Genomic DNA, 70,864 nt, shown 5'->3' on the forward strand with positions numbered 1-70,864 from the left:
ATTCGCGTTTCCTGGCATGCACTTTCCCCTCTGCAGCCTCCTTCAAATGTGGTAAAATTGCTCTGTCCTCTGTGGACCTCTGTGGACAGAGGTCTGCGTTTTACTTTTCTTCACTGGGCATTTGATTATTGATCCCTTGATTTGAACAGGAAAGACATTGGCATGACATTACTATCAACACAATATAAAAATTACAAATTGAAAAAAAATCTCACCCCTTCTTTCTGCCTACCTGACTGGTGACCCCGACACTTCTATTTGATTTCAATGTAAAAACAAACAAAAGTGAAGGCATAATCTTTTTTCCTTCTTTCTCCTGCCACAGTTAGCGCCTGGGCTCCGTTCTTTATAGTGCTTTTGTCAATTAACACCATATCTTGGAGATCTTTCCATTTTAGGTTACAGTTCCTTCTTTACTAAGCATGTTAAATATGAAAAGAACTGTATGAATTTAATAAAAGTGTTGCAACTGTGAATGACTTAAAATTGTTTAATATAAAAATAACCTCCTTCAGCCCACATTAGCCACACACACACACTGCCCAGGACCCGTTGCAGTGACCCCATGTCTTGTTTGTCCTTCTTACCCTGCATTCAGGGTGATTGAGCCTCTCGCCTGGGGGCAACGGCGTCCCCACGGCAGAGCAAGCTTGGTCTTCACTGAACTTTACAAGCTGGTGCTCAGAATTAAAAGGACTTAATGCCACCTGGGTTTTCTATTTTTAAAAACTCAGGGTGAAGGGAAAAGTCTGGCTTTAGCTGAAATATCTTGTAAAGGGCAAAATGGAAAACACAAACTCCACTGCCTTTTTGTGGTTCAAACACCACAGCCATCAGCCATTACACTGGCACCCCCGCCAGCTCTTGATGGAAGCCAGGTTTGGATTATTGTATTTGAAAGAGGTTTTGTGTGTGTGTGTGTGTGTGTGTGTGTGTATGTGTGTGTGTGTGTTTAAAAGAAAAGGGGTCTTCCAGGGCAGATAGCAAGTCAGTGAAACTGTCAAGGTCAAAGAAAAACCCAATTATCCATAGCAAACACTCACCATGCAATTAATTTAGAACAGTCAAGAAAACATTTGCTCCTGTGCAACTGATTTTTTCAGAAAATGTGCCCTCGAATCAGCTTGAGCCATTCTCTGGCATCCAGTTGAGCTGTTGTCTCTGTTGCCAGCATCTTGAGACATGTCTACCACCGACCATCTGCACCCACCTGCCTCCCCTTGGCCCACCCTAGAGACCACCCACAGTTTCAGTGGGAATCCCGTGCTCCCTCAACCCCAAGGACCTCAGCAGTGGACCTGAGGCTTGCTCTGGGTGGTCCAGTACACAGGGCAGGACAGAAGCACCAGGGAGGGAAGGTCCCCAAGAGCTTCCCACAGCCAAGAAGGAGCAGGAGTTGGTAGGTGGAAGCCCAGACACCTGGCCCCTTGCGGGTATGTGGCACCTAGGTCACGACATTCCTTCGTGGAATGAATTTTTTATTTTAAATTTTTTTCTTTTTTTTCATTTTATATCTTTGACATCATTTTTCATTTTTGCACAATGTATGCATTTTCACTTTGATTATAGTCCCCATACAATTCCCACCCCTCTTGTTTTGATCCTACTCCCTCCCTCCCTACCCCCGTAGTGGTTTATAGTTGCTTGTTGATTTTGATTTTTACTTTATTATAATTAGTCTTTTTCCCAAGATCATCTCTATGACAACCTGGGTCGAGTCAGGAGAAAAACCACCTTAAATGAAACAGAGGAAGAGTGATTTGAGGAATCTCACCCTGATGAAGAGTGCCTGGGAGATCTAAGGACACATTATCAGACTCCGATGGCTATGCCAAGCACTCAGGCAGGGCGTAGGCCAGAGGCAACCAGACTGCTTTAAGGAAGGTGGGGGTTCAGCCTACAGGATCAGGCTGGAGCCGGTCTGGAGGTGCTACCAACCCAAGGGGTCCCCCTCCTGAGTGCATGGGGATGAGAAAGTCTGTAACTGGTTTGGGTATAGAGCCCCAGAACTAATGGCTGTAAGAGTCCTTCAGATCATGTGGGCTGGGTTGTGAACTCTGGCCTCCACTTTGAGGGGGTCACATGAAGGTTTCTACCCCAAGTATATTCCTCCTGCACGTAGACTCCCCTGAGTATCCTCTATGCCAGAGGAGCTGTGCCTGGCACAGAACTGACAGGCCTCCCTCCTCCTGAAATACCTGCCCAGCTCCCCCTCCTGATAAAGCATAACATCACACTATATTCATTTATCTTTTCAAAATTATCTTTATTGAAGTGTTTTTCCATCATTTTGAACTTCAAGATATTCAACAAGGGATTATAAAACCTATGTTTTCATGGGAGTATGGGCTGGGCACAAAAGAGGTTCTGATCTCTCAGTTCACAGCTCAATACAGAGCCATGGGCACAATAGGCAAATATTTTTCATTTACTTAAAAATGGCTCATGAGCACTGACTCTGAGCCAGGTAGAGCTATGAGTTCTGGGGTGCAGTAGAGATGAAGAAAACCTGAACCCTTGGTTCTACAGAGCTTTCACTAGAAAAAGCAAAGATTGATATCTACTGAAGTTAAAGGTTTACCTAACCTGTGGCCCATGAATCCCTCTATTAGGTATATGTTCAAGAGTAGTAGGAGTATATGTTCTCTCAAATATAGTACAAGAATGTTGGTAACAGCTCTATTCATAATAACCAGAAACTGTAAAAGCTCAAATGTGCCCCAAGAGGAGAGTGGACAAATAAATTGTGGTGTGTTCATGCAATAGAGTACCAAGGAGCAATAAAAGAAAAGTACAGGCTAATAATACAGCAACATGGGTGAATCTCAACATTATGTTGAACAAAGAGGCAAGACACAAAAGAGAAATTATTATATAATTCCAATATGATATTAAAGAACAGTCAAAATTAACCAATGGTAAGAAGCATCAGAATAACCAGAATTTCTTGGTGGAGAGGTTATTGACTAGAAAAACACATAAAGGAATCATTCTTGAAAGGGCAGAAGATTCTTCAGCTTGGCCTAATGAATGGTTACACAGAAATATTTAAAATTCCCTGGTATAATTAAAAGTTCATCAAGCTAATACCTAAGATTTGTGTGCAGTTTGACAAATCTTAAAAAACCCAAATTTATCTCATTAAAAAAAAAAAAAGCTCTATTTGAAAAGCCCAGTTTAAAAAGTAAATAATTGCAAACAAAAGTCCTCAGGGATCAGAGGTCCAGGTTCAAATCTTATTTCCACCACTCCCTACTTGGTAAAATCTTGAGTTTCCATTTCTCACTTATAAAATGAGAATAATGATTCATCCCTCTCCAGCTGACTAAGAGGATTTAAGGCATAACATATGTAAAAGTGACTACCACTGACCTCTGTGCTCAATAACTCTTTGTTTCTTACCTAGGAATTTCACACTCCATTAGCCTCAACTTCCACACAGCAGGGCTGTGTCAGCTCTGGCTAGTGTGGGATGCTGGCATCCACTCACCATCCTGAGGACATGGCTAATGGACAATGACACCCTTCCTTGCTGACCTTTGAAATCCATCTCCGTATAGTTCCTGATGCAGCACGGTCCGTGAGCGCTGGTACATGAAATAGAACCTATTTGCTATCCTGACCTGTGTCATATTCATTTTTGCCTTGTCTGTAGCATTTTGTACAAAGACTTGTTGAGCTTGTGAAAAATGAAAAAAAAAAAAAAAACAAAACACCTGATACTTATTTAGCATTCCATTTATATGCAATTAAAGAACAGTCAAAATTAACCAATGGTAAGAAGTATCAGAATAACCAGAATTTCTTGGTGGAGAGGTTATTGACTAGAAAAACACATTAAGGAACCATTCTTGAAAGGGCAGAAGATTCAACATACTCAGACCAGACATTTTCTGTTGTTGCTGTTTTTATGGTAGCTCTTTAATCCTCACAAAATTCCTGTGTGAGAAGCATAATTCTTGGTGCGTAATCAACAAGAACATGAGATCCAAGTGTATTTAAGTTAAGGAACGCTGGTCCAGATGGCGAGTAGCTGAGCTAAGTTCATATCCAGGTCTTTTTGCCCCAGCACTGAAGATCTGTCTACCTGGGCAGCCATGCTTCATCAGTCATGGCCCCCCATGCACGTCTAACATGAGCAAATTAGACAATTATGGTTGAATCATTCAGAAACCAGAATGGGAAAATGGACATGCATTATCCCATTAGGGGTGAGTTAAGAGAATATAGGAAATGATTTCATACCAAGATGTAAATAAAAATAAGTGAGGTCTGATGGTTAAAAAGGAGCAGAATAGAATCTGCAAGACTAACAATTTATTGGCTGTTATTTCTGCAGGTTTGCCTTCTCCAACTCAAGCACACTAGATAATCTGCTAATGGAGCAGAGAGCATCTTGGCTGACCCCAAGTGAGGTGCAACTATACCCGCTCTGTAGAGCTCCGCTTTCCTGCCAGATTCATGTACCTCATGTGGGGTGCCGGCGTACCCTCCCCAGTCTCAGAGACGCTCTGCTGGGAAGGACCGAGGGACCTATGAGCACAGACCCCATGCATTTCACGGTAGCTGACTTGAATCTGAAAATACACATTGAAAAGTCCTTTCCCCATGGTGGAGAGGCAGAGAAAAATGGTATTAAGGACAGGGAGGAAAGAATGCTAAAATGTCAAAGTCCTTTGAGAGACATACACATATTTCTTTAAATGTCAGTGGTCACTAAAGCCCCAGGAGGGCTGGTGTAAGTTTGAGTGCTGATTATAAGCCTCCTTCCTTCCAAATCCCTAAGGAATGGAGACTGGACCCAAGGAAACAGATGAGAATTTTCTTCAAGGGCCAGACGAGTGACCAGGAGCCCCAGCAGCTGTGTTGGAGAACACAACTCAATGCAAGATCTCCCCCAATGCATTCCTCTCCCCTTGAAGGCCTGTGGGCCTGGCCAAGGGAAAACCAAAACTGAAGAACCAAGCCAAAGGCCACCAGACCAGAGGGGCCCACATGAATTGCTCTTATAACTGGAACAGGAGGGATAGCTTGTCACCCTGGGCCCAGGGCCCTGCATTCCGTGAAGAAGCCCCGTCATGCTGGTGAAGGTGACTTCTCTTATAGGTGATGGTGAGAACCGGGTGTCAACCTGGCCAGGCACTACACTGAATACGATGCCAGAGGAGAGGGGATGACTTGGTCATGGGGTACTCAGTGTTCAACAGGGCAATCAACTAAATTCTGATTAACATAACTAGTTGGTACCAACAGTGATAAGAAAACCTTACAAGTTGCTCTTTCCAGGTCTTATCTCACTGATCTCCTCAACCACCCTGTGCGATTGCTATTCATGCCAATCCCCTTTACATGGAATGGGCCTTACAGGGTCAAGACTAGACAGACAGACAGGTGATAGCTATATCAGTGGGTGGGAGGGTGGATGAGTAAAATAATAATATCAATCCATACATGCATGCTGCCATTTTATGTATTTAGAAGACAGGGTTAGAAATTCAACCGAGGGCCTCCCCGGTGGTGCAGCGGTTGAGCGCTGGGTTGCAAAGCTGCCCGCAGCCTCTGCAGCACCGGTTCGATCCCCGGCTGCTCCCCGGCCACCAGAGGAGGGTCCCACATGGCGCGCAGACCTCTCCTGCCGCCCGCTGCTCCCCTCAGCAGTGTCCTTCGGTCCTTCTGCCTGCTCTGCTCCCTGCTCTGGCTCTGGTGAATTCTCTCACCCTCCCGTGCTTCTGACTGTACCCAGTTCTTGTACAAATAAATAAATAAATAATAATAAAAATCTTAAAAAAAAAAAAAAGAAATTCAACTGAGTAGCCCAGGTCAATCAGCAGATAAGTAGCAGAATCACATCAATCTGGGTCTGCCTGATCGCTGACACCACACTGATTTTACTCTACTATATTCCTTGGAGGATTCTGGATAACGAAGACAAAGAAACCAAGACAGACAATAGAAAGAACCCCAAATATGTCACCTCCTACCCAGCTAGAAACTTACTTGCAGTGACTATTGCAAAGAAAGGTTTCCCCACCATACCCACCCCCTAGACTTCTTTCTAGCCCAAAAGGGACTCACACCTGTGCCCGGGGCTCCCCGCCACAGGGAGCACAGGAAGAGAGCGTGTGCCACCTTGTGGGGGGAATGGTGCAAGACAGGCCGGGTCTAGGGTTTAAGTCACTGCGGGAGTGGGGGGGGCGCCCTTGACACAGAAGACAGGACGTGCTCAGTGTGGACACCTGCCAAAGAATAATATAATGTCAATGAGACCTATCATTTGTTGGAAGCTTACAATGCACCGAGTTCTAAACAGTCTTCCATTGGCACCCCCGTTCCTGTGACCCTCATCCTGACCCAGCCACCTCCTCTTCTACAGAGCACTTAGCTCTGACTTTTTTACCTGCCCATTCGCTGCCTGTCTGGCACCTGATTCCGCTGGAGTGGAAGCACTGGCAGGCAAGGCTGTGTGTCTTGCTCACCTGCTTTCTCTCCCCTTTCTGGGTCAGCTGCTGGTGCCCAGTGCCATTCCTGCCCAAGCCATATTTGCGGAATGAATGGCATCAATCAATCCTCCCAAACCCTATGGTAGGTCTTTTATTCTCTCAATTTCACAAAGAAGAAAATAAAGCAGAGAGATTGAGCAATTTACTAGATAACAGCACAGCTGAAATGCAAATCCATGTGTCTCCAAAGCCCTCGAGCTCCACCCCTGCATCATCATGCTGGAAAATCAAGCTTCTTCACTCACCCTTCCGTCTTGTCTACTGCAGTGTGTCTAGGAAATAAATCTGCCTTTGTCTCAGAGTCCATTTAAATGTTCCTGCCATTCATTAGTCAAAGGGCTAGTGACTATTTCCGTAAATCAAAATGAAGAAAAATGCCCTTTCAGGACTGAATCTACCTAGACTTGTATGAGCACAGCCTTCCTGTGCCTTCCCATGCTCGATGCCCATTCAGTATCTATCTTCTCTGATCATTGTGCTTTTACTTTTTTTAAGATTTATTTTATTTATGCATATAAAAGCTGGGGTGTAGGCCAGAGGTATGTGTGTTGGGGGAGGGGTGAGAGGATTCACCAGAGACAGAGCAGGATGCAGAACAGCCAGATTTACAGAAATACACTGCTGAAGGGAGCAGTGGGGAGTCAGGAGAGGTCTGCTGTGCCATGTGGGTAGCTCCCTGGCAGGCCGGGGATTGAACTCGTGCTGCAGTGGTTGGTGATAGCTTGATAGTGGTGAGACTTAACCCCTTGTTCCACCAGGGAGGCCCTCATTGTGTGTTTACATTTCCAGAACAGATATTTATTTGCTTTACTTCATTTATTTATTTATTCATGTAATCATTCCTACATTTTTGGGGGTGACATTGTATTAAGAAGGTAACATTGGTTGACAACACTGCAAAGGATTTAAGGGAATAAAGCAGGCGTGTGACGACCCCCACCACCAAAGCACCCATCATCCTCCACCGTAGTCATGGGGCGCCCCACCCCATTGCTTACCCTTCCCCCACCCTCCCCTCTATCATTGCTTTCAGAACCAGGCTTAAGGGTCACCTTTCTGCAGAGCGCCACCCTGATTAACCCAGCCGGCTTCAGCCGCCCTTCCACAGGCGTGCGCAGTCACTTGCTCTCACCTTGCGCTCGCTTCTGCATGATCCAACCACACTTTTGATTTCAGATGCGTCCTGTGGGCACCCAGAGATTTGTCTTTACCATCAGCGTGCTGACCCTGAGATGCAGGCCATGCCCCCGGGACTTCTAGCCTCCATCTGTCTCCATGGACAGCACAGCACGGCCCCCCCCCGGGACAGCTGCCAGTCACAAGAAAGGTGAACATAGTGGCTCTGTGGGAGCGAGTTCTCTTCTCCCTTTCTTGTGGAAAGTTCTGAATTCTGAATGTGGGAACAATACAAAACCTTGCCTTTTTTTTTTTTTTTTTTTTGGTCTCAGGTTTACTGAATCTAAAAGCAGGTGTTTAATGCCAGGGGGGAGGCTGACAATGGCAGCCGTTACCTTTATTTCTACTTTTTGTTCCTCTAGTCACAGACTTCCCTGCCCCTCTGGCCCTGTCTGTGCGGCTCCCCGTCAGAAGGTGCCTTAGACTTGCGGCAAGCTTTGGGGCTTCAGTGGCTCCCCTTCAGGCTGACCCTCTTCAGCCAACCCTAAGGCTGGGTCAGTTTGTATTAAGTGATGGGCTACATCACAGAATATTTCCAACAGGAGTGAGACAAATATATATCCCAGATGGGCATTTACGGACCACATCAGGCGCGCCTGCACATCTGTGAGTCAGCCTTTGCAACCGCCCAGCATGAAGAGACCACGACAAGGGCAAACCCTGTTCTCTTAATCCTGCCCTCTCCTCACAGAGCTGCCCTTCTTCTCTCCCTTGATCCAAACGCCACCTATTCTTAATAATTTATTTCATCTAGGCAGTGGGCTACAAACCATTGTCATTTATACGCTCTGGTCTAGCCCTGCCAACAACCCCGAGTTAGGGTTATCTCCACAACTCAGAGAATAAACTATATCTCCTAAAAGGCAGAAGTCCTGTTATAGCCTCCTAGCTCCCGTTTCATAACCACACCTTTGCTGCCTTCTTTTAGGGCACACATTTTCTATAAAGTGCCAGAGGGAAAATATTCTCAGCTCTGCAAGTCATATATTCTGTCTCAACTCTGGTTTTGCAGCAAAAGCAGCCATAGACAATGGATCCAAAGCATGCTCAATGGGCACAGCTGTGTTCCAATAAAACCTTATTCATAAAAACACACAAGATTAGACCTGTGAGCTGTAGTTAGTCTGGTTCAGTGTTTCTCAAAGAGTGAACCACTAGCATTTGTTAAAAAGTGCAGTATCAGGGCCTGCCTTACCCTTACCAAGTCAGAGAGTGGCCGGGCTAGGCCAGTGCTGTTGAAACAGTCTCTTCAGAGATTCAGATGCCTGCCAGAGTCTGAGAGTTGTTTAAAAACAAAATTCATCTAAACTTGAAGATCAAATTAACTTTGTTCCATGCGTTGTGAATCAGGTAGCAGCCCATCTAGCAAGCAGAAAGGCTCTCCTAGGGATTGTACAAGATGGAAGGTTTTTAGCCAGCAAGAGGGCAGGATACTTAGCAAAAGACAAGGTTGTTTCAGGTAAAACCAGCCTACCTTTGGGGGCAGCGAGGGCGGGGTCTGTCAAGCAGACTATCTGCTATTGCTGACTGGGCCCGCTTAAGACTATACCCCTGTTTGGAGCTGAAACTGCAAGAAGTCAGCTATTAAATCTGGTGGGTGAAATGACCTTGGCCCAAGTGACTCCATTTTGGCTACATTGCCTCTTTTTTTTTTTTTTTTTTTTATTTACAAACCATTGGTGATCTTCCTGATTGCTTGCACAGGACCCTCCCGCCACAAGAAGTATTAATAACTACGTGTCGCTTCCCCAGGCAGACTCTCTCCCACCTCCATAGTTTCCTCCTCCTCAAGCACCAGGGGCTTAAATAACCCAATCATAGTTTTCTGTTGACAAGAATGCTTCCTCACTTTCCTGACCTTCACATCCCTCGAGCTGGGACTCAGCTGCCCTCTGCAGTTCTTCGAGGTGACCCATGCTCACAGTCACCCTCCCCAAAGCTCCCCGACTCTTGGGTGCTCCTAGACTAGCAGGGAACACCTGCCAGATATTGACCTGGAACAACCCCCTCCTGTCCACCTTCCTATCCCCCTATGTCATCCCCTCCTCTGTGTACTGACCCCAGAGCAAGTGCTAATTCTTCTAAGTCCCCCTCGGGGGGGGAGCAGTCCCCCTTTCTCACATTAATGTGTTGTTGTACGCTCTGCCCCAACCACCAAGTCCCAGTCACTGTCTATTTTACACAGTAACAGGGACAGGGGAGAGCTGTGACAGTAGAGTCTGCTTTGGAAAGGCAGGTAATATATTTCCCCTCTGGCCCACTTGGAGAAACTATTAATGAGGTGCTTTGAACCCACCAAAGAATGTGTTCTATTATTGAAAAGTGGACTTCCAAAATCTCCAATGGGCTTTGGGTGAATAGAAAGTCATTTAGAAAATGATAGTCATTGGTCTTTGCATTATGAAGTACGTGGCCTAGGGGCTGGTTTGGAATGGGGATGCCCTGGGAATATGAGGGACAGGAAATAGGTAACTCCACCGATAAGTAGTTGGGCTCCTAAGAAATCTTCACACTGTAAACTGATATTTATTTATTTATTTATTTTTTATAGAGGCATGTTTTTCTTTCTTTATTTGTTTGTTTGTTTTGTTTATACATGCACTGGGTACAGTCAGAAGCGCGGGAGGGTGAGAGAATTCACCAGAGCCAGAGCGGGGAGCAGAGCAGGCAGAAGGACCGAAGTACACTGCTGAGGGGAGCAGCGGGCGGCAGGAGAGGTCTGCGCGCCATGTGGGACCCTCCTCTGGTGGCCGGGGAGCAGCCGGGGATCGAACCGGCACTGCAGAGGCCGCAGGCAGCTTCGCAACCCAGCGCTCAACCGCTGCGCCACCGGGGAGGCCCTGTAAACTGATATTTAACTTTATCAGGATCAGTTCCCCCAAAACGGGGTTAAGAGCATTGAGTGAGAGTATTGAGTGAGAGTGGGGTTGGAAGTAGGCGTGACTGTGGGAGCCTGATACTCAGCAGGAATCTGATGCCCTAGACAAAAATGGCTACCAGGGGGCCTCCCCGGTGGTGCAGCGGTTGAGCGCTGGGTTGCGAAGCTGCCCGCGGCCTCTGCGGTGCCGGTTCGATCCCCGGCTGCTCCCCGGCCACCGGAGGAGGGTCCCACATGGCGTGCAGACCTCTCCTGCCGCCCGCTGCTCCCCTCAGCAGTGTACTTTGGTCCTTCTGCCTGCTCTGCTCCCCGCTCTGGCTCTGGTGAATTCTCTCACCCTCCCGCGCTTCTGACTGTACCCAGTGCATGTATAAACAAAACAAACAAATAAATAAATAAATAAAAACATGCCTCTGTAAAAAAAAAAAAGTTTCACTACGTGATTTGCACATCAAAGACATCTTTACAGACACATCACCCAAAGCAGTGATAGTGAAGGCAAAGATAAACAGCTGGGACTACATCAAATTAAAGAGCTTTTGCACAGCAAAAGAGACAATAACAAAAACAAAGAGAAACCCCACCAACTGGGAGAACATTTTTGCACCCAACACTAATGATAAAGGACTGATCACAAAAATCTGCAAAGAGCTGATGAGACTCAACAACAACAAAGAAAATAATCCAGTCAAAAAATGGGCAGAAGAGCTTAAAAGAAACTTCTCTGAAGAGGAAATGCAAATGGCCAACAGGCATATGAAAAAATGTTCAACATCACTTGTCATCAGGGAAATGCAAATCAAAACCACCATGAGATACCATCTTACACCAGTGAGAATGGCACATATTAAAAAAACTAGCAACAACAAATGCTGGCGAGGGTGTGGAGAAAAAGGAACTCTTCTGCACTGTTGGTGGGAGTGCAAACTGGTCCAACCACTGTGGAAAGCTGTGTGGAGATTTCTGGACCTACTAAACATAGAGCTTCCATATGATCCAGCAATTCCACTCCTAGGTATTTACCCAAAGGACACAGAAACATCAATTCCAAAGAACACCTGCACTCCTATGTTTATAGCAGCACTGTTTACAATAGCTAAGCTTTGGAAACAACCCAAATGCCCAAAAATAGATGACTGGATCAAGAAGATGTGGTACATATATACCATGGAATATTACTCAGCATTCAAAAAAGATAAACACATGCAATTTGCAGCAACATGGATGGCGCTGGAAGGGATCATGCTCAGCGAAATAAGCCAAAAAGAAAAAGAAAAATACCGGATGGTCTCACTCATAGCAGGAATCTAGAAAACTTAAATAAGGGACCAGGAAAATGAATAACTATAAGATAGTGAAAATCAAAATCAACAAAAAACTATGAACCAGAGACACTTTTAGGGGGGCGGGAGGGGAGGGATTGGGGTCAGAATGGGGGGGCTGCAATTGTATGGGGAATATAACAATAAAATTTATTTAAAAAAAAAATAAAATAAAAATAAAAAAAAAATAAAAAAAAAAGTTTAAAAAAAAAAAAATGGCTACCAGGGATGACTGTTGTAATCACCCACCAGTGCTGCCCTAGTTCCAGCATTTGGAAAGTCTCTTTACCACCACCTGCACATCAGATTGGAAATCAGATGACAGCTTAAGCATGTTCAGGGAGAAAGAATTTGACCCTTGTTGGGCTGTTGGAATTCAGACATACATATGGGATGCAAGCAATGGTAATTTTTTTAAAACCTCAACTTTCCCACATCCTCACTATTGTCAAAAATTCTAAAATTCTAAGGAAACAGAGAAGAGAACAAAGCAAAGAGGTCATTGATAAAAATGGAAGACTGCTTAAAAGAGCCTTTTTATTGAATTATTTTTATTGAGGTAACATTAATTTACAACACTGTTTATGATTTAGGGGAACAGGTTCACACCTCTTCAGGTATGTGATCTAGCTCCACCGTACAACCAAAGTACCCATAGTCCACTGGGCTCCTCCCCCCTATGCACCTTAATTATTCCACTTGAGTGAAATACCTGGTATTTGTCTTTCTCCTTCTGACTTAAAGTCAATTTTTAAAAAGATGTAAACAAATGTCATCCCTCCTCCCAGCCCAGATATTCACAATATTTGTCCCTAGGATCATATTGCAGCGAAAAGAAAAGCACCTTTTGTAAGGGGGAAAAGGCTGTCCTAAAGCTAATCCCATACAGGCTTTGTGGCCTCCACCCCCACCCCAGGCCAAAGCCAAAGACACTGGGAACTCCAAATCCCATCACCACCCAAGGGAAGGTGGCTGGGACCTGAGGGTGGGGTTAAGCAGGCAGGTGGATATAAAAGGCAGACACGTGGGCTTTGGGGGGGGCCCCCCATTTTGACTCTCCACCAGCTCGCAGCGTCTGGCCAGCTCAGAGAGTGCCTTTGGGTTTCCAGGTGGGCGGATCGGGTAGGACGCATTAAAGACTTTTTTTCCCTATTTTCTCCCTGAGTTGTACAATTTCCTTATTTCCTTTTCCCTTGTAAATAAACCTTTTATGAACCTTTTGTGTGTGTCTGTAGTGGAGTATTCATAAGTCCCTTTAAGCGCGGGTGAGGACCCACAGCCAGGAACCGGTTCAATATCGGGGCTGCTCTACAATACTTTAAACAGTCAAGACCACACAGATCAGTGACTCTGATTCTTTTCAAAGTAACTAGAATGTTTCCAAGGCTACAAAATTGGTCAAGTTACACTGTATCCAGTGTATGTGTGTACTGGATGTAAATGTGTATAAATATTGGGTACATTCTTTTGGAGTCAGCTTGCTTATTCTACAAAGCAGTCAACATACATCCTATGAAATCAATTATGAATTACCTATTTAACTTATAATCAATTCTCACTTTATTACATCCGAGAAGATATTTTGGGTTTTGTACACACTGTACACAAAGCACAAAATTATTTTCTATTCACTGAACCAACTCATTTTTAGCACCAAATACCTTCTCATCTCATTACCTTCTTAAAAGTTTAATCGTTATACCTAAGAAATTTGTGGTGTTTCGCAAAATTTTTGTGGACGGTCATATTTAGCTATTCCCAAAAAGTCCGATATGTTTGACACACCATGTAGACTGGAGAAATGCCGAGCATTTGCTCATACCATACAGTAAGTATCACACATTTGGCAAATAAAGTACTGTGTTTTGATGGTTAAAGGAAACTGCCACATCCCCCTCTGTTCATAACTAACAGTTACATCATGTTAGTGGCCATTTCTTTCAGTCACAATCTTTTCAAATTCATAGTCATTTGATGTCATGGGCAAAGCCTGTTTGGTAGATTTCCCAGAAACTGAAGAAGTGAAGCAACAGGCCTAGGTAAACAAATCCTTTGGCAAGGCAGGTGATTTTCAACTCTTGACTTTCAAGAAAAGTGGGGGACCTCCCTGAATACCCGGCTTCCAGATCATCAACTCTAATTTCCCCAGATCTGGACTTGCGTGAAATTGTTGTAGAGCAACCCCGATACAAAACGGGGTGCCTGACTGTGGGTCCTCACCCGCGCTTAAAAGGACTTATCCATGCTCTACTGCAGGCACACGCGAAAGGTTCATAAAAGGTTTATTGACAAGGGAAAGGGAATTAAGGAAATGTGCAGCTCAGGGAGAAAAGTGGGAGACAAGGTTTTAAATGCGTCCTTCGTGATCCGCTGATCAGGAATCCCAAATGGCTCTCTGAGAGCTGGCCGCCAGCCAGGAGCCCTGAAGCCAGGAGGCGAGGGACAGAGCGAGAGACCCCAAGGCCCAGTGTTTGGTTTTTATATCCAACCTGGCTGCCCAACTCCACCCTCAGGTCCCAGCCACCTTCCCTTTGGTGGTGACGGGATTTGTCTTTCCCAAAGTCCTGATAACTTTGATCTGGAGTGGGGGTGGCGTCCCCACAGCCTGGATGGGATTAGCTCAGGACATCATTTCTCCCTAACAAAATCACCATAAAACCAGGCCCAGCACCGGGGGCTTCCAAGTTACAAAAAGCAGAGCCGGGCGCAGGACTGAAGCCCTCCCTGCTCGTTCTGACGAGACATCGACCGCAGCAGCGCGAGTTCAAAACCCAACACCCACTTCACGAGGCGCTTTTGCCATCGCCTGAATAATTATAATATTAATATGACAATTATTAGTCGATTGAATAATTATGACAAATCGTAATATTTATTCTGCTTTGATCGCGGACTAACAACCAATTCCAAGTCATCCCAGCGGCGTCAGCCGGGGCCTGGGCAAGTCACTGCAGGCTGGGGGGCGGGGGCAGTTTTCTGGGGTGCCAAGGGGCCCTCGACCCCGGGCCTAGCTCGGGGCGCTCGCGAAAGGGGGGCCTGAGCCCGGCGCCCGCGGCCACGGAGCGTGGCCTGTTGGGGTCACGGGTGCATCACCCCAACACGCCCTCGCCCGCGGGGCGCCGGGGCGGGAGGCCGGGGGGCGGCTGCAGGGGCCCCCGAGGAGGACCGGGGCGCGCGGGGCGCCAGCACCCCGGCTGCGGGCCCCGGGCCTGGGCCTGGCGGCGCCCGACAGCGGCCGGGAGCGCCGCCGCGTCGCGCGGGAAGCCCAGCAGGCCGGGGAGCCGGCGCCCCCCGCCCGCGCCCCGCCCGCGCCCCGCCCCCCGCGCCCCCGCCCGCGCCGCCGCCGCCGGCCACGCGAGGGCGCCCGCGGCCGGAATTGGCCCCTCGCGGCCGCCGTCGCCGCCCGGCCGGCCCGCCCCGCGCCTTCCCCCGCGTCCCTTTCACTTCCGGGAGCGCCGGGCCCGCTGGTTCCGCCACAACATCCCGTCGGCCGCCCCGGCGGCGGCTCCGCAGCGCGCCCGCCCGCCCGCCCGCCCGCCATGGCCACCAACCCGCAGCCGCAGCCGCCGCCGCCCGCGCCGCCGCCGCCCCCGCCGCAGCCGCAGCCGCCGCCGCCGCCGCCCGGCCCCGCGGGGGGCCCGGGCGCGGGCGGGGCGGGCGGCGCCGGGGCGGGCGCGGGGGACCCGCAGCTCGTGGCCATGATCGTGAACCACCTCAAGAGCCAGGGCCTCTTCGACCAGTTCCGCAGGGACTGCCTGGCCGACGTGGACACCAAGGTGCGGGCGCGGGGGGCGCGGGGGGCGCGGGGGGCGCGGGGGGCGCGGGGGGCGCGGGGCCCGGCCCGGCCCTGTGGACCCGCGCGCCCGCCTCGGCCCCCCCCCGGCGCGGACCCCGCGGGCTGGTGGGGGAGCCCGGGTTGGGGGCGCCCGGGTTGCGGGGCGCGGGCGCCGAGCGGGGGGCCCTGGGCGCTCGCGGCTCCCGCGTCGCGGTCCCTGCGCGGTCGGGGTGTCGCCGCCCCTGGGGCTCGGGGCGCCGAGGGTCACGCCGCTGCCCTTGGGCGCCCCGAGGAGGGGGCGCTGCCCGGCGGGGCGCGGCGGGGCGCGGGCGGAGCTGGACCCCGGGGAGCCGGGCGGTGCCGGGGCCTGCCGGGGATCGGGGTCGCCCGGGCGGTGCCCAGACCCGCGCCCTGAGCAGGCGCAGCCCGAGCCGAGCCGGGGCCCCGGGGCCCGAGAAGGTGGGCTGGGGGGGACCCCCTGTCCAGTGGGGACGCCCTGGGCTGCAGGCGGGAGAGTCACCTCCCGCGCGCGGGTCTCTGACCAGAAGTGGTTAGGGCTGGACCTGGGGGGACCTCCAGGCCCCAAAAGTCAGCGTGAAAGGGGCCTTTAGCAGGAGGAGGTGCATGTAGCTGCTTTGGCAAAGAATAACGGGGGGCTCGGGAAAGGAGCGGTCAGGGAGAAGGGTGGAAAGCCAGTTTCTGGAATCCTGGCAGCAGGTGAAGCAGGAAGCCTGACTTCTGGATAATTGGAAGTTGATTTATTTATTTTTTTTCTTAAGCTTAGATCTGCTGGGCTTCGTCAAAGTGAAGTTCTGATGGGGCGGGGGCTTTCTCACAGCATCTTTAACACTTGTGTGACATCTTTAACATCCCCAGGTTCTTCCCTCTCACCCAGTGTTCAGTCTTTGAGGCGAACCACACGCTGGCCTGATCCCTTTTGGGAAGCCTTTGCTTCCCTTACAATCCAGGGCAAACTTTTGCCCCAAGTGGACCAGCAGCAGATGGGCCTTTTCCCAGCGCTGGGGTTTTTACATCACGAAGTCCGTTTGCTTGGGGTCTTTGTCTCTGTAGGAACTTTGTAGTTTTCTCTTTTTTTTTTTTTTTTAAGGGAATGTGGGCAGCCACCTTGCTGAAGATGCCTTTTCTTCTTCTACTTTAATGGTTAAGATTAGACGTGGCCAAGTAAATGTTACCCAAATAAAGTTGGTTACTTGTGTCCCACTTAGAGAGATTCCACTTGGCTGTTCCCAGAAACCTTCAAATCATTGTGTGCAAATTAAAAATTTAAATAGGCTGAAGGGGAAGTGGGGGCAGCTGCAATATACTGAACTTGACTTTTTCTTCATCCTGTCGCCTCTAAATGCTGCCTCTAAATGCTGCGTGTCGGTAATTTGCCTGCCAGATCCTCACAAAGAGGTGTCCTTCCCTTTCTTTGGGGGGGGGGGTAACAACAATATAGTTGCTTTGACAACTGAATGAAATCTAGGACCTTGCCCCAAGAAGAAATGCTCTTCCACACAATACGGTGCTGAATTCCAAAGTGGTTGACGATAGTGAGTTTCCCATGGCTCAACCTGGTCCGTGGTTTCAGGGAGCCCGGCCAGCACAGAATACAGTCCCCTGTCTTAACATTAGCGATGAGAGAATAGAACTGAAGGGACCCCTCCTTCCTCCCTGAAGAAGGGGGCATGCCTGGGTGTGGTTGACCTTCCTTCCTCAAGCGTCCTCTCCCTCCTCTCTGTGCCTGGCGTTTCAGGTGCCTCGTTCTTTCCTCATGACTGTCCTGTCTGCTTTTCTTCCTCTTCGCTGGCCAATATGTGATGTTTAAAATATTTTTTCTTATTGAGTAGCATTTTATGCCACTTTATCTTGTTTAAAAAAAAAAAGGAGTAAACTTTGAAAATCTTGAAAACATACAAAAGCTAAAATTTTCTTTCCTATGAAGCTGACGTTCCTGCAGTGTGGTGAATGGGCCAGAATAGAAATAAGATGCCCTGTTCTTGCAGAGGAGCGTCATCCTAATGGAATTCTTGGGCCTCCTCTGCTAAGAACACCTCTTAATGCAGCCCCCTTACAGTGCTCCTGATAATCAGACCCCGCCGGCTGATCTGCTTTATGTCAAATCCGACCATGTTATCGAGGGCTGTAGCAGTAGCTGGATTGCTAGTCACGTGCATACTTAAGAAGCAAGAAGTCCGATGCCAGCCACTGCTCGCCAAGAGCAAAGATGCCATGCCACCCAGCGAGTACGTAGAAGTCAGGTGACAAGCACCAAAGTCAGTGGTCATTCCAGAAGTCCAGCGAGCCCCCAGCTGTCCTGGACTCATGGGTGACCCTACACCAGCCAAGACAGAGCAAGGGATACAGCCCATGCACTCGAAGAATTGCACCCGTGGGCAGCCCCAAGGTGCAGCTAATCCCGAGGCCCCTCCCCTGCTCCATTCTGCCCCCTTTGTTAGCAACTGGACAGTGTGAGGAGGGAGGTCAGAGGGACCCACCATTCTGTCCCTGGCAGAAGCTCCTCCACCAGGTAAGCGCCACCCTCTCCCCAAGTGGTGAAGGCCAATCTGGCGACACTTCTCAGTAATGGGTTCTGGTCCCGTGATTATTGTCTGTGGGGGGGGGGGGGTTCAAAAGGAATGTCAGACGCTGAAGTATGTAACTTTATTCAACACAAAATGTTTGTTATGTCCCTGGTTTTAAGTGCCAGCGATGAGCACAATTCGCTGCTATTGCGGAACTTGCATCCCAGCAGAGAAAACCAGGCAGTGCGATGGCGGCTGTGGGGCAGCAAAGCAGGGCAAGGCTGGCGAGGAAAGCAGGCTTTGTGTCAGTTTGTCAGTCACTTATAAGTTCCATAACTTGGGGAGCACAGCTTCCCCCCTCCGCCTGTGCACATGCTCCACCTGCCCTCCGCCACAGCTCCAGGGCCGACGTCAGACCCTTCCTTCCCCATGCCCCTCCCCGCGCCGGCCCCCCGTGCACTCCTCGCAGTGACAATTGCTTGTCTTGAGTAAGTGTTCAGGGAGCTGTCGTCCCTGTGGACCAACTGAGGGGTCCTGCGTCGGTCGCGATTCCCAGTAGACACCCCGGGTGTGCAGAGCCGCTGAGGGAGAGGCGACGGTGGGGGTGCCCTCCCTCCCTTTGAGGGTCTGCCTGGCTGGGGAGCCAGGGTAAGAGTTTGGCTCTTACTCAGCTGAGTAGCCATTGGCGGGGTGAGCGTAAGAGGAGCGTGACCGACTTGAGGTGGACCGAGCAGGCGTCGTTGGTCGCTGCTGCCACTTTCCCTTTGGTCGAGGTCCCAGGTGGGTAATGCGCTGTGTGGTCACCTTTAATTTTAGAAGATTACCCCAGCTGCTATCTGGAAGGTAGACTTTGGGGGGCCAAGGGAAGGAGCCGGGAGGCCAGTGATTATCAGTGGGACAGGAGGGGAGGCTGCCTTGCGCCCGGTGGTCGCAGCGAAGGTGGTGGGGAGGAGCCACCTTCTCTTCCTGCAGAGAAAGGGAGCCTCGGTGATGGCTCCCAGGCGTTTGGGAAGCCCTGGGGAAGGAAGGGGCGTGTGTTTTCCAGAAGAGGAGTCCGTGGCCTGCTGTCTCCAGGCTTCGTGCTGGGGGTGGATAAATAGTCCCTTTCCCCAGATACAGAGTAAAGCAGGATTCTCCAGCGACAGCAGGCCTGGAAGGCGGAGCGGCGGGTCCTGGGCTTCAGCGGCGGCCTGTCGCTCTTTCCGTCCCTGTCCCGCACAGCTGAGTGCTCCTTGCCCCCAAAGCCAGAGCCCTCCCGCCTGCCAGGCCGTGTCTCAGCCTCCTCTCCCGCATTCTCTTCTCCAAGCTGGACTTGCCCAGTGTCCTGACCCCGCTGTGTTCCCGGCCACCTGCCCTTCACCTGTGCTCTCAGTGGTGCCCGCAGGCCGGGCACCCGCTGTCCAGCTGCGGAGAGGCCCCGCGGGTCCGGGCAGCGGCCACCTCCCAAGGAGGTCTGGCTTCGTCTCTGCCCCTGCAATTCTGTGCCCAGGCACGGAGCTTTTGTTTCTGCCTTACCTTACAGTCACTTGCCAGCAAATCAAAGGCACCTGTCTGTCTCCTCGCCCTGGCATCTGCAGACCTCCCAGCTGTGTTTGCATGTCTAAGGGGAGATGAGCCGGGTAATGATACAGGCGCCTGGGCCTTCAGGACCTTAAGACAACCAGGTTTTAACAGTTGTGTGTTTTCTTTTCTTTCTAGCCCGCCTATCAGAACCTCAGACAGCGTGTTGACAACTTTGTTGCAAACCACTTAGCAACGCACACATGGAGTCCCCACCTCAATAAGAACCAGCTAAGAAACAATATTAGACAGCAAGTGCTCAAGTAAGTCTCTCCCAGACACAAGGGACACGCCTCAGAAGTTGGTTAGCTGTTAATGAATGTGCCCCATCCCTGGCTGCTTCATGATGGGATACCCCATAATTTTTAATTTTAATTTTAGATTCGGTGCTGAGTGTTTCCACCGTGTGTTCTACTTCTGCTCCCTCCTGTAGACCCTCAGCAGTGCTTGGGCGAAGGGGATGGCAGTGAGGCTTAAAAAAAAATGTTTAGATGTAATATTAACAGACAGTAAGTGTCCGGATGGCTTGCAGGGTAACATAGTTATTTTCTTTCTGTCTTCCGGCACAGCGCTCTCTTTTTCTGTTGCCACGACCTTAGCTCTGCTTTTGAAGGATGATGCAGCCAAAAGAGGGAAAAAGTGCATTTGAACAGGTCAGGGCCATTTTGGGGAGGAACATAAGATAGAGAATAAGAAGAGCTGAATTTTAGCTTAAAAAATTTCTATTTATTCCCCCCAAAAGCAGATTTACAATATTATCTTCTTCTTGGTTATAAATATTTGGCGGGACTCAGCCCTTTTCTCCTGGCTTTACTCCCTCAGAAGGGTGACTAAGTTATTTAAAGAGCTCCCAGTCTTCCTGCCTTGACAAATATTTATGTTTAAGCTGCTCTTGTAGAATGAAACGTGGCATGTAAACAGTTTTGCACATCTGCTTTATGCCGGGGGGCCTCTAAGGCCCAGCTTGCTGCCCATGGACAGCCCTGACCCATGCAGAGCCCCCAAATAAATTTCCAACTCTCACTTGAAGACCCATTTAGCCATAGGTAACACGGGAATCCAGGACCTGGGGCTCAGACCTGTCTCCTTGTGCATAAGAGAAGAGGGACATTTAACAAGAGCTTGGTTTAAGGGTTTTTTTTTTTTTTTTACAGAGGCATGTTTTATTTATTTATTTTATTTGTTTGTTTATTTTGTTTATACATGCACTGGGTACAGTCAGAAGCGCGGGAGGGTGAGAGAATTCACCAGAGCCAGAGCGGGGAGCAGAGCAGGCAGAAGGACCGAAGTACACTGCTGAGGGGAGCAGTGGGCGGCAGGAGAGGTCTGTGCGCCATGTGGGACCCTCCTCCAGTGGCCGGGGAGCAGCCGGGGATCGAACCGGCGCCGCAGAGGCTGCGGGCAGCTTCGCAACCCAGCGCTCAACCGCTGCGCCACCAGGGAGGCCCCTTGGTTTAAGTTTTTAAAGCATGTGTGAGAAATTGGGAGAGAGACCCGGTCAGAAGAAGCCGCGGGGGCTGTGGGGTTGTGGGGTGACGCTGGAGGGAGAAGCCTCCCTGAGAAGGAAGAGATGGAGGATCTCAGACCGCGGCAGGCTGACAATTGCTTATTTCAGGCTTCCTGGAGAAGAGCAACTGAAATAGCAGGGACCTGGGGATCAGTGCACAGGCGCCCACACCCTCACCCACAGCGCCCCTGCCTGCAGAGTGCCTTTGGCGTAGCTCCCGCCCTTTCACAGATGGTTGAGGTCCTCAATGAGGAGGCTCAGGGTTCAATGATGGTAAGGCTGACAAAAAGGTCCCAGCTCACGAGCAAAATGACTTTATTCAAAGTTATTCCAGGACACGGTTTCCTAATGCCGTCCTCTGGCTTAAAGCTGCAGTTTCCGAGAACCTGTCCGCGTCAGGGAGGACTGCAGTGGGGTCTCACACGCTTTCTTCGTAAGTTGAGAGGTTATGGCGATTGCATTGCGTCCTCAGCATGCAAAACCTGTAAAGTAGGAAAGTTGTCCTTCTGTTCCCTTAAGGAAGCCAAGCTCACGCGTGCCCATGTAAAGCCTGGCACTCAGATTTCTCCTCCCAGCCGAAGACGTGGTTCCCACGAGCCGTGCTCTGCCAGGGGTTGCGCTCAGCAGTGCGGGGTTCTGGAGCCTGCCAGTGGTGTGCCTGTGGGGTGAGGGCTTCCCCCTGGAGACATTTCAGGACAAGGGAAACAGTCTTGGGTAATTTAGGCAATTGCTCTTCCTAGAACAGCTGTACAAATTTTTTCTAGCTATTCTTTGTTTTTGTTACTTATTTGCTTTACATTTGTTACTTACATCTTGTTTTGTCCCTTTGGTTTTTATTTTTAAATGAACGGTTCTCTTAACTCCTAGTGAAGTTATGTCACTAATTTTTTTTTTTCTTAAAAACAAAAACCAAACTCTTTCACTGTATTCAAATTAATGGCATAGAGATGGGCCAGCCCCTAGAAATAAAATTGCAAACAAATTTTCATTTATATACTTGAGAAAATTCACAGGTATACTTTGTAGAAGGTTGAACCATCTCTAATTGCCATTTTTGCAGGATGAACATAGTCTAATACCAGCCATTTCAGGTGGCTCAGCTTATTCAGGTAATCTGCCCCCAAAAATCTTACTTTATTCCTTCATTTGGGCCACAGAATTTAAATGCTAGGTAGCTCTAAGCAATGATCTGAGCTGTGCAGAATTTTTTTTTTTAAAGATTTATTTATGCATACAAGAGTTGGGGTGCAGGCCAGAGGTGCCAGGGGAGCAGGGGGAGGAGAGGACTCACCAGAGACAGAGTTGGGAGCAGAACAGGCAGATCTACTAAAATACACTGCTGAGGGTAACAATGGGCGAGGCGGAAGAGGTCTGCTGTGCCATGGCCTTAGCAACCTGGCCGGGGATCGAACTCATGCTGCAGTGGCTGCCAATAGCTTCGTAGTGCTGACACTTAGCCCCTTGTGCCACCAGGGAGGCCCCAAGCCTAGCAGAATTTTAAAGGACACAAGGAATTCTCTTTAACTGGGAAAATGTCAGCTGTCCTGTTGCCTTTGCCCTTGAACCCAGGGCTGTAGTTTCTCAGCCTCTGGTGAGGTCCTGGCTTTGGCTATTCCTCATGAGAGTGGGTCCACTCAGGGTAGGGTGGTCATCAGCACTGGCCTTCATTTTTATTTAAGATCAGAGCTTCCTCAGTATCAGTGGAGTAAAGCAAATGAGGGGCCAAAATACAGGCAAACAGACTAAGCCAATATTTTTTTTTGGTGGGTGAGGGGTGTATTTTTTTGTTATGCCTTTGTACATGTGTCTTAAAACATTGAAGATTGCTTGTCCTTGTTTCTTTTCCACCTGCTACCTTTTAAAGATGCCCCTAAGATGTAAGAATGTTGGCAGGATTTGTGGGTTTTATTTAAAATCTTAGAACTTTGAAAAGCAGGTTACCTACTTTGTGTGGTGTTGGCTCATTTTTCTCCATGGCCCACATAAGTAGCAGCATAGTATCACAAGCTGCTGGTACCTCAGGAAATGAAATCCAAATTCATCGTCCACTCCAGACAGAGCTGTACTCAAAAATAGCCTGGGAACAGTACGGAGAGACACCTCAGCCATTGTTCAGAGAGCGCCTGAGGCCTCAAAGCTGGGACTGGCCCACGCCCATCAGCACTGCCCAGGGAACTTGCGCTCCTCCCTGGCTCTTTTAGGAAGAAGCAGGTTTAAGTGGGTTTCTTAAGATAAATATTTTGCTCAGACACCTTAGTGATTTTCTGCACATTTCAAACTTAGTTCCCTCCTTGTTCCTCTGCCTCTTATACACGTTATTTCTTCAGATGCTCTCATCCTCTTCTCTGTGGAAATCAGGACGCAGCTCAGAGTTCTTCTTTGTGGAACATTCTCACTTTGTCTCGGCTTGTGTAGGCATTCCTGTCCCACTCTCCTCTTGCAGTGCCTGGTGTGTATTCACACCTGTCATCCATGTCTTGATCGTTTGTGTCTATTTCACTCACCCGGCAGGGGCCAGGTCTGATTTGTAGCTGCCCAGAGGCCAGCACTCTGCCCATTGTGTAGAAGAGACTCGGAACATAATTATTGAATGAATAAATGATCCAGGTTTTATAGCAGGAATATAAAAAGAGAAAGTGTGATGTCTTATTTTTGATGTCCGAAAGTTTTTTCTGTTTTTGCAAGTCCGATGCAGTTCCCTTGAGTGTATTCTTTCTACCCAGAACTCAGTGGAGTGACCATTTCTACCTGAATGATGCAGGTGGGGGGGTGTGGGGAGGGGAGCATCACCTGTAGGCCTGGGCCCAAGACCGCACACTGTGCGTCCTGTCTGAGGGTGGCTTGTTTTGATTTTGGAGTTTCATTTTTGAGTGTTTCCACTGCTGACCTGGGTGCCAGGTCACATAGCGATTTGCGGTCGGTAGGGTATGTCTAGCTGCCGCTGCCGCTACACTTGGACTAACTTCCGTGTGTGTGCTTTCTATATCCAGTGGAGTGGATTGGGGGCAACTTAAGGTTGAACGTGTGTGTAACAGATACCATTTTCCTTAAAAGTAAGTCATGGAAATGATAGAAATTGTTTTTACCTTTCTGCAAATCATCCTGTGTTTCAGATCAGGAATGTTGGAGTCTGGTATTGACCGAATTATTTCTCAGGTTGTGGATCCAAAGATCAACCACACATTCAGACCTCAGGTGGAGAAAGCTGTGCATGAGTTTTTGGCCACATTAAATCACAAAGAGGAAGGGAGTGGCAGCGCCGTGCCCGATGAGGAGAAAGCGGACTCTTCGGGCTTGACACAAGGTGCATTGCTTTCCCTTGGCCAATTCCCTGGCTTCTGTTCCTGGACTGAGCAGCACGCTCGAGAATATTTGGGTCTTTGACACATTCAACTGCCTATCCTTGTGTGTATTTTAAATATCACGCAATTTCCTCAACTGGCATTACATTAGTGTAAAATGTAGGCATTTTAGTAGTGTACTGGGATGTTGGTGTGTTTTTCAGTAGAGGGACTAACTGAAATAGAGAAGCGGGGTGGGGGAGGTTAGACAGTTTTCAGATTTGTTTGGTGCCTTTCCATTCAGAGACGTAGACATTCGGTTTAGAGAACCAGAATTTAGGATGTGCTGGGTACTACCCCTGGTACCTCGAGTCTGTACCCGAGCACGTGTGCATGGGATCACGTCAAGACAGCAGGCAAGTAAAGGGATTCAGCAGAGGGACAGATCTTCTGCCTAAATGTATTCTGACACTTGTCTTTTCTCAAAGGCGCCCCTGCTCCTGGACCAAGTGTTAATGCAGCCAACGATGCTATGTCCATCTTGGAGACGATAACTTCGCTGAACCAAGAGGCAAGTGCTGCCAGAGCTTCGACAGAAACACCAAATGCCAAGAGCATTGAGAGAGGATCCAAAAAGCTCTCGTCTCAGCCAAGCACTGACACCAGTACTGAGAAAGAGAGAACTTCAGAAGATATGACTGATAAAGAAAAATCCGTGCCCGACTCTGGGGGGGAGGCCCAGGAAACAGCCCCTAAGTCTGAAGAGCTTAGTGACCTCCCTTGTCCAGTTGAAGAAATTAAAAATCACGCAAGAGAGAATAATAATTCAGTTCCACTCAATAAAGATGTTCAACCAGAAAGCAGTGACCAAAAAAATAAATCAGCAGACAAGGGTGAAAAGAAACCAGACAGCAATGATAAAGGAGAGAGAAAGAAAGAAAAGAAGGAAAAGACAGAGAAGAAATTTGATCACTCAAAAAGAAATGAAGATACACAAAAAGGGAAAGATGAAAAGCAAGCAAAGGAAAAAGAAGTAGAGTGTGCAAAGCCTCCTTCAGAAAAGAATAGTAATAAAGCCAAAAACAGTGAAGGGACAAAAGAAGGTAGGTAAAGGCTTGTGAAATCTACTCATTCAATCACTCCTTGGGAGTCCGGTGTCAAATTTCCTTTCAAGTTTTAGTAAATTTATTTGAAACTTACATTCAAAAGTCTGAAAACTCATATCCCCTTTGCTAAAGAATGAGCAGTAAACATTTGTAAATTTCTCTTCTATGTTGATGTATTAGTTCACAAAAGTAAATGAAAAGCTGGAAACCTTATGATTTAATGCTTATAATTTATTTACATGTATTACTGGAAGTAACTTAATTAGTAATTGTGTACCCTAACCTAAATACTAGATTGTTGATATTTCAGTGCTTCACATTTGCTTTTGTTTATGTCATTTGCATCATAAATTAGTAGTTTCTTTTATAGGATACTAGTTTGTGCTTTCTGGAAACAGCCCTGCCTTAATTGATAACAGTAACTAATCATGAGAAGACTTCATTTCTTTTCTTTTTTTTTAAACATTTATTTTATTTATTTATGCATACAAGAGCTAGGCCAGGGGTTGGGGGGGTGAGAGGATTCACCAGAGACAGTGAAGAACAGAATACGCAGATCCACTGAAATATACTGCTGAGGGGAGCAGCAGGGAGACAGGAGAGGTCTGTTCTGCCATGTGGGTAGCTCCCTGGCTGGGGATTGAACTCATGCTGCAGTGGCTGCCATAGCTTCATCGTGCCGAGACTTAACCCCTTGCGCCACCAGGGAGGCCCAGAAAAAAACTTCATTTCTGAGGTCGACATTCTTTGACATGTATTTTTAAAGTAGATATTTTAAGTAATTTAGGAATTGAGATCTGAGAGTGTTCATAACAAGGCGATCCTGTATTTTCGTCCTAGATTGCTCTCTGATGGGGTCTGATGTGGACGGGCTTACAGACATCACGGTGAGCTCTGTCCATACCAGTGACCTTTCATCTTTTGAAGAAGACACCGAGGAGGAAGTAGTAATGTCTGATAGCATGGAAGAAGGAGAGATTACATCAGATGGTAAAGCATTTTACTTAGTAATGCCTCTGTGAAGCTTCCCGTCGAGCATTATTTGTATATTCAGATGGCTATATCGTGAGAGACAGTGTGGTGTAGTGGCAAGAGCATGGGACTTTGTAGTTGGAAGATTGGTTTCTGAGTCCCAGCTCCGAGGTTGTCTGAGCAAGCTTGGTAAGTCACAAAATCTCAACAAGACTTGGTTCTCCATCTCTTAATCCATCCATTAGGATGAGATAAGATTTAGAATAGATAATGTATATGAAGATGCTATGTATGGGATTGTGGGTATGTGGGTGGCCTTTCGGGGGGCACAGTCCAGAAGAAAGCCCTCACTTCTGACACTAGTTGCAAGCTTGTAGTCCCTGAGACCACCATTGGGCTTGGTGATTCACTCACAGGATTCACAGAGCTCACTGAAAACTGCTGGCTGCATGGCTGCAGGTGGTGGCAGGTAAGGAAGACAGATTGACCTTGGCCGAGAAATTTGCACCCGAAGCAGAGTCCAGAAAGTTAGAGTACTGAGCTTCCATCTGTTCTTTCTCTGGAGTTGTGGAGAGCATTACTTTCCCGGCATTGGTATCTGACATTACTCACTGATTTGCCGACCAGGGCATGTGCCTGGAGCCCGACTCTCCGAGTTTCCTTTGGCTTCAGAGCCATAGCTGTCCTGTCCACGTGTCTGGCTCGTTCTCCAGTCAAGCTGATATCCGTGATCCGAAGTTGTCACCCCAGATCACACTGATAGATTGACCCAGGACCCCCAGGTGATGTCAGGCATGGCATTCCAGAGGCTTAGAGGTCACCTCTTTGGAGCCACTGGCAAAGACCAGGCCTCTTTCACTCTACAGTTCGTTCTTCACCTGACCCTCCTAAGCACAGGCCGTGCATCACTGTGCCAAGTGGGTCTGGGCCCCACCTAGTACAGTCCTCACAGGTCCAGGTGGAGAAGCATCCCCAAGGGACGCTGTCCCGGCCAGGGTCACATAGCTGGGCAGTTAGATTTCATGTATGACCTTTTTAAAAATCAGAAATACTGGAAATGATTTTCAGTGACCTTGAGGCAGCTTCTTCTAAATTTGCTGCTGACTTTTGGACAAAACACCTAGAGAGAACACAAAGGAGGAAAAGCAGAAACCACAGATGTGTTTTTTAGTCTCTCTCGATTTTCATTCTTAATATCCATGAAAAAATTAAATGATGAACTCAAAAAAATCATCTGTAGCGCTCCCTGCTTTTCCCATCTGACTGAGAGGCCTGTTCTGTGAGCCCATGGATCCTGCTGTCCCATGCACACTCCCCTCTCCAGCCTGCCTAGATGATGTTTTGAGTCTTTTTAAGGTTTTTCCTGGACAACTAGATTTTCTCAGTAGGGGATCCAAAAAGTAAAAATAGTCTATTTTGAGAGTACTAAGCAGTATGAGATATAAACCTCGCTCATGAGTTTTTTTTTTTTTTTCCTTTTGTTACTTTTTGCTGTATCCTGGGGCATCAAATCTGCTTTCCTAGAGGGTTTTGGTATATGTTTACCAGTTAGCCTCTGGTAAATGCAAGTCCTGCAGCTGATCACTGAAATCTCAGCTTCATGTGGGTGCAGCTTAACCGTGGCAAACACTCACACCTGTCCACTGCCATATAGTGAGAATCAACTATTTGACAAGAGAACATAAGTAATTATAAGACTGACTTCTTTCTTCATGTGTGTGAATCTGATTGTTAAGAAATAAGTTAAGATACAGATTATGTAGCCTTTAAGAATGTCAGTTTGAATTCGCACATACTGACATGTCCTCTGCTGGACCTATGACTGCACTGAAACTATATTGGTGTGCTTTATTGCTTGAAGTTGATCAAACAGCGTAGGTTTCATTGCTAAATCGCAGAAGTACCCCTCTCTCTGTTGACTTTCTTCCAGATGAAGAAAAAAGCAAACAGAACAAAACAAAAACTCAAACCAGTGATTCTAATGAAGGAAAAGCAAAAAATGTACGGCACGCTTATGTCCACAAACCCTATCTCTACTCCAAGTATTACAGTGATTCTGACGATGAGCTTACGGTGGAACAGCGGCGACAGTCTATTGTAAGTCAGACTTTCTGGTTTTATTTTCATCTGTTAAATCAGGTTGGCAAACTAGACTAGTCTGTGTACAAGGTACTGGTGAGTGTATGAAAATAGGTTGTGCTGTCAGGAATCTTGTCATTTAACAGCAGAATAGTCATAACCAATGTGACAGAAGTGACATGTCATTGTAAGTAACAGTAGCTTGATAGCCCAAACGTTTCATGTTATGGAGATGTGTGACTGAAACCTACAAATGTGTGATTTGCAGCCATTAATTTAATAACAAAATGTTAACATGTTTCCTGGATTTGAAAATGCTTCTAATTTTAAAAACATGTCATTAAATTATTAACAGCTTTTTAGGGGGAAAAATGCTATCTCACTGAATGCGTATATCAGCTTTAAGATGGCTTGCAATTTCAGAAACACTAAAATTAAAAGAAGCTCTTATAGGGCCTCCCCGGTGGCGCTGCGGGTTGAGCACCACGCTGTGAAGCTGTCCGCGCCTCTGCAGCGCTGGTTCAATTCCTGGCTGGCCAGGGAGCTACCCACATGGCGCGGCAGACCTCTCCTGTCTTGCCCGCTGCTCCCCTCAGCAGTGTCTTTGGTCTGTTTGCCTGTTCTGCTCCCCGCTTTGTCTCTGGTGAAGTTTCTCACCCTCCCGCACATCTGGCCTGTACCCCAGTTCTTGTATAAACATAAATCTTAAATAAGGAGGAAAAAAAAAAAAAGCTCTACATCTTCAAAATAGGAAACATTAATCCACAGAGAAATAACTTGAAGGATGCACACCGGAATGTTAATGGTGGCCTATCAAGTAAAAGTTACTTGACCAGAATTACGCCTGTGCTTAGGACTTGGGGCACTTTGTGTTCTAGCCTAGGACTAGATTCTCACTGGCTTTAAAATAGGACAGCAAAAAAAATCCCACATCCTAAACCTGCAAGTCTCATTGTTGTAGCTCTAGCCTGTCACTTGAATCTGCATTTCAACTTTGCCCTGTAAGAGTAATGGAGAAATCTGGAGGCCTGCATAGGTACACTTGATGCTTATGTGTATTTTCATAACTGTCCTTTTCATTGAAGTAGCCAGCTTATTAAACCACCATTCACAAAACAGTTCCTCTCTCATTCTTCAAATCAGTGGCGTTCTTCAGATCTGTCTCTTTTATTCTTCTGGTAGCTTCCAAATTATGGAGTGTAATTGCACTTTTGCAGAGTCCAGTAATTTGTAAGACCCTCTGAGGGGCACACATTTTTTTTCAGTCTTTTTCTTTTACCCGATAATGTATCAGGATAAGCATGCCTATTTTATGGTTTTAGGCTAAAGAAAAAGAGGAGAGGCTTATAAGAAGGCAAATTAATAGAGAGAAACTGGAAGAAAAACGAAAACAGAAAGCAGAAAAGACGAAGTCTTCAAAAGCTAAGACCCAAGGTATGGGATATTATTGGGATGTTAACTTTGTAATGTGTTGAACTAGCTCGTTTTATGCTCTTTCATTTTCTAGGTTGTCATATTACTGCTTATGAGATATGCTTATAAAATGATCTGAAGTGTATCTTAATAAAGCTATACATTTTTCTAATTATCTATTTTCAAGAGTGGAAGATTTACGTTTTAATAAACCTGGTGTGTTTAGCCATTCTTTCTTTATTATATTGCTGTATCTATGTGAAACAGCTCATCAAGTCTGCCAGCTCACACAGCGCATGGGTCAGCAGTTTATTTTCCAATGATTGTGAAATTAATTATCACTGGAAAAATGGACTGTTAACATGTGAGTAATCAAGCCTTGCAGGTGATGCTAATGGAATTAATGAATACTTTGTTAACTACAGTGTCAAACATTTGTCTGGAACGTTTCATTGATCAAAATTGCCTTTCTTCTGAACTCTGCTATTCTTGTCTAGTATACAAAACAAGCAAATATGATCTTTTAAAATAAAAATGATAAGACTTCTCCATCTAAAATGTTATTTTTATTCCAGCAGAGCTTAAAGATATTAATGCCATTTTGCATTCTCATAGAGATTAGAAAATGTTAATGAAAAATTGATAAAGGTTACACTGTTCATAAAATTCTCTTCTAAAATACAGTTTATTGATTGCTTCTTTCACAGGCAAAAGTAGTATGGACTTAGAGGAATCATCAGCAAAGAGTCTGGAACCCAAAGCCCCCAGAATTAAAGAAGTCCTTAAAGAACGGAAAGTCCTAGAGAAAAAAGTAGCCCTAAGCAAAAAAAGAAAAAAAGATTCCAGGTACGTGTTTTATCTGGCCACATTCCCATTGTAGCATTCTCCTGGCATGCTTCTAGAAGAGAGGCAGTGAAAATGACAAGTAGAGAGCCAGACCTTGGATGTGTGTTATTACATGTTTATAAAAGATCTTATTTTGCTTTTAGCATCATGGTGCATGGTGTCAGAATGTCTGTAATATTGCCAAAGAGTGTATCTTAATCCTTTGGGGGCTTCCAAACCTATTTGAGAGGAGATTGATATTTTAGACTTTTCCCCAGAAAAGTCAACCTACATAAGCACACAGTTGTCCTGGAGTTGCAGAGTTTCTGGAAGTCTGCAGTAAGTGTCTGTGTTCTGGACATTTGGTAACCTCATAGGTACGATGGTTAAATCCTTTCTCCAGTATTTCTAGGTGGTCCTCTTCCCCATTGTTCCAAATGCTTTTTCACCGCTGCAGTATTGTGGTTAGTGCTGTCAGAATTAGAAAGCGAGAGAGACTCTAACAGTAACTATGAAGTTGTGTGAGCCTTGGGCTACAGTTTGCTCTTCCTTTGGGATGCGGTTAAGTAAATCTATAATGGACGCCAAGGTCCCGAATCAGTAATTTACAGACCTCATTGAGAAGAGTCGGCTTTCAGTTTTCTTATACCATGTGCCTATTAATTTTGAATAAATCACGCTACGCTCTTTACTCAAAAGATGGAAAACTTTCAAAATATAATTATGGCCCATAAGATACCCACCCTCAAGCAACAAATTGGAAGTTTTTGTTTGACATCTACTTTCCTTTAGCTCCAAAGTAACCCATGTCACCTTTGGGATTGGTTCTTCTCTGTTGACAAAGGCTTTAAATTAGTATGTAACAAGTCTTCTTCATTTGTGGATCAAGTGTTTATCATAAAGGAAAGCTGAATTTTTTCTTTTTAAGCTTCCTGGGAAATTCTTTCATTTGTTTCAAGCAAAGTTCATATCTGACTTTTTTCCCCCACTTAGGAGTGTTGAAGAAAATTCTAAAAAGAAACAGCAATCTGAAGAAGATTCCAAAGAAACCCTCAGAGCAAATGAGGTGTGTCTTAATTAATAAAACTCCCTTTAACATGTTTTTGTTAGCTATAGGCCATTTTATGTTTTGAGTAAATTTTCCAAGTAGAACAATCCCTCACGTTCAGTATTCTTGGAACCCTTATCCTATGAAGGCCTGAATTCCTCATTTTGAGAAATTGTTTCCTATGATCTTTTATCTCATAATAGCTGCTTTTCCACCCCCTCGCTTCCATATTTGCAATAACAAAGTTGCTGTAATAATAATGAAAAGACAAAGGGGAAAAACTAAAATCCCTCCAGTAGCAGTAGCAAACCCTCTTTCACCTTCTTGCATTCCTCCTGCACAGATGATCATGATTTTGTGGTGTGGCTATAATCTCACAGAATCTCTTTAATGTTCCTTCTTACTCCTGTTACCTTGTAAGCTTCCTAATCGTAAATTTAATGATCCATTGAATAAATGGAAATATCATATTTAAAGCGTTTTTTGTAGTTGAATACTTAGATTATTGCCAAGATTTAATTATTTCAAATAGTAAAAACATGTGCAAAGAGTATGTTTCTTCTACTTTTTGAATTATTTTCTTGGGTTAAACTGTTGCTTTTTCTGAGTTTCAGTCCTTAATCATGCCTGACTTGCCATTCTGTGTCTGAACTACCTTGACACTTTCCAGGGGGAAAGTAACAACTTAGTGGTTACTTGTAGCCACTAAATAGTTCTGTATCCACAAATTAAAAGTATATTTAAAAGTATATCCTGATGTTTTAATGGCATATTTTTTAGATATTTAACTTCATATTATGATAAATTTCTATGGAAAATTTTTCATAGAAAATATAATTATATTCTACATTATTTGGCTCAAACTTACAGTAAAATTAGGTTAATAAAATCTCTGTTCTTCCTTTGAGGAATTTAATTTTGAGGTATTTTTAAGATCACGCCAAACTCTCACCCCTATACTAGTATAAGTACATTAATCATGTGTAAAATTATATGAAGTTGCAGTAGCACAAGATCCAGAGGCACATGGTCTTTCTAAGGATCGCAGCCTATTGTTTGAATAATAGTAATTACAACTAGTAGTCAGCGAGTCTTTTAAAGTTTGGCTAGTCGGCATCCACTCCCTATGGCGAGGGAAGAGGACTTAGGATGCTTTAGCCCGCCAGTGGTTTCCCTTGGAAACACAAGCTCGTATACCTCACATATGATGTGGCTACTGTTACTTTGAGTTACTGTGTGCATTTTAATCTTCTAAGTAGAATGCCCTCCAAGTAGCCTAAATTCATGTGGTTTCTATAAATAATTCTGGTTTCCAAATTAAAATACAGAAAAATCTTTAGTTCGGTGTAAAATTTTTAACTTGTCTTTATCATCAGGTATGGCGCTTTTGAACTAAAAAGACTATCGGACTGTCATCCATTCAGGTCGTGTTTGTTGATGACCTGGGGTTAGTGGGCATTAGTAATTTGCCTCCTAAGTACAGGGGCAAATCTCGGGAGAAATTGCTGGTCTCCGTTGACAGTCCCGTGCTGTGGTGGAGAGAGCACTAGACTTAGAATGAGATCATCTAAACTCATTGCGGGATGTCAGCTTATGGAACATGCTGAGATCCCGTTCCCTGGTGCAGAGACTGACATGAGTGATCCCTACCTCAGGCCTCTAGCAAAGACTAAGTGAGTGTGATGTGTGCGCATTCAGCATCTAAAGGCATCCAAATGTTAAATTTGAATATAATACTGATTTTACTCTTTCTCATATTTTCTTGCAGCATTGTGAAAAGGAAAAGGTGTCTTCTTCAAAGGATTTGAAGCACGTTCATGCAAAAAGTGAAGCAGGTAAACCTGCTCGGAGGCTTTCAGAGTCTTTGCATTCAGCTGAGGAAAACAAAAACGAGTCCAAACTGGAAAGAGAACACAAGAGAAGGACATCTACCCCCGTGGTGGTGGAAGGGGCGCAGGAAGAGACGGACACGAGGGACGGGAAGAGGCAGGCGGAACGCTCCAACGTGGGCACGGAAGAAACCCAGAAACAGAAGGGAGCCTTGAAAACAGAAAAGCACCTGAAGAAGGATGACTCAGAAACTCCTCATTCAAAATGCTTGCCTAAGAAAGAGGCGAAATCCTCCAAGGAGAAGCCGGAAAGAGAGAGGGCTTTGTCAGAAGACAAACCGCCTACAAAACACAAATATAAAGGTGACAGCGTACATAAAGCAGGCGATGAGGCTGAGCCTCAGTCTTCTGAGAAAGCACTGAAAGGCGAGGAGAACGTTCAAAAGCCACGTCAGCCAACAACGCCGTCTTCAGATGACAAACCTGAGCGAAAAAGTAAACACCGGAATGAAAGGAAGTTATCCATTTTAGGCAAAGATGGAAAGCCAGTTTCCGAATATATCATCAAAACAGATGAGAATGTTCGCAAAGAAAACAACAAAAAAGAGAGACACGTGTCGGCCGATAGAGCTAAGGTGGAGCACAAGTCCAGACGATCCAGTGATTCTAGAATTCAGAGGGACTCCCTGAGCTCCAGGCAACACGGTGTCACATCACAGAGAAGAAGTGAGAGTTATTCAGAGGATCGGTGTGATGCAGACTCCACTAATCTAGAGGGTAATTTAAAACCAGAAGAGGCTGTTCACAAGGACAAGAGGAGGACAAAGAGCCTGGTAGAAGAGAAACTTACGTTAAAGTCAAAATCAAAAAGTCAAGGCAAACAGTTAAAAGTAGCTGAGATAGAGTTACAAGAAAGTGTCCCAAAACAGACAACCACTTCAAAGCCAGACAAAGACAAGAACACAGAAGAAAGTGACCCAGATAGACAGAGAAAGTCTAAAGCTGAGGACAGGCCTTCTGAGGAGACTGGCCTTGAACCCGTGGTGGAGAGCGCCGTCGCCGGGGCCCACAGTGCCCAGAAGGAGTCTAGTCACCGGGCCAAGGCCCCGGCAGCAAAGGACAAGTATAAGGGTGATAAAGACTCCGGCTCCTCCAGATTGGAGAGAAAGTTATCAGACGGACACAAAAGCAGAAGCTTCAAGCACAGCAGCAAAGATGTGAAGAAGAAGGAAGAGACTAGATCAGATGACAAGGATGGTAGAGAAGTTGACAGTAATCATGAAAAGGCCAGAGGGGCGAGTTCCGGCACAGACAAGAAGTTAAGTCGAAGGTTGTGGGAAAATCGAAGAGGGAGCGTGTCACAAGAGATGACCAAAGGAGAAGAAAAACTCGCAGCCGGTGCTTTGGGCACCCCCAGTAGTCCCTCCCTCCCAAGACCAAGAAAAAGCGGCGATACCACTCTGGTCCCAGAACAGGAGCCCATGGACATGGACCCGGAACCAGCCGTTGAGCGTGTCTGTGAGGCACCGAAACCCCAGGAGGGCAGCAATGCTAGCTCTCAGTCAGGCGCCGACGCGGAAAACATTACCAAGCAAAGATCTTCTGCCACAATTGTGAAGGATGAATTGAGAACTTCCACGGTTGATTCAAAAACAGCAGCTCCCCCCTGTAAATCAGGACGTGGCACAGGCGCTGTTAGTAACTCTGAAAAACACACCGACCATAAAAGCACCCTGGTCAAGAAGGGACATGTCCAAAGTGCTGTGTCCAGGCTGAACCCTGGGGAGAAGGAGCCCACCGAACAAGGAGCTCGGGAAGGGAATGTGGACCCTGACGCTGGTCCTCGCGTGTTGTCTCGTGTCCCATCAGAAAGCGAGAGGGCGCACAAGGATGTGACGAACACGAGCAGGCCCCCTGCAGAGCGCGCCCCTCCTGCAGACACGGCTCTTGAGCATTCTGCAGAGCCAGCCCCGGCCCCATCCCCAAGTGCAGTGACTGTCACACCGCAGAAGCAGTTTCATGACAAAGATGGAATGGCTTTATTCGACAAAAGGCCTGCTTCAGAAGGGGGCGCAGCCAGCACCTCACCTAAGCACGACTCTGACATCCCTAACCGGAGTGTGACAGAAGCCCTTTGGACAAGTGACAGTAGAGAGGGTAGCGCGGTTTCCACAGCAGACATGCCAGCAAGAGTAAGCATGGATGACAGAGGGCACACGCCAGGTCACCAGGCCACATCACTGCCCAGTAAACAGAGAAAATCAAACACACCTCTTGACAGTGAGTTAGCAGACAGGATCATAGACTGTAGGAATGTTGACAAAGGAGGTGACTTGATGGACACAGCCAAGGCAGACAGGGACGTGAGTACAGGGCCCAGTTCAAAGCAAGCAATTCGAGCTGCAGTCATGAGTGGCCGGAAGGACAGTATTGCTGTTGATCACGTGCTGGGCGTGAGTACACAAGACGCCGAAGCTGTCGAACAGAAGCACTGTGAAGCCCCGGGTGAGACAGAGAACACAGTGGTGGGGGCCGAAGGAAGGAATGAGAACAGCGAGGTCGACACCAGTGCCGGATGCAAGGCTGCCTCATCTCTTTCACCCCAGAGGACAGGAAAGGCTGAGAGTATGGCAGCCGGGCCTGGTCGAGCAGAAAGGACACCTGTCGCCACCAGCTCTGAAGGGCAGGTCAAAGGCGTGACCTTCAGCACGGTCAAGGCGGGGCCTGCCACCACCACATCTTCAGAGACAGGAGAGGGGCAGGTGGCCGTGCCGTGCACCAGCATTGAGGCAGATGAGGGCGTGACAGCAGCTGCGGGCTCCAGAAACACCCCCCTCCACGCTGGGGCAGGAGCCAGTGGCCGCACCGTGTTCGCTGCAGCGGAAGAAGGCGGAGGTGTCACAGAGGGACTTGCTGAGAGTGAGACTTACCTCACGAGCACCAAGGGAGGCGAGAGTGGCGAGTGCGCCCTGGCCGAGTCTGGACAGAGCACCACGGCCCCCGAGCCGGCCTGCGCCACGCGGGCAGAAGGCAACGTCAACAGCGCCGTGACGGACGAGAAGGACGACGCTGTCACCAGTGCAGGCTCCGAGGAGAAGCGCGGCGGTGCTTCCAGTGGAGACTCGGAGCTGGCGGGCGGCGCTGGTGCTTTTATTAGTGAGGGCGAAAGTGACGGCGCCGTTACCAGCGCAGGGACGGAAATAAGAGAGGGGTCTCCACGCAGTGAGGAGGCCGACGGCTTCCGGGGCAGTGCAGTGAGGATGGGCCCCAAGAAGGAGACGGAGGGGACTGTGACGTGTACGGGAGCGGGGGACAGAGGCGATAGCTTCGTGATGTGCTCGGTGACGGGCGCGGGGCCCCCCGAGGAGCACAGGGTCTCGGGGGCGGCCGCTGGCCTGCTGGACAAGGGCGCGCCCCTGGGCACCAGCGCCGCCCCGGGGGGAGACGGCCTGGGGAGCGACGGCGCGGAGGGGGAGAGCGCAGTCACCAGCACGGGGATCACGGAGGAGGACGGCGAGGGCCCCGCCAGCTGCTCGGGCTCAGAGGAGAGCGGCGCGGGCTTCGCCCTGAGCTCCGAGTCGGAGGAGACCGCGGAGAGCGCGATGGACAGCACGGCCGCCGCGCAGGTGCCCGACGCGTCGCTGGTGGCGGCCGGGCCCTGCGATGACGAGGGCATCGTCACCAGCACGGGCGCCAAGGAGGACGACGACGAAGGGGAGGGCGTGGTGACCAGCACCGGCAGGGGCAACGAGGTCGGGCCCGCCGCCGCCTGCGCGGGCGTGGAGGAGGACGGCGAGGGCGGGCCCACGTGCCAGAGTGCAGGAGAGCAGGACGCGCCCGTGGGGCCGGCTGCGGGGCGAGTGGGGCCTGGGGCTGCCCTCACGGACGCAAGCGAAAGCAGTGTGGACAGCATGAGTGGTGCAGGGCGGGGTGCCAAGGACCCAGACATCTGCTCCAGCGCCAAAGGGCTGGTGGAGAGCAGCGTGACGAGTGCCGCGCCAGGGACGGGGCCGCCCGCGCGGGGCCCGGGAGGCTGTGAGGGGCCCATGACGAGTGTGGCGGCCTCTGAGCAGCGCGACAGCCAGCTTGCCAGAAAGGAGAGAGCTGAGGGTGCCCCTCTTTCTGCCGACCTGGTCGGGGGCAGTTATGAGGTGCTCGTGTCTGGTGCAGCCCCGGCAGGTGACGCTCATCGCACATCCACGAGCGCAAAGGAAGACGAGGGTGTCATCACCTCAGTGGAAAACGAAGAATGCGACGGCCTCCTGGCCGCCAGCGCCAGCGACCACGTCCCCAGCCAGGCCGGCGTGGCGGGGAGCAGAAGTCAAGGCAGCGGCGTGATGATTTCCACCAGCAGAGCAGGCGACGGCGCTGCTCCGTTAGGCAAGATCACAGACGCGGAGGAGGGTCGCCCCAGCGCCCTGAAAACGGACGGCAGCGTGGACGGCACCAGGGTGAACGTGGAAGAATTCGAGGCCCCGATGCCCAGTGCGGCGTCGGGGGATGCGAGCCAGCCGGCCACTGCGCGGGCCGAAGACAAGGACGAGTGCGCCATGATCTCCACCAGCCTCGGCGAGGAGTGCGAAGTGCCTATTTCCAGCGCCACCTCCACCAAGTTCACCCAGAGCCAGCCCGCCGGCGCCCCCGCTGAAGAGGGAGCTCAGGGGCCCAGCCTGGTGAGCACCGGCAACTTCGAGGTGCCGATGCCCAGCGCCCCCGCAGAGGCCGAGCGTCCCCTCGCCTCGACCAGCAAGGAGGAGAAGGACGAGTGTGCGCTCATCTCCACCAGCATCGCGGAGGGCTGCGAGGCCTGCGTCTGCGGGGCCCTCGCCGAGGAGAAGGACGGCAGCGCCGTCATCTCAACCAGCTCGGTGGAAGACTGCGAGGGCCCAGTGTCCAGCGCCCGCCCTCAGGAGGCCACGCGTCCCGCCGTCACCCCTGCGGAGGAGCTGAGCGACTCGGCCATGATCTCCACAAGCACCTCTGAAGGCTGCGAGGCTGCTGTGCTGGGAGCCGTCCCGCTGGACCAGGAGCAGCCCGGCACGGCAAGGGTGGAGGACTCGAGCGATGCCGCCCTCATCTCCACCAGCACAGTTGAGTGTGTGCCAATCACCACCGGCCTGGACACACGCGGCGAGAGCCGGCTGACTGCCAGCAAGCCAGAAGGAAAGGCTCTGTCAGCCGCCACGCGGAGCAAGTGTGACATCCCGACACCCAGCCTCATCACTGAGGACGGCTGTCAGCAGTCTGGCCCACTGGCAGGGCAGACAGTGGGCTTCGTGGGGACCATGCACACCGAGGAAGGGCAGGCCAGGGTCTCCGTGGCTGAGCTCTCTGAGGCGGGAGGCCAGCCAACTGAGAGGCGGGACACAGTGGCTCGAAGCAAGAGTGCCTTGTGCCTCATCCGTGCAGAAGAGAAGCCCGTGTCCTCGTATGCAGTTCAGAGAGAAAACACGAACCCGGAGGCAGAGACGGCGGGGGACGGTTCCCCCACAGGTTTGCGGAGGAGTGCCAGCTCGCCCGTGGGCCCCCGAGGGCCCGAGCAAATGGCCGGCGATGAAGGCTCCTCCGTCAGCGCTGGCTGTGTGACAGCAGTGAGTCCCGGTGCTAAAAAAGGTGTCGACTCGCCGTGTTTAGGAGACGCTGCGCGGCAGTCCTCGCCTCCTCCCAACCCGCAGGGTTCTGAGGGCGACTTGAAAACCACCCCCTCTGAATGTATTAACCACCAAAAATCTGAAATTGCCCCTCCCCACGCCATGGTCCCTCCAGCTGCCTGCGATGTAGCTCTGTCAGCCCCTAACTCTGGGCAGGACTTGGCTGTAAAGAGCGGCCACCGTTGCAAGCAGCCAGTTCCCGTGTGCTCGGAGACAGCAGGAGCTGGCACGGCGCCCTCGTGCCAGAAGGAAGAAGGCCTCGGGATCACCGTTTCTTCCAAAGAATGTGTGTGTGGCATAGGTGAGACTAACCGCAACTGTTAGCATTTTCCACAGTTGACTAGCACATGTGAGAAGCCTGCCAGCAGGTGGTTTGGGCTCCAGCAGGACCCAGGGTGACGGGAACCGCGGTTGGAGGGTCATTTCCTTAGAAGAAGCTTGTGTTAGTGGTTTAAAACCTTTGGCCCATCGTTATGTGCAGAGAGAAAAGAGGTAGGAACCTGAGGGGCAGGAAGTTGCGAGGTCACCTGCGTGTGAGCTGCCAGTCACTGAGCTCCTCTGGGCTCTTGGTGATCAGAATGAGTGTTGCTTTACAGCCCCATGACAAGTGGGGTTTGGGCCCCCTCATTTTACAAGTGAGGAAATAGGTTCAGGTAACTAGCGTGGTCCTTGGGTGCCTTTTACAAAAAAATGACCGCCAAGCCTCAGTCTCTCTTGCATGAAGTGGGGCAAATAGAGCAAGCAGACACCACGGCACCCTCCACTTTCTTGGAGATGTGCAGCTTATGACAGGTCAGTGCAGTGCATTTTTAAATACCATTTGTGGTTTAGAGTTTGAAAGAGAAGAGAAACATGTTCTCTGCTGGCAGATTCCAAAGATCATGTTAGAGTCGGCCCCTGTCAGAGGTGTGTGCTTCCACCGTCTTTCATTCTGCCGGCCACCTCAGATGCTTGACACCAGGCCCATTGTGCCAGCCATGGGGGTGCAAAGATGTAGTCAGGGTGAAAAGAACTGTGAATATAGTGGTGGTGTCAGCAGGCTGTGACGCTGTCCACGGCAGGAAGCGACCGTCGGCTGTGGTGTGACTGAGCTGGCTGGGCAGCGAGTGAGCCGTGACACTGCAGTGACTTGCCTACGCACCCTTCAGCGCCACCTGCTGTGAGAACACCAGCGGTCGGGGCTGACCTTCTGCCCTGGCTGTGAAGCGTAGTGTCCTGCACGTTTCCCCAGGAACAGACCTTGGTGTCAGCCATTCGTCAGTCCTGCTGTTGCAGGGACTTGGCAAACACTGAGAACGTTCCAGGGTAGAGGAAGGTTACGTGAGACAGTTCCCTTTGAGTTTGGGGGTAGATTGAATGCTGCGGCAGATTTTGTGACTCATCATTGCTAGTCTGTTACTCCCTCCCCCTGTTTTTCCTCTGAAGGTGCAAAAATCGAAGGGCTTTTACTGAGGAAAAGCCTGCAGCCTCTTGGAGAAAGGAGGGATTTTCCTGGGAGGGGTGTGTGTGGGCAGCTGAGAGGGAGGTGAAGCCACAGGTGGCAGATGACAGAAGAGGAAGGAGGAAGGGCCAAGATGGATAGAAATGAGTGTCTGCTGGAGAAAATACCCTTTTCTTTTTGGCTATTTCAGGTTTTTTATGTTCAATTTTGCTGTGTCAAGGCGGAGCAAGTAGAGTGAGGCGGTTCACAGTTTGCCTTCTTCATTGAGACTGTTCAGCGGCTCAGGGTTCCTTCTTACAGGGACAGTGCTGATGCAGATCACTATAGGAAAATACTTAGAAATAACGTGTGTCCACAATACTATTTTATCATTCTTTCTGGGCAGCCACTTTAACACAAGAAACTGTTTCATACATACCTCCTCAAAAAGTGAGAAAATGGCTCCTGCCTTCCATCTGGGATTTTTCTTTCTTTTTTTTTTTTTTTTAAAGATTATTTATTTATACAAGCACTGGGTATAGTCAGAAGCGCGGGAGGGTGAGAGAATTCACCAGAGCCAGAGCGGGGAGCAGAGCAGGCAGAAGGACCGAAGGACACTGCTGAGGGGAGCAGCGGGCGGCAGGAGAGGTCTGTGCGCCATGCGGGACCCTCCTCTGGTGGCCGGGGAGCAGCCGGGGATCGAACCGGTGCTGCAGAGGCTGTGGGCAGCTTCGCAACCCAGCGCTCAAGCGCTGCGCCACAGGGGAAGCCCTGGGATTTTTCGTACCTACTTTTTATCTTTTCCTACTAGTGGCAAAAATAAGGCCACAGAGGAAGGGGGCGTGGCATGCCGGGTGACAGCTTTGTGTTCCCATTTGGTGGCTTCCATTTCTTTAGGCAGTGAGGAGTCTGCGCTGAGTGTTTCGGAAGGATTGGAACCCAAAGCCGGCTTGAAAACTGAGGTATGGATGATGATTCGTCTACACTGACGTGTGTGCATGTGGGAAAGCCACGTCACCACACGTCCTGGAGGCACTTCCTTGTCACCCCCCCTGCTCCCCCATCCCCATGGGGAGAAAGCTAAGGACCTCAGTAATCCAGTTCTGTTTATTCAAACCACAAACTCAGCGGTTACCCTCCGTTCCTCCCTGTCACCCCACACTTAATTCATTGCCAAGTCTTGGAGTTTCCACATCCAAATATAACTTGACTCCATCCACTGCTGTGTCTGTGTCCACCACCAGGGTCTTCACCGCTGCTTCTGCAGTCACCCCACTGACTCACTCGCTCACTCAGTCCAGAGAACTGCTGCTAAAAACTAGACGTAGGTCATGTCACTATCTTGTACGCAAGTGAGTCTCCGCGTCCTGGTTCCAGCCTGAGCTCATGGCACATAGCGGCCCGTGGGAGCAGAGCTGTGAACAGGAGCCCAAGCCGGGCAGAGGAGGCACGGCCTGCCCATCGGGAGTCGGGTGGCAGACGGCAGGGCTTACAAAGATGACATGAGGGCAGAGTTTTATAACTGAGTAGAAATTTGCTAGGGGAAAAAGAAAAGCCTCCTGGGCAGAAATAACCATGTTTTCATTTTTAAGTTTTGCACAGACTTCAGAGCAGACTTCTGTGTTGTTATAACATGCGGGGAGTTGATATGCCTCAACTTGGGGTTAGTCATGCCTTCTTGATAACTTCTTTTCATGGCACTTTGAATTTCCCAGACGTCTGTGTCGTCAGGAAAAGAGAAAAGTCCTGAAACCCTCACCCCACCAGAAAACCCGGGAGGGAGCACGCCGTGCGGAGAAGGTGAGTGCCTACTGTGTTCTCTTACTCCCTTCCATGTGCATTGGCCTCTCGCTTGAAACTCAGTAGCCAGCTCACAGTAAAACACAGACAGGCCCTATGCATTTGCCTCCCGCCTTTTAAAAATGAGTTAAGTTTCTTACTGTTTTTTTTTTCCTTTGCATACAAGAACTGGGGTACAAGCCAGAGGTGTGGGGGGTGCGAGGATTCACCAGCGCAGAGTGGGGAGCAGAACAGGCAGCTCCGCCAAAATAGACTGCTGAGGGGAACAGCGGAGAGTCAGGAGAGGTCTGCTGCGCCCTGTGGGTAGCTCCCCAGCCAGGGATCAAACTCGTGCTGCAGTGGCTGCAGACAGCTTCACAGGTTGCATCCCTTGCACCACCAGGGAGGCCCAAATTTCTTACTCTGTTTCAACATATACTATTTCTCTAGAGGTATAAATTCTATTTAAGATAATTGTATAAATCTGATGTCTCCAAATTATTGTGTCAAAACTTGCTGTGGAGTCAGCTATTGTTTTTACTCTCCCCAGGAGGCGCCTCTGCCCCTTTCCCCGGCCCTCCTCCAGGCGCTGCACCTCATTTCCAGAGGCGAGTCTGTGGCCAGGCCAGTTTCTCCCCCACTCCTGCACCCCCTACTCTTGGGCCTGGGCCTGGACTGTTGCCTTGGTGCCATATGCTCCCCCAGCTTCTGGGGCCTCTTCCCCATCTCTGCACAGCCGGCTGCGCCGCCCTGCTCTCACGGGTTCCCGGGGCCCCGCCTCGGGGCCCACACAGAAGCTCTCAGGCTCTGGTCGCAGGACCACTTTGCACAGTTAAAAACGACAGAGAATTTTGTTATCTGGATTATAAGCCTGTTGACATTTATCACATAAGAAGCGAAAAGTGAGAAAGTTATAAAATATATGTTCATTTAGGGCCTCCCCGGTGGCGCAGCGGTTGAGCGCTGGGTTGCGAAGCTGCCCGCGGCCTCTGCGGCGCCGGTTCGATCCCCGGCTGCTTCCCGGCCACCGGAGGAGGGTCCCACATGGCGCACAGACCTCTCCTGCCGCCCGCTGCTCCCCTCAGCAGTGTACTTCGGTCCTTCTGCCTGTTCTGCTCCCCGCTCTGGCTCTGGTGAATTCTCTCACCCTCCCACGCTTCTGACTGTACCCAGTGCATGTATAAACAAAAAAACAAACAAATAAATAAATAAATAAAACATGCCTCTATTAAAAAAAAAAATATATGTTCATTTAGCATAGTTCATTCTAAGTTAACAAATAATATTTCTTCATGGAAAAAAAAGCTAGATTTTCCAAAACAACAAAATATAGTAAATAGTAGCTGATTTACATTTTTGCAAATTTAAGTCTAGCTTAATAGAAAATGGCTGGTTTCTCTCATCGATGTCTGTATTCAGATTGTTGCTATTTGTTGTCTTGGTTGAAATTTATCGCACTTACGCAGTTGGGGTTTAAATAGTCTTTACAGATAATTGTGGAAAACTCCACTGTGCACTCCTGATTTCATGAGGTAAATGGCATCTTAGTGTTCGTGTGGCAGTAGGGTGGGCCCTGCATGGGAGGTCCTGGGGGGTCCTTTGGCCACACTTTGAGAACCACAGGATTAAGGAAGTGGACATGAGAATTGCGGCAGTGGAGAAACGTTTTCTCACATTAACTAGGAAAAAGCAATAGGAGCTTTAGAGTGGATGACCAGATATTTTGGAGAGGCATGTGTGTCCGTGGGGACAGCCGTGCCGGCTCAGGCCTTGGGGAAGGCCGGTAGTTAAGCTGACCCAGTCTCTCTCCTTTACTTGGAGAAAGTTCGATACACGCACGCACAGTTCAGTTTCCTGTTCTCCCATGGTTTAACAGAAATGTCCTAGTAAGTGTAGCACTTTCTTGGACCCACGTTGTGGGGCCTTCTCCTTTGGTGTGCGCAGACGGACCTCATTTGTTTTGGGACTGCAAGTGACCTTTACCATACTTTCCCATTTGTTAGACCTCGTAAAGAGCTCCAGTGTCTGTAGTTTGCACTATTACAAGTAAAGCTTGGATGAATTCCCATATGCAGGTAACTGTTTCCCAAGTATTTCCATAAAAATGGGCTGGGTGGTCAACACATCTGTTTTGAATCCTGATAAGTACTTGTCATTCCCCCTATTTTGTGGGTTTTTTTTTTTTTTTAAGGATTTATTTATGCATACAAAATCTGGGGTATAGGCCAGAGGTGCGGGGGTGAGAGGATTCACCAGAGACAGAATGGGGAACAGAACAGGCAGACTGACCGAAATACACTGCTGAGTGGGCGAGTCAGGAGAGGTCTGCTGCACCATGTGGGTAGCTCCCTGGCTGCCTAGGGGATCGAACTCGTGCTGCAGAGGCTGCAGATAGCTTCATAATGCTACGTTTAACCCCTGGAGCCACCAGGGAGGCCCTCCCCCTGTTTTGAAGCCAGTTACTGAAGGGTGATCAGTGTGCATTAGTAGATGAGGCAGAGAGGCAGTGGAGAGGTCATTTGGACGCAGGAGCAGAATGCGTAGACCCTCACCCCAGACTCTGGGCACTTGGGACAGGACTTTCCCAGGCAAAACCATTGGGAAGGGCGTCCCCCACGTATGTGAGCTAGAGCCTTGAAGCAGACAGGCCTGGAAGCGCCAAGGCCCGGGAGCTATCCGTGTGACTTGTGAAAACACTAATGATGACTAATCTGCCCAAAACTCGGACAGATGCATTTATTAAAATCTGTACATATGACTTATCACACAAGTAATTAGCACCTTATTTGTTAATTGTCAAGAAGGTAGCATTTTTGGATTCTGAGGTCCTCATTTCCCACAGTTATGTTTCAGGTCTCTGTGTTTAGGTACAGTTCACTAAGACATCTACTTACGTAAAAGGAAGTTGTTTAAAAGAAAAATGTGTGTTCTGTCACTGCTGAGTAGAAACAGTAGACCTTGTACTTCAGGTTTCCAAGGAATATAAATAGACTTTGCTGTTAGAGGGAGAGTCTGACTTTTCATTTGGTGGCTTTGCTTTCAAACGAGCCAGTGGCACAGAGCGTCTCCTGGCTGCATGCACTGTCTTGCTGCTGAGCTGAGGTCGCCAGCAGAGTTGCATAGGGACTTAGGGAGGCACTGCCGATACTGCGAAACTGTAGGCGTTAAATAATTTAAAAATAGTGGTCAGAATGTTATAATTCACCAAAGCTGCTAGGCCACTTAGCAACATAGTCCTACCTAATTACCCTGAGATTTCTGCTTCTCTGTGGTTCAGTATTGACTTTCCTTGTTCCTCGTTTTTGTCTCTGAACAGCTGACCTACAGAGAGAGCCTCCGTCGGTGCCTGAGCCCCTGGATGTAAGTCACTGACGTGGTTCGGGCTTTGTTGGTACTGTGGCCAGGGCTGTTTGTTGGGGGTGTTTGAGATGAATGGGGAGGCACCCCTAAGGGAGAGGGGCTGCCCACATTTCTTTAGGAGTCAGGAGGCGTTTGTGTGTGCCTCTCAAGTTCAACATAAGTTCGTTCATCTGGCTCCACTGATGTCGTGAAATTCAGCAGTTTTCCTCAGAAAAATAGTCACTCCGAATTCAGCAGCGCGATCTCCTAGTGGCCCTTTAGGCCAGTGTCCTGAGACAGAACTAAGGAAACATGAGGGAAGGCCCAGATCGTGCAGAATAATGCTAATGAAATTCAAAGAACTAGGCACCTTTGATTTATAATTACGATTATGGGTCCATGGTGGGATCGTGATGTCTTAAATTACCCTGATGCTAGACAAAAGAGGTTTTTATTAAGAAGTTAACAAAGTTCACATTGTTTTTAGGAAGTTTCCCTGAAGATACTAAGCTATAATTGCCACGAATGCATATTTATCCCATACGTGGTTCTCATAATTCCTTTTGTGCTGGAGAGAATTTTTTTTTTCCTTCTGTAGGAGTAAAGGATCTAATGTCCTGCCAGGAGTAAAGATTTTATAAAATGCTCACAAATCATGGGCCCTCTTCTTTCCAGGGCTCCTAGAGGACCCCAACGATTCCTGCCTGCTCTCAGACACCCCAGCGTTAGAGTTTCCCTCACTCCCTTGCAGTGTCCCTGCCTGTAGCTAGAAGCTCGTACACTCCTGCTGAGGGAGACGGTGGGGAAATGCCCCGTGTGGCTTGGTACCCTCAAAAGGTCAAGGCTGCTCAGTGTGACTGGGACCTGCAGACCCCAAGGCATGGGGCCTCCCTTGCCCCCACCCCAGCCCAGCCCTCCTTTGCTGCACTTTAGCTGCGGAGCCACACACTGGAGTGTCGTTGATATCTCGAGACTCTCCCCCAGTCTAAAAAGCAAGGGACAGTGGTCAAGATTTGCCAAAGGGAAATCTCCCTCCAGAGTGACGGAATCCTCTAGCATTTTTGCACAAAAGAGAATTTCCGGAAAGTCTCTGGATGGGAAAGGAACTCACAATTCAGAAAATTTTCGACCTTATTTTTTGCTCTTGCCATCACCATTGTAAAGACAAGGAGGGCAGGCAGAGTGGCCTGATAACTTAAAAAAACCGAAGCGAATTCGCAAGGAAGGTGCTCTGTGGTCTTGAGCTTCTGGGTGAAATGAAGAGGCACACGTACCCCAGTTCCAACATTGCCATAAACGGCTGGAGTACCTCAGTCACCTTCCTTTTTTGTCCATCTTTAAGATTTTTGTGAGATTTTCCATAAACACCCTCTTCTTTTGTATGTGTAGGTTGAAATTTCGGGCTCAAAAACAGATGCAGAAACCGATAGCAAAACTTCTAACAAAGAAGGTGAGTTAATGACTTCATAGTGGTAATTTCAGTATGAATTATAAATTGCCATTTGTTGGTTACTTTCTGCATGCCAGGCCCTGTGCTAAATACTTCACAAAGTTTCTCATTTAATCCACACACTCTAGAAAGGAGAATGTTAATAGTACTTGTTGTCGCGGGAGCAGGCGTGGAGGGTTGTGGGGAGCCTGGCCTTCAGTAGCTTCTGGAACTTCATCAGCGCCTCCCAGTGGAGTTAGTGCAATGGGAACACGGAGCTTGCGGTCCTCCTCAGGGTTTGCGCCCAAGGAGGACTTCTGTGCTGACTGCAGGTGACACATCCGGGACTTCACATTAATGTGCCCCCGCCCCATTCCACATGACCTGTGGAGGCTGCCAACGCCTGTGGAGGCTGCCAGCACCTGTGATTTTCCCAGAGTGGGGAAAGCAGTCTGAACCCCTGTGCACTTGCTTTCCTAGTGTGTTGTATTTCACAGCCACACAGCAAGGATTAGAAACCTCCGTGTTACCTATCTCCTAATGTTGGCATGCCTTAAAATTTGGAACATTTGCTTCATGCTTTAGAAAAAAACTGTTTCAGAAAGCGTAAACTACATTCTAGCTCCCCCTCACCCCCCAAGGGGCCACTGTGCTGCGCTTGCTGTTAATCCTTTCCTGGCAACAGGGAGTGCCGTGTTCCAGAACTGTCTCTGTCATGCTGGTGCCTTTAGCATCACACTCTGAGATTTTGTCAGATGCCTGTAACTCTAGTTACTTTATTTCATTTGTTCTTTATTTCCATAGTATGTGAATCCACCCAGGTTATTATATTTCATAATTTCATGTCGTCTTGGACATTCCGGTTTTTCACAGCTACGACGCGTGATGTAGTGCCTGTTCTCTAGACGTATCTGGTGCCCCGACACTCGGTGTGCCATTGCCGATGTGATAGGACTCTTCAGCTTGATTGAGTGTGCCAGGCAGTTGTCACCCCACCCTCTCCTGCATTTGGCGGCGTCAGTCAGGGGACTTGCTGATCCGGTGGCTTCCCAGGCACCCCCTGGTCTCCGTGGACGTTCCTCCTACAGCGCAGCTCCCTGCGTGGGCCGGTGGCTCAGAGGCTGCGTGTGAAGCCCAGCGGCCCTGCTTGGCCCCGGGCCTCGCCTTTCCAGAGGGGACTCCTGAGGCTCCCCTGGCCGGGCTGGTGGAGGACCCGCCACTGCTGTGGTCATGTCCCACCCTCCTTCCCTGCCCCGCCGCACACGCCCTGGAATTGTACTGGGGGAAGGAAGTCTGTAAGGGTGTAAGGGTTGATTTTTCTTTTTTGTATTTATTACTCAGAGATTTCCAATGGTAGAAAGGACAATGCAGAAGCCGTGAGGGACCACCATGTTGAAGCAAATCCGAAAGAGGTGGGTTTTCTTAGGAAGCGCGACTGTTTCCTGATTTGTACATTGTGCTTTCTGCCAGTGCACAAAGAAAAGCAGAACTTCTTTGCATGTATTGAAAGTTCACTGACCCTATTGAGGTTCACGTCACTTCTGTCCCTGTGCTTGTCGTGTGGGTAGCGGGACAGGGCCGGCAGCGTTCTGCCATGTCCGTGCGCTCCAACGAAGAGACCCTCTCCTCAGCCCTCAGTGGGCCACCAAACCCCCCTGTTAACTCAGGACACACCGTCACCGACCGTGCTGGACTCAAAGATGGAGAAAGGAGCAATGATTTTTTTTTTAAGTATTTTAGAATCACTGGAATAGAGTATAGTGACAGACAAATTTGATTATTTTGTATGAATTTATCAAAAACTGAATCTGATCCAAGTCTAGATGCCAAAAGCAGTATTCTAGATTCTAAAAAAATCATATAAAAATGTATCCAAACACGAGAAGCTAATGTACTTTGCCCCCTTGCAGTAGATTTGTATCCAAATTCTGTTGCCTTTAATCTAACCATTCTTGATTCCAGGTTGAGGAGGAAGAGAGGCGCGTGCCCAGAAGGAAGAGAAAGAAGCCTTGCCCCTCCTCAGAAGACGAGCCGGGTACTCCCAGTGTTCATGTGCCTGTTTCCAACGTCTTTGAAAATCATGTGATTTTTGTATCCCAGAAATAGTTCCACCTACTTAGGAACTACTTGAGGAGGGTGGTGATTGTTTATTTCACACCTCTTGAGGCCATTTTATTTCCAGACTGATGTGACACTTCCAGGGTATTTTCTGGGCTTGATCTAGAAGCCAGATTGCTCCGTGTGGAAGCCCGGCCTCTGTCACTTGCTCCAGGCTCAGCCAGGTGCTGCAGGGCTCCTTAAACACACCCCCCGGCGAGGGATGCACTTTGGTACAGGTGTGGACAGCAGTGCTGTGAGCGCTTACGTGCTTTTCTGCCTGTGCCAGCACCCCCCGGGAGAGCCTGCTGCAGTGACGGGAACATTCTATGTTGGCTCCGTCTACTCCAGTCGCTGCCAGCTACGTATGGCATTGAGCTCCCGACGTGGGTCAGTGGGAAGGAGAATCCATTTTTAGTTGTAGTCAGCTCTAGCTTCAGCTTCCACAGCCACATGTGGCTTGTGGCTGCCGTGCAGGACGGTGCAGAGGCTTTGGTTCTTTCAAGCCTGACACAAAGTACAAACTCAGTAAACTCAGAGGTGAAGTGTGGGAAAGAAGGGTTAAATGCTCCCCTTTGGTCAGGAGCATGTAATCTTTTGTAATGACTGGGTTCTTACTCTGTCCAGGTGCCATCCCTGGTACCTGTACATTCACAGTGACATGCGAGTTAGGTAGTATCAACTTCTTATAAACAAAGCAAGATCCTGATAGACCATGACTTTATTTCCACTGTAGACCTGAATCCCCGCCCCTGGTCTAATCATTAAGTCAGGCCTCTTAGGTGGCTCCTTGGCCCGGAGTATAGTGCCCCTGGTTGCTCTGTGCATCTGGAGCCCCCATCAGCCCTACTGCTTTGCTGGTCTCTGCTGAGCATCTGTGGAATTTTGTAATTTCTCCACTTTGGCTTTGTCGGGGCCAAGGCCATGTCCACTGCTCAGTGACATGACATTGCCAGCACCTTCAGAAATAACTTGACATCCTATAGCACAGGTCCAAGAAAGAATCTTGAACCGTCCTCAAATAGAACTGTGTATTTCATTTTGCTTTTATTCCTTTGTGATTCTGTCCAAACTGATTTACAGATGATAATCCAGATATCTTGGATTCCAAAACAGAAACAGCGCAGAGGCAAGGTTCTGAAACTGAGCTGCAAGATGCAAAGGTATGTTTTCTGCCTGTTAATTTAAGAACTGAGGTAACCTAATTACATCGCTGTGGAAACGTAACTCCCCCCCCCACCCCCCAGTAATAACCACTTTATTAGAACAAAAGGTATTTTTTGGACTCCCTTAGAAACGTGAGTGTTGCACTTTGTCATCATAAGCTGCAAGACTGTATTATCAGAATGAAGATACAATCATTGCTAAAGTTTTTGTCCAGGTGTATTACTGATTTCTTAAGGTGGCTAGGTAGGTGCTCTTCCCAAAGCTTATTACAGATAATCTTGCTGCAAAACAATGGAATGCAGCGTTACTTTCAAATGTTACTATTTGGCCTTTTCTCTACCCTGCCACCTCCCTTCTCTAAAATACGGGTAGAGTTTAGGGATGGACCTGACTCATTGCCTTTTGTCCTGTGCTTGTAAGTTCCTCTTCTGACCCAGGAAAGTGGCTCACACATTTGTATTTCTGTCCTTGCCCTCTTGGCCCCGAGGTCTCCATGTCCTAGGAAATGCCTCTTCTCTAGAGTCCTCCATTTCGAGGTATTAACTTCTCATTGTCTGTTCCAGGCCAGCCCCATCGCCTCAGCTTCTCTTTCTTCCAAAAGTATCTGAGACAGCTTCTGAAAGCACATGCAGCTGACTTGCAGCTCACTGAAACCAGTTCAGAGTCCCTTTTGTTTCTAATAGTTGATAAACTAAATAAAGAGTAGTAGAAGAATGTTAACAGCCTAAGAGGGGAAGTCACACATTCTTGTGAATTTCAATTCATCACAGTCAAGGAATGAAACTGGCTTTTAATCCCATCACTGCCCACGCCCAGTTCAGAGCAAGAGTCCTGAGGTAGCGCCTAATGTGAAGAGAAGCAGATTAAAGAGTCTTTTTTTTCCCCCCTTCAATTTCATGTAGGTTTTTTTAATGTTAAATTTAAGTAAAATCTAACTTAACCATTTTCATGTACAGATGTTTTCAGTATCATAAACTCTAACTGATTTTATATTCAGCTTGTGTATGCTTATTTACATTACTCTTACAAACATTTTGGTATTTCATATTCAAAACTTTTTGCAGCTAAGGGTGAATGACTTAGCACGCTAAGAGACCACAGCCAGATACCCAGAAATCCTCAGCATCTTCCACTTTATTCCTTTCCTCTGTTCCCTCCTTCCACCACCCAACTACAACAAAAAATCTGTTGTAAGTTCCTATCAATTTTTTTCTAGGGAGTTTCTCTGAAAAAGACAAAGTTCCAGGATGAGGGAGGAAGAGAGTGATTTCCATTTTGCAGGGAAAAAAAAATAATGTCCTTATTGTGGCTTTATCATCCAGCCTCCTCTCAGGCTTTTCTGCCTTCAGAGTGGGTGTGTTTATATAGATAGTCCCAATAGCAGCAGAAATTGTTACTTTTTAAAAAAATTCCAACAAACTATTCTAAAGAGCGATAGGGGATTATTTTTTGGGGGTTAAAAAGGGAGACTTTGGGGAGGGGGATGGTGGCAGGATTAATTCTGAAAAGGAAGCTTTTTGTCTTGTTCAACTTCTCTACAGGAAGAGAACCCTGGAGAGTTGGAAGAATTATCGAAATCAAGTTCTAAGACAAACAGCACAGCCTCCAGAGCCATGGAGGAAAGAGGTGAGCAGCGTGCCTCCTTGGGCCAGCCTCGGAGAGGGACCGAGACCCTCCAGACACCGGAGTTGCCCTGACCCTGTGGGCGTTGCTCATTCACCGTCCCTTCATCAAACAGTGGGCTCCTGCTGAATGCTGCGGGTTGTTTCTGCCTCAGTCCCTTTCTGCTCAGTGTCCTGATGGCCACCTAGCCAGACCCTGGCTTGAGAGTCTTGGTGCCCTAGGCCTGAGGACAGAGGGTGTGTCGGTGTGGCTGGGACCGTGTGCTCCCGTGGGAGGCTGACCCCGGTCCCCAGTAGTGGACTGAGCGGTGCCCTTTCTGCAGATGAATATAGCAGCAGTGATGCGACCGGCGAAAAGACAGAGCCCAATGAAGATGACACCGTAAAATCCCAGGAGGTGAGGAATGCTTGTGGGATTTATTGGGTCAGATTTATTTAAGCACCAAAAACAAAATGTGTTAAATGCTCTTACCTGAAGTTTTTCTCAAGTACTTTGGAAGGACTTCTTTTTCTGGCTCAGCACGGCACCATTTCTCATGCTGTGTTTTATCAGTGTCTTTTTGATTAATCATGGTTCCATCCAAACATTTGTACGAGACCTCCTTATGTCATGGCTAGGTGGGGTGAGCCCAGAGCTGTTCCTTGGGGTCATGTCAGGTTCTCTCCTGGCAGCTTAGTGCAGCCACGCCTGGTGATACTTCCAGCCAGCAAAGGAGGGAGGCTGACCACGGCTTCTGAACAAGAAGAATGGGTTTAGAAGGCCTGTGGCGAGTGCCGAGTGGGACCCAGCCTCCCAAGACCGGGTCGGCGGCAGGAGTAGGCTGGCCTTCAGCCCTGCCCACGCCGTGCCCTTGAGGTTTGCAAAGAGCCCACAGGGGCACAGACTCACAGGGTCCCCCAGCCATGGGAAGCGACTGGCCACCAGCAGGTCTTGCAGATAACTGCTTCCAAGGTGGCTGGTCTTGAAATCATCCAACTTCTCAGTGGTTCTTTTTGTTTTCTCATAGTTGCGTACGACAAATTGAGTGGCCTTTCTTTAATCAGGCATAAATAACATTTGGTCACCAGGGACTGGGACTAAATCCAAATGTAAATGGACACACATCGTTACCTGACTTCCCCGCACACCCTGTGCTGCCCACGCCAGTTGTCCCTGTTTGTCAGGCGAGGGAACTGCCACTGAGTGGAAGGCACTCAGGGCACGTGTTTTTTTAAGTGATGAAACTGGGGTTTGAGGCCTCTTGGGGGGAGCTCTAAATCTCATTTTGAGCACTGATCTATTTGTATAATAGTGGGTACAATTATTTTTTATGGCTGTTTGTCCCCCTCACCCCCCTTAGGAAGATCAGCCGGTGGTCGTTAAAAGGAAAAGAGGGAGACCTCGGAAACACCCCGTGGAGGCAACCTCGAGAGCAAGTATGTGCTTGCCGGGTTTTCAGTTGACACATGAGAAATTTTCAAAATGATTTTCTCAGCGAGCTTTCTTTTTGCATCTTGCAGAAGAAGAGAGCAGAGCGGACGCCGGCCCCGTCACCGTAAGTGATCGCCGCGGGCGGGCCCTGCGGGCGCTCACCCTTGGCCTGGAAGGGCCCTCCGCGAGCCCTCGCCTTTTGAACGACTTCTTGTTCTCTAAGTTATTTGAAAAGCTTTTTAAGAGACTCTGTTAAATAAGTATCAAATAACCATTCCAGTAATACTTGGTTACTAATGTCTTCATATAAACTTCTGTATATTCAACGCTCTGCAGTCTGAATCTGTCCTCCCTTAGGAGTGTACTTACCTAAGTCCACTGGTCCAGGGACGGACCTCATTGCAGTCATCCTTGACCTTAGCTATTGCACGTGATTTTTCTATCGTAAATTTTATGGAAAGCTCCAGTGTGTGTCACCATCTTAGCTACTTTTCATGAAGTTCCTTTTGTAACAAAGTGTATATTGATTTCAATGCAGGAAAAGCCTCAGTGAAACTTCAACTTTTAAACATTTTTTTTTTTTTTACTCTAAAGTGTATGCACATCAAAATCAGCCTCAGGATTTCATTGCATGAAATTAGTATCAGGAGGACGAACGCATCAGTCGGCGGTCGCACGTGTCCCCTGGCCTGATCAAAGCAGATGGGCGTCAAGCCTCGGTGCTGCCATTTACTCCCAGAGAACAGTTTCCAATGCGTTTCCCTAACCACGGAGAGAAATCCTGAACATCAGCTCCCCTGTGATGGTGACAAACTGCTGATTTCACTTCTGTGTTTATTTGTTTCAATTTAGGTCGAACAGTTTCCACCAGGCAGCAAACTGAAAGGCATGCCAGCAGGTAGGCTGCCCCTCGCTGTTTGGGTGACCTAAGCGGGAGGGAGCTGGCTAGGGGGAAGGGTTCTAGCCTCTCATTGTTTCTGGATGAGGGCTGCCCCTCTTGGGCAGGCAGCTGTCTCTGTAGCTACAGAGACCAAGCATGGCGGCCCATGCTGTGCTGTGAGCTGAGCTGGTTCTGGAATTCTGGCCTTCAGACAGAGGGTAAAGGCAGTGCACAGCCAGCTGGGGTAGGCTCTTCCTTGCCCAGACTGTAACTCACTGGGTATGTTTAAGGGAGAAACAGGTCAGTCTGGGGCCTGGGCACTCTTACTAGGAGGCAGGACTTCAGCTCAAAAACCTATGCTCAGGAGCTACAGCCTGTGCAGCTCACAGAGCCAGGATGAGCGAGATAAAATTGTTTCAACTATTTTTGTCCTCATTCCAAGGGGTAAAATATTTACTTCGAAATGTTGATAATGATTAGCTCTGGGTTAGTGGGGTGATGGGAACATTCCGCGTTATTTGTTACTGTTGCCTGTATTTTCCAGAATTTTTTCAACCGTGAATTTCATGGTTGAAAATTGCTAACATGAATTCAAGGAGAGCCAATTGGTGGGTTCGAAGAGTTGGCACAGGCAGAAGAGATGATGTGACAGCTCTCTTAGATAAAGGGCAGGGAAGGATGGCTTCTGATTAGCCAAGGTCACGCAAACATGCCATTTTAAAGTTTGTCTGCACTTAACTATGTGTTTCTGTGATCGTACTTAAGTTTTCTTGTCTCTTGGAAACTTAGAGTTTATTTTTAAAAACGGGTTTGATTGTGTTTGGTTTTTCACTAGGTTTTATTCACAACGTGATACTTTAAATCCATACAATGCCCATAACTTGAATGCCCTTGAAAGACTAATTTAGGCCATGTGATTTGGCTGTGACTTGGCCGGGCTTTTCTGAAACTGGGTGACGACCAATTTAAGACAGGATTCTTTTTTGTTGTCCTTTTTCTTGGTTTAAGTCTCCACCCACCTTAGTGTATTGAGCGCACAGTAAAGGCAGGTCCTACAATCTCATCAGTAACCAACCTGTGGGCTGTTGAGTGTCTGGCAGGTGTCTCTGAAGTCTCAGGGACTTGTAACATTCATGGGAAGCAGATACATAACAGGGTCGGGGTAGTGGGGGGCTTGCAAGGCCTCGGGGCTTGAGGGGTGTACTTTTTTACTTGCCATGCTACATTTGGGGTCAGAGAATCCCAGCTCCCCCATGCACACACACAATTGCTAGTTATATGACTGTTCAGATTACTTAAATCAAGGTAGAACAGCCTCATTTTTCCTGTCTGTGAAGCGGATTGTATTTGTAGAGCCACCTTGGTGTTTCAGGAAGTCTGTTGTCCTGAGCTGCAGTTCCTGGTGCTTCTTGGGGACTTCTAGCATGTACCCCCTTACTTTCCTACGTGGCTTCAGACCATTTTTGCTGAAAGGACGCATGAAGGTGGTCTAATCCAAATCCTTGTGTCACAGAGAAACTGAGGCTGTAGGAGTTGAAGCACTTGGCCCAGATCCCATAGTTTGTTGATGACAGACCCTCGAGTGTGCTGACCCTTGTTGTGATACGCTCTCTGTGGGGGGTGCGGATCTACTGGGCTGATACAAAATAACGATAAATGTGCAATGATGCGCTCGTTAGCGCCTGTGCCTTCACAGACACACCAATCTGTTGAAACTTCATTTTACTGTAAAAAAGTGTTAATACGGAGATTTCCTTCTTCTTAAAGATGAGTCCAATAAAGAAACAGCCAACCCACAAGAAAGAAGTCTCAGCAATGTAAGTGTTCCTTTTCTATCCATCTGTGTGCTTTAGAAATCCCCTCAGGAGGCTCCACTGACTGCCTCTTCAGCTTTGCTTTCTGCCCTTGCAGGATGACGGTGAAGAGAAAACAGTGGCGAGCGGGCGTCGGAGAGGGAGAAAGCCCAAGCGCTCGCTCACTTCCTCGGATGACGCCGGTGGGTGCCCAGCAGATCCTTAACCACGGAATCCAGTCAGCTTAAAATCACCTTTTTAAGAGTTTTTCTTTGGATGAGGAAAAATCGAGCGGGATGCAGCCAGTGTTAATATTGCGTAAATACGTGCGAGATGACTCTAATCCCGTGTCAGAAGTGCTACATCCCAGATGCTTTTCTGAGTACATGAGAATTTCTCCCAGATGCTGGCTGTGAACGGCCTAAGTAAACTATCCAAATGTGTTTGAGATTAAGTTAAACAGTTGTGAATCGCCAGGGCCGAGACAAAAAGGAAATGGAAAACCACTTCTCCGCCTCCGAGTACCTCGTGTCCTGCGTTCCCGGCGCGTGACCCTGCCCTGGGGAAGGGTGCTTGGGACGGCGCGATCCAGGTGTTCCCTTCTGTTCCAACAGAATCCTCAGAGCCAGAGAGGAAACGCCAGAAATCCATTTCTGACGCCGCTGAGGACAAGAAAGACCCGGAGTCCGAGGAGGAGGAGGAGGAAGAGGAGGAGGAGGAGCCCTTGGGCGCCACCACGAGGTCCACCACCAGGTGGGAGGCCCAGAGGTAACCGTGAGCACCTCTAGGCACACACGCCCCGGGCCCGGGCCGCCCCTCCTTGGCCCTCCTGCCCGCGGGCATCTCCTTTCCGCCTCCTCAGGGAGTGCGCCGCCCTCTAAGCATCGGGAATTCCCATCTGAAGCCAGTGTTGAGGGTCAGTTTAGAATCTTTGCCAGATCCTTGGTGCCTGTTTGGGGAACCCTTCTCAGAGGGGCGCGAGCGCCCAGGCCCGCCGTGATCGCAGGCTCGGCCAGGCGGGAGCGGGCAGGACTGTGTGATGGGCTGCACGCGTGAGATGCCCTGTGCCCCGTGTGTGACTTAAAGACTGGTGAGCTCATGTTTCCCAAAGTGTGTTCCCCCAGGCCCCAGGGTAGCCAGAGCCTCTGTGGGGGAAAGCACCATGGTCAGTGAGTTTTGGGCAGGTGGGTGAATCCTCTCCCCTTTCACAAGTCACATTAACATCGCCTCAGCCTGAGGAAAGAAACCTGTTTAACTTGTCTAAGCACACGGCATTGGCTGCTCCCCTTCCGTGCACCTGGTTCTGCCTCTGACCTGCAGTGTCCTTCCCTCAGCGGGTTGAGGCTGCTGTACCACTTTACAGAAAATACTCGCTTGGAAGGAGTAGGTTCCATTTTTAATGTGATTACAAGCTGTTCATCTTGGTATCATATTCTGTAATTTCATTATCTCAGATTAATCAAGGAACTTTTGTTTCACCTGTCGTAATACAACAGTGACAGAGTCTCGGATTTACCTACAGGGTTAAAATCACCTATTTGATTCCCACAGTCGTGCCTGCTGTTAACCATTTGTCTTGGTTTATTTCTCTAAGATTCAGATTTTAGAGCCAAAGGCTTTATTTTAAGAGTTTCATGAGGAAAGGCAGTGGTCTCATGCTTAGGTTTCTTTCTCTTTTTTTTTTTTAAGATTTATTTATTTAAAAGGTTTTTTTAAAACATTTGTTTATTTATTCATACAAGAACTGGGGTACAGGCCAGAGCTGTGGGGTGGGGATTGAGAGGATTCACCAGAGACAGAGTGGGGAACAGAACAGGCAGATTGACCGAAGTACACTGCTGAGGGGAGCAGCGGGCGAGTCAAGTGAGGTCTGCTGCGCCATGTGGGTTGCTCCCTGGCCAGCCCGGGAATTGAACTCCTGCTACAGAGGCTGCGGACAGCTTCATTGGTTGTGTCTTAACCCCTTGCACCACCAAGGAGGCCCCTTGGGGTTCTGATGAGAATGTTCAGATAAACAGAAGTCTAGATAGACTCATGATTCCTGTGATTGAGAAGGTGGGGGTGCCAGGGACTGCACCCTACCCAGTTCAGAGCATCCACGGCACCACCGCCTCCTTCATTAACAGCCATTCGGTACGGAAGGATCCGCCTCAGGGAAAGTTCCAGGGACCTTCTAGCCATTGTTGAGTGTCTCAAAGTAGCTGTCAGATTTGCCTCTTAAAATTCATTCTTCAGAAATACACCTTACCAGGCTGTGGTTCTGTGATCATCTGAACACAGAAGGGTATCATCTTCTATAATTTCATTATCTCAGATTAATCAAGACATTCAGAAATGTTTGTTTCACCTGTCGTTGTAATACAACAGTAACAGGGTCTCGGATTTACCTACAGGGTTAAAAGGTGTCTTCCCAATGTGCTTTAGCAGCTTTTGTTTTACAAATGGACTCTTTACAGTCTTTGGTGTTGGTTGGTTGGTTGGTTGGTTGGTTCCAGGCCTCTGGAGTCTTCATAATTACAGACCCAGGAGGTGGCAGAGCTCCAGGTGGGCGGGTGCTCTGCCTGTCTGTGCCTCAGTCGGCAACCCAGCAGCTCTGTCCAGGCCACTCTGCTTCTACACGCCCCCAAGCAGGGGCCACTTCATGGTCAGTGAGGCTGTCCTGTGGTCCTCCTGTCCCTCCAGTTCCATGCTCAGAGCTTTTCTGCTACTTTCTACCAAACATCTGCAGGCAGCTTCCAGGTCTTCTCACCTCTAGCCCTCCCGTCATTCCTGTTCCTCTCCATCTCTAAGCCATGGCTGTCCACATCAGTGCAGGCCTCTCGAGAGGCTCTTGCTCGTGCTCCACACTGCCCTGGCTGCCCCGCCTTGCCAAGCCCCCCTCTGTTGCAGTGCACACCGCCCAGCAAGTCCTTTTTCTCAGAGTTCCTGCGGGGAATCGGTTCCCCCTCGTCGCCTGGCTGCGGGTGACCCGCTGAGGCAGCAGCAGGCCTCTCTCCTCTCAGCTTCAGAAATCTTCCATTTTTGAGCAACTTCCAAGTGGCTTGAAGCCGCGCCTGCCAGTTCTCACCGCTGCCTGACTTTTGTTCGCTGCAGGTCCAAGGCCCAGCTCTCCCCTCCGACCAAGCGCAAGCGAGACGCCAGTCCCCCGGGGGCACGTACCAGAGGCCAGCAGCGGGTGGAGGAGGCCCCGGCCAAGAAGGCAAAGCGGTAACGAGCCGGTGCCCGGGCTGGTCCGGGTGGCGGAGCCGACAGGGGCCGCGCTCCGGGCCGGCTCTTTGCTGTCGCAGGGAGCAGATCTGCATGTGCTGAGTTCCTAGGTGCAAGCTTTGTCATTAAGTGTTAACAGCTTTATAAACTGTTGTTCATAGAAGATACTATGTACATTTACTTCAGATAAAGGAAAATAAGTTTACTTTGTATCTGAACTCAAAACAAAGTAGTTGTATATTTTAACATGCAAAATTGGGATTTCCCGATGTGACACATGACTAATGCAAACCCCTGAGCCGGGGACACCAGGCCTGCCCTCGGCGATCTGTGTACAGTCTATACACATGTAAAAATAGGTTGTATTTTACTCTATGTATGATGCTAATCAATGGACACTTTATTTATTTTACAGAGAAAACTTATCTGTGAACTTTACTATATATCTGTTTATTTTATTTTTTTTTTTAATAAAAGGGTTTTAAATGCTATGCAGTCATTAGTAGAAACATATTAGGACCCTGCCTGCCCTGTGACTATCTGATATGAACTGGCAGAAAATACAGAACCTTCTCGCATGTATCCAAGTAAAGTAGTTTAGCTCAAGGAAGGATCTCACTGATTTCTGTTCACAGTTGTTACTCTGTTTTTTAAGAATGTGACTTGTTTTTAGATTATACTTGCAGCTGTGACTTCCCCCCCAGCGCCCCAGCGCTAGCAGGTCTGGTTCTGGTAAGGGACAGCAGCCCCCCGCAGAGACCCCTCACGACCTATCCCGCCTGTCCCCCGTGCTCTCCCCCCGGCCGCCCCAGAGTCTTCCCACCTGTCAGTTTCGGTATGAAGACAAGTGAAGTAAGGATTAGGTCACTCAAGTGAAGTAAGGATTAGGTCACTCTTCTCGATCAAGCGTCAGGATTTTGTGTTGTTTTATACACAATTATTTCAGGATAGAAACTGGCTTTACTGCCGGATTCTTTTTTAACATATTTTAACTCCCACACGAGCAAACCGTTCAACTTAAGTTTTTCATACGATTAAATTTTTCTTGAGATCAAATTTGTCTCTAGCAATGAATGATGTGATGAGTTGCCAAATAATTGAGATTATTTTAAAGCGTTTTCTTCATATTCTTGTTTTATAATTAAAATTTACATTCAGTGTGTGTGAATTTTCTTTTTGGAATTCTTAATGTAAGGTGGATATTTGTCATTTTACATGGTTTCTTACTGAGATTTTATATATAAATTATAAAATGTTTCCCAAAACTTGAGTGGTAAGAATTTTTTTTTTCCATATTTAAAAATTTCTCCCTGTGAAAACCGTTTCTTGGCTTTAGATACCTTGTTCCACTTTCACATTCAAACACGAGCCAGGTGTGGCCTCTGCCTCGCCAGGACTGGGTATCGGGTCTGGAAGGGGCGGTGGAGACCCGACAGGTCCTCGCTTTCATTTGAATGAAAGTTTAACCAGGCCCAGAAATCTGAAGTGACTCGTCTCCTTCAGGACAGAGCCCGGGAAGCTTGGCGGCTGCAAGCCGGTGCCCGGCAGGCCTTGCGCTCTGGGCTTAGACTGGCTCCCTCGAAGGCCACGCCTGGAAATGTCTCCCAAGGTGCGGCCAGCGGGGCGGGACACCACACCCACGGGGCAAATCTAGAACAGGCTCTGCAGGAGGAGCGCTGGCGGCCAGAGAAGGCGGCGGGACCACTCGGCTCTGATGGCTCCGAAACCCATCCGGGGAGGAGCTGCACCCACCGGGCAGCGTGTCTGGTCATCGTGACGTCTCGGGCACGGCCAGTTAACTAAGGAAAACAACACAAAAATGAGTGATAGTGCTAACTGCTATGTGAATCGTCACATCCGCTTCTGGCTTGAAATGTTTTTCCTCAATTCCAGGCGTTTGATGGCCCCTCACCCCCCTCCAGCTGGACAATGGGCACATATTAACCTGCCCTCTGATGCCAGAGCATAATGCAGTCACGTCAGAGACATTTTAAATGGTGTTTAAAATCAAAGTGCATAAAACGGAAGATGCACATAATTCAGTTAGGGAACAACGTGAGCGCAAATGACAATCTTGTGCGTGAAAATGGCAACCTCGGTGAGACTTCCACATGTAGCAGCGATGAAGATACTCCACTTTCAGAGATGCAGGAAGGGGGACAGAGTGTGCCTTCAACAAAATACATACATAGTTTTCTTTTTTTCACTCAAGTGAGATTTTGCATAACTACTCTTTACGCAACCTTTAAAAATTGTGTGCCTCTCCGGTCTTGCTCGAATTGGCTGAAAGGAACATCTCGTGCATTTTCTATCCTTATTTCCTCTTCTGTGAAGTGTCTTCTAGCTTTTTATTTAGCTTAATAACTTGTAGGAGTTCTTTATATATGTTTTTATATAAAATGTGTAGCTTTATATACTCAGGATAATAAATCTTTGTGTCTATAGACTAGAAACCCCCAACCACATTCACAGTGGGTGGTTTTTTTTCCCTTTAAACTTCTCCATGAGCAGTCCTTCATTTTGATTGAATTGGATAGAAACTTCATTTTTTGGGTCACCCTTGTATCTTAGGACTCAGGATCAAATAGAAGCTTTTCTGGTGGTGGTGCCTGTCTCGTAGAGGGCATGGAAGGAAAACAAAGGCTGTATTAGCACATGGTCCAGGAAAGCCAGGTATATGGAAGAAGTAGGCCAATCCGCCAGGCGCTGCTAGGTGCTAAGAGGATCTAAGGCCAGAAAGCATCGTGCTATATGTACAAGGCTGGGTCCCATGCACACCAGCCAACACCTCAATTTCTCGAGTCATCCTGGGGTGCCCTTCACTCCTCATCCCTTGGACTCCCCCAATACCTAGATCCCACATCTTCCTCTTGCTGGTTTACACTCATATCCCCGGGAAGCATCCTCAGAAATGGCCCTGCAGTAACATAAGGACCAGTGTCCCATCAGACTCAGATCAATCAAAGCTCTTCCCCAGCATCAAGCTTCATCGTTTCAAGGACAGAAGTGGCTTCTCTGCACAAGTGGAGCAGAGAGATTGGAGCCGGCAACCTACTTGGCCTGCCCTTTCGTCAGGACACACGTGCCCAGAGCAACACACGAGGTTTCTGAAAAATAACTGCTGCTCAGTTTCTTACGCCGAAGCTTCTGTCAGGCAGGGCACGTGCGTATCCACATGGCTGTGCCGTCTGTGTGACATTTTCCAGGGAGCCAAGCCCCATAAATCAACAGATCCAAAGAGGAGGTGCTCATTTGTTGTTGCCATAAGCCACCCCAGAGAGACCAGGCACATCCTGCTCACAGGCTTTCTCCGAGGCCCCACACGCACCAGCAACACCTTCAGCTCTTTGCCCGGAGGCTCATCATGAGCACTTTGACAGGAATGTTTCGCTGCAGGCCTCCTTCTTTCTTTCCCAGGGATTAGGATTGAAGTCCAAATTCCTTCTACTACATTAGAGGAAATGGTTCCCAACCTCATATCAGTCCTGGTCCAATCAGTCATTAGAAACCACATTGGTTATTTAATACGTCATCGCGTATTGGAATTCCCTGGAACAGCCTTTCAAGAACTAAAAAGCCAAAGGGACGTCAAACAGTGGAACCAGCCTCCCCGCTGCTGGGAGGAGGCAACAAACAGAAAAGACTGAGGCTGGGAAGAGACTGAAGACAACATCTGGGCCCTCTGGGAAGCAGCTCCCAGTGAGGGCAAACTGGGAGCCAGAACCCACTCAGACTGTAATGCGGTGGCAGTGGGGGGACAGCAAGTCCCTTCTGCAAATTCAGCTTTCTCTCTTTTCAGTGCCCCCAGTTGACAGGACGTGCAGTCAGCTGGTTAAAGAGAAACCAATGTTCAGCATCTCCTTCAGTCACCACGAAGCAGAGTATAGCAGAGCGGGTTGGGAGTGAGCAGAGAATAGGGTCATAAAGTGCACACGCCACTCGTGGGCGACTCACATGCACCCCACCCTTCTATCCGTACCTGTATTTCCATCCAAGAACAACTTGTGGATTTCCCTTATTCTTTTATTCTGCAGGAACTCCGCCGTGCGCCACAGTCAGTGTGCAATTCAAGTCTGGAATTAAGCAGGCAAGGCTGGGTGTTTTGCTGTGCTTGAGCCTTGACACATAGCTAATACGCAAAAGCTGGCTGAAGCGAAAACTCCAAATAAATGTTTCCATCCTCTGTAGAAATCATCGGTGTCCTCATTCACTTAGCTTTTCATCTCCTGGCGGTGATCCTCTCTGTTGGTGTTTCATAAATGCCTTCCCTGTGACCACTAGCAGCATTTGCTCATTTTTTTTTTAATGTCATCTTTTCAAAATGAGTTTATCATCACAACTCAGATCTGTTTTTATTTGCGGAAATCGATTTGTCAACCTGCAGTTAGTCTTACTTGAAATTGTCAAGCTAACATTTTTTTTCAAACCGGGACGAAGCATTCCCCGAGAACGCAAAAGGCTTTTCCTATTTTGGGCTCATGTGTCCCCTGCTTACCCTCGAACACTGCTGTTAATTTCATCCCTGTCATTTCTACGATCCCTGGTCCTTCAAGAAGCTCCCTTCCCCCACATGCATCATTGAAGTTTACATGGATATAATTGCTCATTTTTGAATCTTAAAAAGTAAATGTAACCTTTCTTGGAACCCAGCGAGAGCCTTGGCTCAGTGAATTTGCCTCCCCCTAGCCCCCACCTAGACCCCTTCTTCATCCCCACTTGAATCCGGATGATTCCAGAGACACGGTTTGGACGAGCTGCCCTTGCGTTCCCCTCTGACAGTTCCCAGGACACCTCGCCCCTGTCTGTTCATGTGACATTTCATCAAGCCCATGTGCTCCCACGACATCCTGCCTCCCTCCCTGCGTCTAGCCACCCTCGCTCGGACACAGTGACAGAGCCGCCAGCTCTTGACATAAACCTCCCCCGTGAGCGCCCCTCTCCCCGCCCCAGCTTGAGCCTCTTTCTCTGACAGCGCAGCTTTCTGGCCCTTTCTCTTTCAAACCCAGTCCAAAACATCCCATCTTGGAAATAAACATCTCCAAGTTTGGCCTCAGAAGATGATTTAACAACAACAAAAGACAGTGAAATATGTTATTTGTGCTAAAAGGCTGGGGGAACAGCGATGTGACTGAGGCTGAAGGGAGCTCGGGCGTTTTACAGGACAGGCGTCCTAGCAGCTCCGTGTTCTCCGTGACCTTGAATAAATCGTTGGCCTCTTGCAGCTCAGGTTCCTCACCTGTGAGTAGAAATGCTGATCCCTGCCCTGCTGATCTCAGAGGGTCATGTGAGGAGAAGTTTCATGCATTAACAGATGCCAAGACCTGTTCTCTGCACAGAAAGTGCTAGAGCTTAGGCCTGTGAGTGTGGCAAACGCCTCAGTGCATTTCTGCTGCTCTACCTCACCTGATCTCGCCTCTCCATGGTCTCAAATCACCACTTCTCACCTTGTTGCCTCCCTGCCTGCACTCAGCTAGCCTCATAGTTATTGGAGAATGAAATAAAGGAATATACAAACAGCATCCGAATTCTCCCTGGCTCATTGCATAGGCCCAGTAGATGCCGGCCATGCTCAGGACTAACTCACTGTCAGCCACCCGGAGAGCCGGCCTGCAAACATCTCTGCATCCCTCCCTTGAGCAGAGACCAGACCCTTGCACTTTTCAAGGACTTTGCTTCTGCAGTTTTCTCTTCTTCCCTGCAATGTCAACTATCCCTCTCTGTGGGATTATTTATACCAGTATAAAATCATATCCTAGTATCTCTTTGCACAAAATGATGGTAGCCAGGTTCGGCTTGTGGGTGGGTGAGGGGTTAGAGGGTACGGATAGGATGGGGGAGAGAATAGACATTGCTTAAGGGCACAAACTTGCAATGAGTAAGACAGTAGAACACACAGAAAACAGTATTGTATCATGATCTTCAAATTTGCTGAGACCAAATCTTGATTATTTCAACTAAAAAAAGTGATCAGTATGTGACAAACAGAAGAGCTAATCATCATTGAAAGGACACCTGTATCATCATATGACAGACTGTAAATATAGGAAATGAACATATACCCTTAAATGTCAACAAGGTTGTATGTCAGCCATTTTTTCCATTTTTTTAATTTAAAATTAGACTAGATGTCAAGTCACTGGATCCCCTCCACCCCCTCTCCACTACACTGCTACCCTTCATGACCAAACTAGTTTGCAAAGCTACCTGCATCCATTCGCTTCGCTTTCTCCCTTCCATGCTCTCCTCAACTCATTTCAATCTGGTCCCCTTTCCAGTTCATTCCCAACACCCTGCAAAACAGCTCCCATGGCATGGTCAGTGGCTTCCCCACGCCACACGGGAAGGTCCTATATTGGTCTCCTACTATTGCCTGCACAGACACAGCCCGTCACGCCCTTGGTGGCCATGCTCTCCTCTCTTGTCTTGCCCAAGTACATACCTTACCTGGTTTTTTCTACTGAACAGGTGACCGCAGCCCTTGGATGACCCAGTGTGCTATCCCCAGAGCTCTCTTTTGTCCGTCTATAGTCATTCCCTTGGCAAGCTCATCCACCATTGTCTGATAATCCCCACAATTCTCTCTCCAACCCCGACTCTTCATGAAATAGTGTGTTCAGTAGCTTGCTTCACACGCCCCATGTGGCGTTCTGATAAAGCACTCATATACAATATATTCAGACCAATACCTTCCCCCCTTCCTGATCAGGCTTCTCAAATCTTTCCCACCTAGTAAACAACTTGGCCTACACAGGGTGGTAGGGAAAAGAAAGAAAATATAAAGAATGAAAGAGAGAGAGCAAGAGAGAAAGGGATAGAGGGAGGCAGGAAGAAAGGGCTCACAAGTGAAAAAAATCAGTCAGTCATAGGGATAAAGTTTGCAAAGGGTAATATTTCATAAAGGAAATTATCTATAAATGATTTCAAAGTTTGTCTCAAAGCTTCTGCAACGTGACTCTAAAAGAGATTACTAAGTTGTGGTCGGATCATTCATAAAAACAACATGTATTAGTCACCGAATCGCAAATCTAGGAGGAATCTTGGGTAACTCTTTTCCCTTCACCTCTCGATCCAACCCATCAAGTCCTTCAAGAATTCAGCAAAACCACCCACAGAATGGAAGAAATATTTGCAAATTGTCATTAGTATCCAGAAAACACAGAAAACTCAACAACATATCAACAATCCAAAAATGGACAAAAGACATGACGAGACCTCTCTTCAAAGTAGAGACTCAAGGGGCTAAAAGGCACATGAATAGATATTCTGAACATTATTAACATCGTTAAACACGCGGGGAAAGAAAACCGAAACCACAATGAGATATGCTTTACATCACTGAAAGGCCTACTCTTCAAAAAGCAGAAAATATCGAGAGTTGTTGACGATGTGAAGAAATCACACTGTGCAGGGTGGATGGGTTGCAAAGAGTGGAAAACATAACATCTTCCTCTCTATGCACCCCACCTGCTCCCCCCTTAACCACCTTCCTCAAAAATAGCACCACCATGCACCCACAGACAACCTACACGAGAAAATAAAACATGAAGGACAAGATGGGCTTGTTTGCAATGCCTGGGTTTTCTGACTGTCGGCCTGAGATATCCCAGTTTCTCCATGAAAAAATTAGCCACAGAAATGGAAAGTCTCCAGCGCCTCACACAGGATTGCTCCTGCCCTAAATCAGAAGGGGCCCCCGAGGAGCGTTGTGCATGTCTGGGGAGGGGGGACCTGCAAACACCCCCATCTTACAGCTGACCCCACCTGTCCCCTGGCCTTGCGAGAGGCGCATCTGGGTGGGTGGGGGAGTCTAGACTCTGTCTAGGTGAGTTTTTGAATGGAACACCTCACCACTAAATCACTCCTAGCGTGCCACTGTGGAAACATAAAACTAGGGGCAAAACCATCCTATTTTGGGAAACCTTTTCTTTTTTGGTACCTTTCAAGACGTGCGTGTCGCGCAGCCCCCGTGCCGCCGCTAGGTGGCGCGCGCCCCCCACGGCGCCCCGGCGGGCCCGGGCCGAGGGGTTCCCTGCAGACCTGAGAGGTGATGTCCAGGCTGGCTTGTACAGGTAAAGGATCACGACTAAAAACTGAATTCCCAAGGGGGGGACGCGTCTTCCGTGAGGTCCCATCACGGCCTCTCGGGGCCTGGAGCAAACCCTGAGCGTCCACCCTGCAGAACGCACAAGCTGCTCCCTCACCTGCCGGCCCCGGCGCGGGGGTGCGCTGGGGAGCAGCAGTGCGTGTCCTTCTGCCTAAAAAGGTTGAGGTTCCCATGCGCAGACCGTAGCTTTGCTGGGTGCGGAGGATGCTGAGAGACACGTCTGCGGGGCACGTGGGCCAGAGCAGACAGTCCCGTGGAGCGCGCCTTGGACAGGCCCAGAGGGCCCCGGGTTAGCTGCCTTGGAGAGGGATTTAGATCGTGCGCCCCAGCTTCCCCGGCTGTAAGATGGGGGTCACGGTGCGCGCTCCGGCTGCGAGTTCTGGCGCCTCGTGGGCGGCCGGTGTTTGTCTGAGGATGCCCCGCCTGGGCCCCCGCGAGCGCCCGTCCCGCGGCCCGTGTTCCCGGCCTTGCGCGTGGACAGCCCTGGCGGGGCCCGGAGCCCAGGAGCCCAGGAGGGCGGCCGGGAGGGGCGCCCCGCTCTCGGGAGGCTGGCGAGGCTTGGGGCGCCCTCGCGAGCCCGACGACGGGGGAGATGTTCACTCCCGACGCGGCCTCGGATGGCCCTGGCCGGGGAGCCGCACCGGGACCCCTCCCTGCTCCAGCTCTCCCAGCTCGGGGCTGACCCCGGGGGCGCGGGTCCCGGCCGCGTCCGGGCGCTGAGTCCCTCTGGCCTCCAGGTGCGGAGCAGCCCCCGGCGCTCGCTGCCGGCCCTTGGGGCAGGGAGGGCGGGTTCCCGCGGGGCGAGCACGGACAGCGGCGGGGCAGGTGGAGGTGACCCCGGGACGAGCCCCCCGGCCCGGCCCCAGCGCTCGAGGGCGAGCACCACGGCCGGCAGCGCGCTCCCGAGAGTGGGGTTTCCCGGCTCCCCCGCCCCGGGGGTCGCGCGCCCTCGCCCCACGCTCCGCCCGCGGCCGGCGGGGGCCTCAGGGTCTCCGGGCGCTGAGGACCCGGCCGCTGCGGGGGCGCGAGGCAGCCGCAAGTAGGGGGCGCGCAGGCACCGAGCTGCGGGGAGCAAAGAGCTGGGGGAGGAGGGCGGAAGAGCGGCCCGGGCCCGGGGGGAGACCGGGAAGGCGCGGGCCAGGTGCCTGCGCGGAGACGCGATTCCCGGGCCCCGCCGGAGCGCGGCGCCGACGGCACGGCCGGAGCTGCCCGGCCGCCCCGGGCTCCTGGAGCGCGCGGCCACGCCGGGGCTAGTCGCCCTCCGCCGGCTGGAAGCCCGGCCCGGAGCGGCGGCCGCGATCCCCGGCCCCGAGCCCCCTGGACGCCGCGCGGACGGCGCCGCACCCGGGCGCGCGGGCCGGCTCCGCTCCCCGCTCCCCGCTCCCCGCGCCTCTGCCTCCCCTCCCAGACCCTTATTAGGAGCAGCTTCTCGTTGCAGCAGTTGCAGCCCGCGCGGGTCCCCCGCCAACCCCCAGCTCCGGCCCTGCCGGCCGCGCCGCAGCCGCCCCGAGGACACGCGCCCCTCCCCGGGCGCCCCGGCCTCCGGCCACGCTCTTGCCCTGTGGACACGCGAAAGCCCGGCCGGCCCCACAGCACTGAGCCGCACGTCTCCGGGCTCTGGAAACCTCTGCCCCAGCTGTGCCAGGGGCAGAAACTACTGTGATTTGGGTTTCTTTTTTTTTTTAAAAAAAAAAAAAGAGGGGGCAGAGAGAATGGGTTATTATTTTCAAATAAGTCTTTGTATGGCCTCAAATTTACTCTCCCACTCGGTCATTGAACCCCCAACCATCTCTGCCTGTCTGCGCGCCCCACTCACTCGATGATCAGCCCACGCCACGTCCCGGCCGCGGGAGAGACTGGCCTCGGGGCGCAGGGCCGGCTGCCACCTCTCACCTCCGGAGCGCCCGTGGCAGTGTCCTCTCGCGCGCGCCCCAGAGAACAACAACAAGTCCCCTGGGGCCCTGGGGAAGGGTGATGTGGGGAACAAGCACAGGTCAGCGCTAGAAGGAAAGAACACGTTTTCTTTGCAACCTGGTCAGAGTCCCTTGGGTCCCCTCCCTGCCCGAAGAGCGTCCGTCCCTCACGCCAGCCCCCGCCGGTCCGACCCCCAAACTCAGACACCTTTTCCTCAAAACTGACGTCATTGCAGAGGGTTATAAAGGGCAGTGACCTCTTGGAGGGTGCGGTTTTTCTTTTCCCCAACACCAGGCAATGCAGGTCCAGTGTGCAGCGCTTAGGGAGCCAGGAAGCTCACCTGGGGGGGTGAAGTGGGGGGCTGGAGAGAGACTGCACCCCCCTCTGGACTGAAAACTGTGGACACAGTGGACGCACTTCCTCCAGAACAAGAGCGACCCCAAACAATCAACCAGGGGGAATGGCATTTGTTTTAGTGACACCAAAAACAAGAACCCCAGCAATTTACCAAATTGAAATCACGGTCCTTTACATTTATTTAACGGTTCGAGTTGTCTCATTGGTGTGTGGAAGACGGCAGAGCAGGCCCCCTGCGCAATTTTTTTTTTTTATTGAAACACAAACAATAACTGCCTTGACACATTCACAGCATTTCTGCGTCGTGGCGCGGGCTCTTTCTATAACCCAAAGCAGCGCGCTTCTTATTTTTTAAGAGCATGTGGCATCAGTTCGCCATCCTTGTTGTGGTCAAATCCAGATAATGATATTAAACAAACGTATTTCTCTAATCTTCTTCCACTCCCAAGTAACAGAGTATCTGAACATCAAATGGAACGGTGCAAAATTTAACAAATTCCCACTCAACCCAGTCTTGACCACTCAGGGACAGACCAGGCAATTTCCAGAAACCCTCTCGAAGCTGCCTTCCAGTTTCTCGTCTGCCCTGGCTGGTCACTGCACCACCTTTTTTCCTTGTCAATCCCCCCTAAAAATCGAATCAAATCGAACCGGGTGAGGAAAGAAAACTATTCCCAGAGTGATTTTAATTCGCTGGTTGCTGAAGGGCAAAGAATAAGGACTGGAGACATTGCGCAACGAAGGAGAAAAAATACGCATTTTGTTCTCCGCATCCAGGAGTCTCCTCAAGAACAGAAACTACCAGGGCGGTTTCTGCAGCCGCGTTATCTTGCATTTTCTCGGCAGATGCAGACCGGACCGCGACTCCCGCTCCACGAACGCGCCGCGCGCCGGGGTT

The 70,864-nt window shown here is 49.2% G+C and overlaps 1 protein-coding gene across 1 annotated transcript; it reads left to right on the forward strand.

Annotated features, from left to right (window-relative positions):
• Positions 1-15,415: 15,415 nt before the first annotated feature.
• BOD1L1 (biorientation of chromosomes in cell division 1 like 1) lies at positions 15,416-59,706 on the forward strand (the record flags this gene model as incomplete). Its single annotated transcript, XM_084233026.1, has 20 exons — positions 15,416-15,652; positions 19,875-19,999; positions 24,357-24,547; positions 25,013-25,627; positions 26,471-26,620; positions 28,533-28,699; positions 30,004-30,115; positions 30,802-30,940; positions 31,913-31,985; positions 33,736-39,748; positions 48,756-48,826; positions 49,377-49,449; positions 50,595-50,674; positions 52,220-52,304; positions 52,624-52,694; positions 53,641-53,716; positions 56,359-56,408; positions 56,503-56,587; positions 56,999-57,152; positions 59,478-59,706. 20 exons carry the CDS (start codon positions 15,416-15,418, stop codon positions 59,593-59,595), a joined length of 8,685 nt encoding a protein of 2,894 aa, XP_084089152.1. The 3' UTR covers positions 59,596-59,706.
• Positions 59,707-70,864: the final 11,158 nt, after the last annotated feature.

The sequence above is a fragment of the Talpa europaea genome (assembly GCF_964194135.1).
Source record: "Talpa europaea genome assembly, chromosome: 5".
Taxonomy (NCBI): domain Eukaryota; kingdom Metazoa; phylum Chordata; class Mammalia; order Eulipotyphla; family Talpidae; genus Talpa; species Talpa europaea.